This window comes from Hydra vulgaris, chromosome 13 (genome assembly GCF_038396675.1).
Source record: "Hydra vulgaris chromosome 13, alternate assembly HydraT2T_AEP".
Classification (NCBI taxonomy): domain Eukaryota; kingdom Metazoa; phylum Cnidaria; class Hydrozoa; order Anthoathecata; family Hydridae; genus Hydra; species Hydra vulgaris.
Window position 1 is genome coordinate 60215143 of NC_088932.1, and position 72089 is coordinate 60287231.

The 72089-nt window shown below is 27.8% G+C and overlaps 1 protein-coding gene and 1 long non-coding RNA gene across 2 annotated transcripts; one reads left to right on the forward strand and one right to left on the reverse strand.

Annotated features, from left to right (window-relative positions):
- Positions 1–2815: 2815 nt before the first annotated feature.
- Positions 2816–17812, reverse strand: LOC136089280 (uncharacterized). The gene is made up of 3 exons (XM_065815168.1): positions 17745–17812; positions 17473–17534; positions 2816–6489 (listed from the first exon to the last, which is right to left on the reverse strand). The coding sequence occupies exons 2-3, from the start codon at positions 17510–17512 to the stop codon at positions 2900–2902; spliced, it is 3630 nt and encodes a 1209-aa protein (XP_065671240.1). The 5' UTR covers positions 17513–17534; positions 17745–17812; the 3' UTR covers positions 2816–2899.
- A 15643-nt stretch (positions 17813–33455) lies between these two features.
- Positions 33456–35462, forward strand: LOC136089229 (uncharacterized). The gene is made up of 3 exons (XR_010642874.1): positions 33456–33531; positions 34330–34409; positions 35278–35462. It is a non-coding gene; the product is annotated as an uncharacterized LOC136089229 (long non-coding RNA).
- The last annotated feature ends 36627 nt before the right edge of the window (positions 35463–72089 follow it).

Below are 72089 nucleotides of genomic sequence, written 5' to 3' on the forward strand. Positions count from 1 at the left end.
GCAATCTTTCTTGCTTAAATTTTGATATGAAGTTTGTTGCAAATGCTCTTTACTATAAGTAAAAAAGAATGAAAACTACATCTTGGTAAAACACAATCAAAAACTGTAAAACAGAATGTTGTCTGGGCGAAGATAAAAATGATAGCAAACAACTCAGTTTTACTTCTGTTTTAAAGACAAAGGTTCAGATAAAATTAGATGAAAAGTTTTTGGCTCAAGTAACAACATTCTGGTTTTTTTACAGGGTGGTCAAAGTTACCCCGTAGGTTTATACTCTTTTGGGGTAACTTTGGCCATGTAAATAATATTCATTTTAAAGTAGTTTGATCGTTATTTATTATTACTAGAGTATTTTTTTGAAGCATGTTATCTGAACAATTTATTTTGAAAAACAGTTTTTAGCATGAATGTATTTTAGGATTTTAAAAAAAGTATATTTTCTTGTTAAACTATTTGTTGTTGTTGTTGCTAAATCATAATTGTATTAACTTTATTACAAAATTAAAATTTATAGACTCTTATTTTTAAATTTAGTTGCAATTTAATAAAATTATATAATAGTTTAATAAATTACTACGTTGCAGTTTGCTTGTGTTGTTTATATTTACTTTTGTTTAAAGCTTAATCCCTCGTAAATATAACAAGCATAGTGTTGGAAAATGTGCATAAACACTTGTTCTAATACCAGTTCTTTTGAAAGAGTGTATGGGTGCAATTAATGAACGTATGTCTATTCATCAAGCCTCAAAAAGGTTTAGTATACCAGGAAGCACTATACATAATAAAATGAAGTCAACGCATAAAAAATGCATTGGTGCACCAGCCATATTTACTTATGATAAGGAGCAGTTATTTTCATCTAGAATCAAGGTTATGTGTGATTGGAGATTTCCATTAAATAAACTTGATGTTAAAATGTTATTTGCTGGTTATTTAAAATTGCAAAATTGTACTGTAAAAATATTTAAAAACAATGGTGATGATTGGATCTCAAGTTTTATGAAATGTTCACAGTTAACCCATAGAATTGCATCAAATATTATAAGAAAACATGCAGCTATAAACAAAGAGCAACTAAAAATTTATTTTGACAATATTAGACTTGAGCTTGAAAGAATTCCACGTTATAACATTAGAAATTATGATGAAACAAATTTGAGTGATGACCCTGGAAATAAAAATGTTGTTATGAAATGTGGAATTAAGTACCCTGAGAGAATAATGAATTGCAGTAAGGTTGGTTTCTCTATAATGTTTTGTGGAAATGGTGTCGGAGAAATTCTTTTGCCTAGATTCATATGCCTTCTGCCCAATTCAACCCATATGCTTTAACCTCTTGATATTGCATTCTTTGCACCATTAAAGAAAGCATGGAGAAGTATACTTCTAGTTTGGAAACTTACTTCTTGTGATAAAAAATTTGCAACGTTACCAAAAGAAGATTTCTCTAAGTTCCTGAATGATTTAATGACATCCATTAATGAATGTTCAAGAAAAAATTTAATAAGTTGATTTAGAACTTGTGGTTTGGTGCCATTTAATCCTAATCCAGTGTATATCAAGTTACCAAGTGAAAACGTCTTGAGTTCTCGTAAAGCTTTAGACCAAGGTCTTTTAGACATTAAATGAGAAAAAAAATGACAGTGGTGATAAAAAAGATGTTACACAAAGTAAAAATAAAAATAATATATCCAAAAAAAGACTTAAAATTGAACCAGGACAATCTATTTCTGTAGAATACGATAGTGAAACAGAAACACCATCTGAAGGTGAATCAGTCACTACTGAATTTATGATAGATTACTAAAGAGATGCCTAATTTTTTTTTTTTTTAAACAGAGTTTATGTTACAAATTGTTTGTTTATTCTTTAGTACTCTCTTATTTTTTGCTTTTTCTGACATTTAATAAAAAAAAAATAAAAATAAATCAAATTATTTTAGCTAATATGTTTCTTTAATACTGTTTATATTTATTTTTATTGTTCCTTCTTTAATTTCTTGACATGTTTTAGGTACCCATTTCTGAAATAAATGCTAAATGTAAGTTTAAATTACATTAAACGTGATTAATAACACTTAATTTACATCTGGTGCTAAAAAAAAATTCACTATGACAAAGTTACCCCATTGCCGGGTAACATTGACCACCTCATTATTTCCATAAAATCTTGGATTTGATGAATACAATGAATACGCCATTTTACTAATTAAATGATATTAGTAATGCACAACTTTTAGCATCAAAATAGTTTTGGAAAAATATTCCTTTTTTTCAAAAAGTTATCTTCTTTATCAAAATTGGTACAAAGTTACCCCGGTTTACGGTATCTAATTTAAACTAATAAGAATAGAAGAATTAAATCATCATCACTTACGTAAAGAAAATTATTATCATGAGAGTTTACAAATGTATCAGATACCGTTTTAAACATTCTATACTATAATTCCTATGGGAATCAAATTCTTTGGTTCACCTATTAAATTTACTTTTAACAAATATATATATATATATATATATATATATATATATATATATATATATATATATATCGCAATAACAAAATTTTTGCTTTTAAAATACTTTAGACTTTTATAAATTAACTAAACTAATTTAAATACTTTAATTATTTGAGTAAATAACTAAAATTAGTAAAAACCTCAAATTAGTTTCATTTTTTAATTTATAATCAATAATAAATACAATTTATAACATGTAAATAAATGATAAAGTAAATAAGCTTTCGTTTTATTTTAAAAAAATGCGCTATACGAATGATAACAAAAATAAAGAAAATTTTTATAAGAATTAAGAACGGAGTTCTACAACTTTTAAAGAAAAATGTTTGTCAATTATAAGTTAAGTATAACACTTTACATATATTAAAACTAAAATAATAATCAAATAATTAAACAACATTTTTGCTGATTTTCTTTATTATTCAAACAGATTGCAATATTATTTTTTGTTCTCATTGTATCTGGATGGTTGATACCTAAAATTTCAGTTTGTATTTTATCAACAGAATAATAAATTTCTAAAGCTTCGTTGTATTTTCCCATTTTGTCCAAACAGTTTGCGATATTATGCTTTGTTATCATTGTATTTGGATGGTTGATACCTAAAATTTCAGTTCGTATTTTATCAACAGAATAATAAATTTCTAAAGCTTCGTTATATTTTCCCATAGCGTTCAAACAGTTTGCGATATTATGTTTTGTTCTTATTGTATCTGGATGGTTGATACCTAAAATTTCAGTTTGTATTTTATCAACAGAATAATAAATTTCTAAAGCTTCGTTATATTTTCCCATAGCGTTCAAACAGTTTGCGATATTATGTTTTGTTGTCATTGTATTTGGATGGTTGATACCTAAAATTTCAGTTTGTATTTTATCAACAGAATAATAAATTTCTAAAGCTTCGTTATATTTTCCCGTAGCGTACAAACAGTTTGCGATATTATTTTTTGTTCCCATTGTATATGGATGGTTGATACCTAAAATTTCAGTTTGTATTTTATCAACAGAATAATAAATTTCTAAAGCTTCGTTACATTTTCCCATAGCGATCAAACAGTTTGCGATATTATGTTTTGTTGTCATTGTATCTGGATGGTTGATACCTAAAATTTCAGTTCGTATTTTATCAACAGAATAATAAATTTCTAAAGCTTCGTTGTATTTTCCCATTTTGTCCAAACAGTTTGCGATATTATGTTTTGTTATCATTGTATTTGGATGGTTGATACCTAAAATTTCAGTTTGTATTTTATCAACAGAATAATAAATTTCTAAAGCTTCGTTATATTTTCCCATAGCGTTCAAACAGTTTCCGATATTATGTTTTGTTCTTATTGTATCTGGATGGTTGATACCTAAAATTTCAGTTCGTATTTTATCAACAGAATAATAAATTTCTAAAGCTTCGTTATATTTTCCCATAGCGTTCAAACAGTTTGCGATATTATGTTTTGTTGACATTGTATTTGGATGGTTGATACCTAAAATTTCAGTTCGTATTTTATCAACAGAATAATAAATTTCTAAAGCTTCGTTATATTTTCCCATAGCGTACAAACAGTTTGCGATATTATGTTTTGTTGTCATTGTATCTGGATGGTTGATACCTAAAATTTCAGTTTTTATTTTATCAACAGAATAATAAATTTCTAAAGCTTCGTTATGTTTTCCCATAGCGTTCAAACAGTTTGCGATATTATGTTTTGTTGACATTGTATCTGGATGGTTGATACCTAAAATTTCAGTTTGTATTTTATCAACAGAATAATAAATTTCTAAAGCTTCGTTATATTTTCCCATAGCGTAGAAACAGTTTGCGATATTATTTTTTGTTGACATTGTATTTGGATGGTTGATACCTAAAATTTCAGTTCGTATTTTATCAACAGAATAATAAATTTCTAAAGCTTCGTTATATTTTCCCATAGCGTTCAAACAGCTTGCGATATTATGTTTTGTTCTCATTGTATCTGGATGGTTGATACCTAAATTTTCAGTTTGCATTTTATCAACAGAATAATAAGTTTCTAAAGCTTCGTTATATTTTCCCATAGCGTTCAAACAGTTTGCGATATTATATTTTGTTGACATTGTATTTGGATGGTTGATACCTAAAATTTCAGTTTGTATTTTATCAACAGAATAATAAATTTCTAAAGCTTCGTTATATTTTCCCATAGCGTTCAAACAGTTTGCGATATTATATTTTGTTGACATTGTATTTGGATGGTTGATACCTAAAATTTCAGTTTGTATTTTATCAACAGAATAATAAATTTCTAAAGCTTCGTTATATTTTCCCATAGCGCACAAACAGATTGCGATATTATGTTTTGTTCTCATTGTATCTGGATGGTTGATACCTAAAATTTCAGTTTGTATTTTATCAACAGAATAATAAATTTCTAAAGCTTCGTTATATTTTCCCATAGCGTTCAAACAGCTTGCGATATTATGTTTTGTTGACATTGTATATGGATGGTTGATACCTAAAATTTCAGTTTGTATTTTATCAACAGAATAATAAATTTCTAAAGCTTCGTTATATTTTCCCATAGCTTTCAAACAGCTTGCGATATTATGTTTTGTTGACATTGTATATGGATGGTTGATACCTAAAATTTCAGTTTGTATTTTATCAACAGAATAATAAATTTCTAAAGCTTCGTTATATTTTCCCATAGCGTACAAACAGCCTGCGATATTATGTTTTGTTTCAATCGTATGTTTATTATTTTCACCATAAGTTTCTGTATTAAAACTTTGAATACTTTTTAATATTTCGATTGCTTCTTCAAATAAACCTTTACATACTAATAATTTTTCAATAGATGTCGTCATATTATGGAATGTTTTTGAAATTTTTATTCTGTTAGTGCGAAACATACAGATAAAATGGAAAACAAAATAGTTTCCGTAATCCACGTGATCTTTTACTTCATTCAATTCAAATATAAATAAATTTTCAATTAAACTAAGATACGTATTTGTAGTTGAATTTCTATTTTGAAAACATCTACACGTCAGCTGTGTCAGTTCGTGCATTGAATATTTGTTATCATCAAAATTTAGTAAAGAATAACACATTAGTAACCCAACGGCTTCATCTATTACATATTCTTCGTTTATTTCCATTTGTTTTGAAATTTGAATTATAAACTGTTTACTTATGTTTTGATAGTCGCAATGAGATAAGCAGTTTAATATTTGAAATGGAAAAGGTTTACTTTTTTCTAATTTTATTAAAACTAAGTTAATTGCTTTTATTGCAGACTTTGGTTCTTCTTCGGTTGGAAAGTTATTGTCAAATATTTCTGGTTTCGATCTATATCGATCTACGTATTTTGCTATCGAAATTCTATGAATATTTATATATTTTATAGCCTGAGTAATAGCGAACGGATGATAACCAAGTTCTTTAATGAGGTTTCTTATATTTTCATCGGCGTTTTCTTTAATATTATTTTTTACATAAGCGAATGCTTCTTCTGAAGTAAAAACATCAACTAGCATTTTGTTTACGTTATTCGACCACGCTCTCCATTGGGAGGTAATCAACGTAAATGAGTTCGGTTTTCTTGAAATATACATGGTCAGGTTTTTCACACTTTCATCGTCGACATTGTCAAAAATATACAATGTTTTTTCATTTTTATAATGGTTGTGAATTTTTTCAACAATCACTTCTATATTCAAATAATCACCTTTCGAGTCATAAACATCGAAACCTAATATTTGACATTGGTTTCTCATGGAGGTTCTTAACTTTCCAATTGCTGCGTCTATCCAAACAAAGTTTTTGTAGAAGTTATAATAAATTTCGCAATACTTTCTTGTAATGTGTGTCTTCCCAACACCGGACATTCCATATAATACTAAAGTTGACTTGCTTGCTCCATGTAAAAAACGTCGAATTTCACGAAGTAATTTTTCGCGTGAAAATAAATTTTCTGAAAACGGTTGAACTTCTAAAAATGAACGCATGGTTAGTTTTTCAAAACTTATTCTCTCAATTAAAATAAATTTAATATCGTTTATTTTAATTTTTTTCAATTTTTTCAAACGTGACGCGTTATTTATTAGCGTATTAAGTCCAGTTTTTAAAAGTTTTAATATAAAAAAATTATAAAATTATACTACTTTTAAAAATGTTTTTGAATAAAGTCTCATGTTACAGTATTTTTATATATTAAGAGAACGTTTTTGTGAACAAAACTTGTAAACTTAACAATTTGAAAAACATCAAGTAATTACTCTAGAGAATTCAACCAAAAGAACGATGTTTTTTTTTTTTAATTCAAATTTTACTAAATTTAAATTTTAACTGAGTTTTGGAGTTTAAAATTCATAAAAAAAAACACATTTTTTAAAGCTTGTTCTCTACCAACCCGTAATGCAAATGTTTGGACTTTCATAAAATTTTTATTTCTATTTTATGTTTGCTTTTTTATTTCATTTTCGAATTCTAAAATTTTGTACAAATTAGTTAATTAATAAATGTAATATATATTTTTGAATTAAATTAAAGAAAACTAATCAAAGTAGTGGTAGATTTAATTATCAGGTTGAAAGATTGCTTGCGCAGGTTATGATAAATAACCTAAAAGCTATAGTCAATATTTCTATAAAACTGCAGGTAGAATATTCAAAAAAGGTTTCTCAATTTACTTTCTGATCATTGTTTATAATCATTTGGAAAATGAAGTACAGATAGCTGACGCATTAGAATGATATCTATTAGTTTCTTCTTTGAGACTCTAAATAAAAAACTTCGCAAATCTAAGTCGAACTATATATCCAACATATCTAGATAATTTTTTTTTGATGAACCTATTTCTTATAGTCATAAGTGATCACATACCCAACAAGCATTTTCCATTTTTTCAATGTTTAAATTAGGTCAATATTTTGAAGCCATTTTTTTTAAAGTTCTACATATTTTTCACGTCAAACCTCAGATGTTGATTAATTAACCTGATTTCAACCCAGGGCCGTGCACAGGATTTAGGGGCTCCGAGTATCCTTCAATTTGGTCCCCCTTCTTTCCAAATTTAAAAAAAAAAAAAAGCCTGCTCAAATTTTTTGATTATACTGCTGGTATATAAGTATAATTAAGTAGTCCAGCTTTTGTGTCTTCCAATGTTATTTTTCTTGCTTATTTTTAACAAACTCTTTAATCACATCATGAAGTCAATATTTTGAACTAATTGAGACCTATTACTTAAAATAGCAAGATCATTGGTTCGTTCTTGCGCAAAAAGTTTTTGAAGAGCTTCAATTTATTGAATTAAAGAAACGCATAGGAATAACTACATTTTTTGAAAAGTTCCCCGAGCTTTGTTTCAGAAATTTCGTTTAAAAAGCCGAATGAGACAAGAGGTTTCTCTCCAAAGTTTGCCGAATGAATTTATTTCATATGAAGCAATTTTTAAGTCAGTTCATTTTCAGTCTCGTCACATGAATATTTCTGCAAAAAAATGGGCGCAGGCACTCTTGATTTCTGGTTCAAACAGTTTTTAATATTCTCACAAAAAAAAAGAATTCAGCAAAAACTTCTTGAATGGCTACGAGCAGTGAGTCCACCAATCACAGAATCAAAAATGTGATATAAAACTAGTCCTCAAAATGTTGCCTCCTCTCCTCATTCTGTCTCGGAATTCTGTTGATTCCGTAACATGTTTATCAATTCAATTAGCTCCCCAGCAAAACCTTTGCGCTTTACTTTTTGTTGAACATTTGAAGAAGCTCATTTATTTATAACCACATAATCACTGTTGCTAGAGTAAATTGCTCGGGGCCGGGGCACCAAGCAATTTGAAAACTTTGATAAAAAAAATTATCGTTAATTTTATCACTAGTTTTACAGACTAAAAACAATTCGTTAGAATAACGGATTGCTTTTTTCTGTTAAATTAACGAAGTAATTCGTAACCAAAAATCACAAAACCGACGGGGTAAATTTAACTATTAACGGATTCTTCAAAATTTCGTTAATTCATCGTATTATTCAAACCCGTTGAAAAACAACTAAACAACTTTTTATTAAAAAGGGTTTCCATAAAAAATTATAAAGTGCTGCTTCTGTAGATTATATGTTTAAACCTTGTTTGTTTGTTTTAGATTTTGTCAATATATTATAGTTCTTTATTTATAAATGATATAGTTTTTAAAGGCGTTTATTCAAACCACGTTTAAGTCGTATATAAGTTTATAGTCGTATAGTAAGTTTAATTTGCCATTTTTTAAATAGCTTCACATTTCGACTATATGTGAAGCTATTTAAATAAAGCGTAATTTACTTTGTATTTATCCACTTGCCTTTTTTTACTAAATTTTAGTAGAGAAAGCAATTAAATAACCACAGTTTAAATTACACTCCGTTATTTGTAATTTCGAAGGTTGTTAAACTTATTTTAAATTTTTTATATAAACTTTATATTTTAAATTTTTTATATAAACTTTATATTTTAAATTTTTTGTATGAACTTTATATAGAAAATTTAAAATAAGTTTAACAACCTTCAAAATTACAAATAACGGAGTGTAACTTAAACTGTGTTTATCCATTTGCTTTATATAATAAACTAAGGGGTTAGTTGAACAATTGTTTCTATAATATAGCCTATATGACTTGTATATATTCTTGTATATTCTTCTATTTTAAACGTGACATGTTGTAGTTTACGATATAAATTTAAATCAGTTGTAAAATTAAAAATATTAACATATCTTTTGATGGTTATCATTATTTAGGTTAGTTGCAGCTATGTTTACATAGAGCTAGATTTAGATATTAATTTTAGACACGTGGCATGCAATATCACACTGTAAGTTTCATCAGTTGTAAAATAAATCAGTTGTAAAATATTTACTTGCATTTTTTTTATGGGTACTTATTTATGCTAGTTAGAGCAAAGTTTATACATTGATTATTATAATTTGTATATTTAAGTTTTATAATTTGCTATTTTTGACACGTTTTTTTTTTTGCCGTTTAAAAATGTTTACATTGCAATTACATTTATATAAACTATTGGCTGGAGCGAGAAGAAGGCGTATTCAGCCTTATCGCCGAGCCCCATTTAAAAAAAATAATAGCAATAAATTCTACATTACCGTAACGTAAAAACATATATAAAATAACAAATAGAAATGAAAACCGAAAATTACTTGAGGATAAGAGACAACAAGAAATGAAATTTCATAATTAATATAATCACTAGATAAATTATTAACATCATCAGTGATAAATTATATACACATTTTTTTTATTTTAAATATTTTGTATTAATTTATATTAATCACTGATACAATTAAATCTATTTTTTATATGACTGTTTTTAGTTTAAAATAAACATTTAAAGTTGGATATATCCATTAATAATAATATTCGTTTTGATTCGTCCTTAAATTGCTCTAATGTAGTCTGCTTATTGTTGACAATGTCTGGAAACTTTTTCCACAGATTAGGTCCGCGGTATTTAATTGAATAGGAAGGAATAGTTAATTTTAATTTATATTGTGGAGCAATAAAATTGTTATCTGAAAACTTTGTTGAGTATTTATGGGTAATTTTATTAAAATAAGATTGAAATATTTTTGGAGGTAATCCATTTTTTGTTATAAACGTAAATAATAAAATTTGGTGTAAATTAAGTTTATACACATTTAAAACACCGAGCACACGTAGAAGTGGTTCGCAAGCAACCAAGCATGTTTTCGTTTGTTGTAGAGTTTCTTTAGCTTTGTATGGTTAGTAGTACCCCACACAATATTAAAATAAGACAAATAATTATGGATAAAGGAAAAATAAAATTTTTTCAGGGATGATATATTTAGAAAAGGTTTAGCCCTAAATATCATTGCAATATTTTTTAAGGTTTTTTTTTCAATACTATTTATATGTGAATACCACTGTAAATTTTCATCCAATTTTACTTCTAAAAAATTTATGAATGATTCTCTTTTAATAAAAGTGTTATTAATTTTAAGATCTGGTAATTTAAAAGGAATATTTTCAGATTTATGAAAAACCTTATGAAAAAGTATATATTTTGTTTTATCCGCATTTACTGAAAGTTTATTACTTTCAAACCGCTTACTAACTTTATATAGATGTTCGTTAACTATTTTAAAAAGTAATTTAACATCTCTGTGAGAAAAAAAAAAGATTAGAATCATCAGCAAACAAAATTAGGTCTAGAAGATTTGTTGATAAGTATAAGTCGTTTATGTACAACAGGAATAAAAGGGGTCCTAAGATAGGTCCCTGAGGAACCCAGCAAGTTATGGAGTATGGAATTGTATTTGTTTGATCATAGTATAAAAATTGCTTTCTGTTTGTCAGATGATCTTTGAACCAAAGTAAGTTTTTATTTTTTACTTCGTAGTTTTCGAGTTTTGTTATTAGAATATAGTGATTTACAGTATCAAAAGCTTTGGACAAATCAATGAAAACTCCTAATGTAAAACAGTCATTATCTAAGGCGTTAGATATTTGATTGGAAATTTCAACTACTGTGTGTTCAGTAGAATGTTTATTTTTAAAGCCAAATTGTTTGCAATACAACATATCATTCTCAGTTAGATGATTATAAAGTCTGAGATTTTTTCATTATTCTCTCAGGAAGTTTTGAGAAACATGGTAACATTGATATAGGCCTGTAATTTAAAATATTTGAACTATCTCCAGATTTAAAAATTTGTGTAATACGGGCAATTTTTAACTTATCAGAAACAATACCTGACTTTAATGAGAGATTGAAAATGTGCAATAAAGAAGGTTTAATGACGTCAAATACTTATTATTCAATACCGACACTAATTTTATCAAAACCTTCACCTTTTTTACTTTTGAGACTGCTAAAAGCAGTTCTCAACTTACTCAGTTTTAAATCAGTTTCATACGTAAATTTATCATAAGTTTTTAAGCATGAATCGAATGGAATGGAATTATTAGGAGTTTTAGAGGCCAAATTTTGGCCAATATTAACAAAGTAATTGTTTAGTTCTTCAGCTATAAATGATTTTTCATAAACTAACTTTCCATTAATTAAGAGATTTTTTGGCAGCGTGCTTTTGTTGTAATTATTTTTCCCAATTAAACCCTTAATTACATTCTACATATTTTTGGGTTTTTTCAAATATATTTTTATAATTTTTTTGTTGAGGATTTTAGTAAACTTTTAGACATCCAGGGAGTTTGGAGCGACTTATTATTTATACTTTTTTTAATTTCTGGAAACGCTATTTCATATTGTTTGCAAAATTGATTAAGAAACAATTCATAAACATTATTAGCATCATTTGATTGCAGTACTAGATCCCAATCAACGCAATTTTGTAAACAATTTTTAAATTTTTTTAAGGAGTTTTTATTGACCTGTTGCCGAATTAAGGTGGATTTTGGGGAAATATTGTTTATTAAAAGGTTATTTGTAGCTAAGAATGTAGGAAAATAATCCAAAATATCGGTCTGTATTATACCTGTGTAAAGAGGGTTATTATGAAAGTTGTTAGTTATGATGTAATCAAGAAGAGTAGAAGACCAATTTGTTATTCTTGTAGATTTGTTTATTGTTAGGATGAGGTTATTTTGTAGAAGAGTGTTTATAAAATTCTTAGCATTAATATTTGAGGCATAGTTAATCAGGTTGATGTTAAAATCTCCGACCATATAAATATGTTTTTTTTATTTATAACTTTGTTTACAAATGTTTTAAGATGAGTTTTACATTTTTTTAAGTTTCCAGATGGCGGTATATAAGTAGTATTTATAATTGTGTTTCTTTCTGCATTATTTACTAATTCAATGCACTAAGACTCACAATCTGTTTCATTGACGCAGAGATCGTTACGTAAGACAAAATTTATTGAATTGTGGATATAAATACAAACGCCCCCACCTGCATTTACTTCACGTGCTTGATGAATTGATGTGTAATTAATTTGTTCAAATTCATAATTTGTTTCACCGCATTTACACCAAGTTTTCTGTCAGACAAATAATTTTAAAATTGTGTTTAATTGTATCCAATAACATTTTTAAATTTTCAAAGTTTTTATTTAAACTTCGAAAATTGATATTTAAAATTGAAAAAGTGTTTTTAGTTTTTCTTAGATATTGTGATGATTCATAAACTGAATAGTATTGACTTTCTAGCATTTTGTGACTAAAATAATTTAAATCAGTGCCATTATCATCGATGATGTCATTTTCATTTGAAGATTTAAACATGAAGTTTTCCTCCTTTTTTAAAAACAGTTTAAATTAAATATGCATAGAAATAATGAAAATAAAATTTCGTTAATTAATGACAAATATTATAAAACTGATTGCTTTTTTTTTGCATCTCAATCTCGAATCATCAATTTATCGTAAGATAAATTGGCAAGTATCGTAAGATAAATTGGCAAGATAAGAAGGCAAACTTACCAGCCGCTCCTTCGATTTTCATTTTTTCCCTTAACGACACAAATCTTTCCGGATTTGTGTCGTTTCGAAACAGAAGTCTTCGTTTATATAAACATTTTTCCCTTTTAGTTTACTCGACTCCTCAAAATTTCGACTTTATCTTTATAATCTAAAGGTTTTATTACTATTGTTCTTGGCTTTTTAAATTCTTTGCTGCCAGTTCTATGGACCCATTCAATTTGACATTATTAACAGATCATATATCTTCAAAATTTTTTTTACCTTTATTTCGCTTTCCTCCCAGCTTTCACCTTCATTTTCATCAATTCCATCTACTCTTAAATTATTACGTCTAGACCGATCTCCCTAAATTTTTTTCTTTCCTGCAAACTTTTGCTTTCATAACTTTTTCATCAATTAGTTGTTGTTGAAAATTCAAACTAAGTTTTAAATCGTCGATGTCTTTTTCTACTTTTTCTAATCTGTCATTAAATATTTTTAAGTTTCCACTAATAATACTAGCTTTTTCTTGTTGCTTTAACATCAGTTCAAAATCTTTTTTGTAATCTTCAAACAATTTTGTTATTGCTAATAATGTAACTGCCATATTATATAAAAAGTTATTTATTTTCTTTAGAAAAATAAATATAAACAAATTTAGCTTTAACAAAGTCGTTTGAAAAAAAAAACGTCCGCTCGCGATGATAATAAAACAGTAAATCATAATAAAACGGTAAATGACACGTGTCATGCTATATCAAGTAGTAAGTTTAAATTAGTTTTTAAAATTTTTTATTTATTTGCAATTTTTTAATTTAGTTTTCATTTGCAATTTTTTCATGTTAGTTACAAATAAGTTTATATATTTCTTGTTTATAGTTGTATCCTCGCAGTCGGAAAGTCACGTGGTTGAGCAAAATAACAATAGCGCAAGTTGTTACCATCTTGGATGGGGGAAAACAAATGATTACTTGAGATAATAAAGCAGGAGAATTCGTACAAAAAAGTGATTTAAAGAGTTCAAAAAAAAGAAATATCGGTTTGTAAATACTTTGAAAGATTAGAATTTAACGCCGCAGAAAGGTATATAAATAAACTTTCAATACTTGGAATCAACCGGTGTATATACAAGTTCCTTGCAAATACTTGGAAAGATGATCAAACTAAATGGCCATGAGTTCAATACCATGATGTTTATAACTATTTAATAAAAAGTCCTCGAATCTATTCTCTTGAGGCTAGAGATAACTAAGAAGCATTAGATGCTTACAAATATTTTGTCTTTGGCTAGATGCAGGAAGTTTTTCACACGACATTAAGCTCTGGTTTTTTTGTTTTGAAAACACAAGTTGTCTGACTTGTGTGTTTAAAACAAGAGAACCATCTTAGTCACCAGAGTTGGCTTAAAACAACAAAACCAACTTACAAAACACTCTTTTTCTTTTAATACGAGGTGGCCCTAGGTAAGCACATTTTTATTGTATGTATTGCTCAGGTCTGGATTAATAAAGTGGCCAAAGGGTATAAACATTGTATAATTATTCTAATTATCTTTTGTTATTCAATACAATTTTTGACATTTGTTTTAATTTCAATAAACGCGCACATGCCTCTAACTCAAAATCAAACAACCACATTGCGCAAAGCTCTGTCTATTCTAAGCCTGTATATATACAGGCTCAGAATAGACAGAACTTAGCGCAATGTGGTATGTGTGGTAAATTGTGTGTTTTATTTGCACAATCAAAACAAAAGAATTTTTAGATGCTATATTATGTTATAACATGTATGATAACGGATTGCACCTCATTGATTTTTAGGCTTCACCTTCATCTTGACGGTGATCAGTTTACTTTGCTTATAACTGTAACACACAGTAAAAAAATGTATTGAGAATTCCTTCGTGCGGAATTTATCTCTAAGAAAGTCATAGTTGTGATTGTGCAAATAAAACATACAAAACATTAATAGCTGTTCAAAAGTAACTGTTTTGTAGCATTCATTACTATCACGAAAGTAATACTTTTTAAAAACAAATTTCTTAGTAATTGAAAATAGAATAAAAGTATTTCCAAAAAAGTAAATTTAATTAAAAAAAATATTATAGTTATTTAACTATTACGCTTTAATTTTTTCCCTAAATAATATAAAATTCTGTACTCAAATAGGGAACTGAATGTTCTAAAAGAACAGAGAAAAAAATAATTTAGTAAAAACACTTATCAAGATATCTTCTACGGTCTGTTTCCTTTCAATAGGTTTTGCAGCCTCCTGATAAACATGCTGATGGGGAAACCGACTGGTGAAGATATTTAGATAAATGTTTTTACTTATCTAAGTATTAGGATCTGAAAGACAATTATAAGATCTTGAGCTTTATAAATATAAAAATCCGAACCTTATAAAGTATAAGCAAACGAAATAAAGAGAAGTATAGTATAATAAAAAATAAATTACTAAAACCCTTGTTGTATAACAACTTTTATAATACTAGAGGTATCTGAGTATATATCGAACTAAAGAACTCTTTTTTTTTAAGGTTGAGTTTTAAAACGCGAAAAGTATTTAGATCAAAATTCCGCAAAACAGTATTATTCCATAGATGGGGTCCACTTTAAGCATTGAATAATTGAGAATCCACTCAGCACATCCCTATTATATACAAACTTATTGTTTAGGTCAATGCAAAAAATTATTTTTTTATCGTGCGCCAAAAATATTTTTTCCATCATGCTTATTTTTGCTAAATACCATAAACACTGCAGAAATTCTGTTTGTTTAATTTATATAAAAAAAGCAGACAGGCACCCTGAAAATTTGAGAACCTAACGCTGATGGAAAATCCCCCCAAAATTCTTTGAAGTGGTGATACTGTATACCATAAAGTATCCATAATAAAATTTCAAAAATTTGTATTAAAATCCAACAGAGTTATTAACATTTTTCTACAACTGATATTTATCTCAAGTTATAACTTACAACTTCTCCAAAAAAAAGTTATTTCACTCAAAAAAGTCTAAATATTAAATAGAAATACACAGAATTTCTGAATTATTTTATTATTCTTTTTTCTTATTAACAAACATTTTGGCAAAAAAAAAACACTTCTCAATAAAGCATTCTAACAACCCAAAGTTTGTCAGAATATTCTTATTTGACTTTTTTGCATCTTGCTGAAGTTCTGCGCAGTTGGTTCATACTTTTTTACTATCATACATTTATATATATATATATACAACAACACAGTTTAAGAACTGAAGAGAGTAATTGGGATGAGAAGCATCTTTTTTTGTATCTTTTCCAATTACTTTTGGAAGAATATAAAGCTTTTGTGGCTTGTTACTATACAGTCCCAGGCTAATTTTTTTCCCCTTTAAACATTGTTGAACATGATGAAAAACAGCATAATTCTTTGGAGTGACAGAAATTTGATGCTTCAGAAAACTGGGTTTGAAACCTTTGATTTTCAAAACATAATCAAATGAAAGAGAACGAAAAACAACGAGCTATGATAGCAATAACCAAGGCGCTGAGAGAGCAATTGATTTGGAAAAAGTAAGATTTTTCCATACCAGCTGGCTATCTTCTGAGCTAGCAACAAGTTCTTATGGTGAAGTAGTCTCTTAATGCCTTTTGATGAAAGTTGGTTTCAACTAGCCTTACTAGGCTAATCTGGTTGAGAGCAAATCCAATTTTCCTCATTCCGGTATTTGAAAGCCCCATTTTCTTTTGGATTGAAATCATATTTTGAACACTCAAAGGACCAAAAAAAAGTTACTTGGAAGCTGATGACCCTAAAAATTACATTATAAGTTAAAATTATCTTATTTACATTTTAACTTATAATTTTCCATTTATTGTTCTTGTCGAGAAACCACTCCTAAATACTTCGTTACAACATCTCTTTTTATTTCAATTTCATCAATAAAAAATTTGGCTGAATTTTGGGGTAAATAGCGTATTTAAGAGACCGAATGGATATAGATCTATTTGGTTTTATTAATGTCAAGAGTTTAAATCTATAAAAGTTAATATAATTAATATCTTCCATGTAAAACAAAATTGAATAAAGTAGGTAGACAGCTGCACGCTTTTAAAAGTTTTTTAAAATTTTAATTTGATTAAAAATGAATTTCTAAGCTCCAAAATAATGCTACATTTACTGATATATCCACATAAATCTTTGTATTAATATTACAACTAACTTTTTTTAATGTCAGATCTACAACTAAATTTTATAAATGTCAGATCTACTAAATTACAACTAAATTTTATAAATGTCAGATCTACTCGAATATACCGAAGATTCTTCTGCAGGTTGTTTACTACAACTACTACTACTACTACTACTACTACTACTACTACTACTACTACTACTACTACTACTACTACTACTACTACTACTACTACTACTACTACTACTACTACTACTACTACTACTACTACTACTACTACTACTACTACTACTACTGCTATTACTATCACTAAGTATCATTGAAAGAAAGAATTTAAAAATGGGTATTTATATAAAAATTACCTTTAAATAAGCTAATTTTATCTCCTTGATTTGGTTCCATTTAAATTTGTACAGTCGTTATTCTAAAAGGTTATAATAAAGTATTAATGAGTATTTGAAAATTAGATAAAAAAAACAACAACTCATAAATAATTAAAATTGTATATATATATATATATATATATATATATATATATATATATATATATATATATATATATATATATATATATATATATATATATATATATATATATATATATATATATATATATATCAAATCTGAACATTACATAGTATTAAACAAAATGATAGTTCCTCCGTTTTTAAACTTCACAAACAATAACAAGTAAAAAAAACTTTACATCTTTATTAAATATATAATATATAATATATTATGTATCAATATTATACATATAATGTATTTATATAATATATATTATACATATTATGTTCATAAAATTTCTACATATATATATACATAAAATTCTCAACATTTGAAATTATTTAAAATAAACGTTCTCAACTTTGAAAAATGAAACTATATAAAGTGTTTAATAACTGAAAACAAACCTTTGTTTATTTAGATGTTTTTATTTGTCGAAAATACAAAGTATGTTTGATTTTTCATTAAATAATAATGAACATTTTTACTATTAAAGGTAAAAAACTCATTATATGAAATATGACCCTTCAATTAAAAGTTATGTAAGTCATTTCACCTACTCACGTGAAATTAGTTTACTATATTGGGGCTTTGAATTTTTTATTGACTTAACCTAAAAGAATACAATACAAATTGTTTATACATATTGTTTTTCTTTCAATTAACCAACTAGTGATTACAATATATGCTTTCAGTCAGGGTTAGGATTACAATACAGGTTAGACTAGAATAAATGCTTTGAATCGCGTGAAGTCAAAAATAGAGAATAGGAGAGTGAGAAAAAACTTCTGCAAAATCCTTTGTGGTTTAAATACACTAAATCCCAGTCTTAAACAAAAAAGAAACCTAACTGGCTGCTGCATTGGTGATTTAATATAAAACTGGGCTAGGGGCTTTATTGTTATTAGTTAGTACGCTTTCCACTTTAAATAACTTTACTTTAATTCTTTGATAAAATTTTAAACGTTTTTTTTGTAAGTTAAATACTTGTTAATTTTATGATGTTTTTACTCTTTTATAGCTTTCTATTGACACACTGACGAGTCCGCATTTTTATTTTGTGGAGGCCAAAACTGCGCTTTTTGAAGCAATTCTTTTGATCGTACAGCCCTGAAATTTTACAAATAATCTTTTGCCTACTAACAATAGCTATATTTGTTACATTTGATTCAATAAGTATTTTAGATTTACGATGTCCCACCTCCCCGTTGGTTAGATCTGGAACTCCGAAAAAAATATCGGAAACCGAGAGGGCATCAAAAAGTGTTAAGTATCAATATAAATTTAATTAAAAATTTTACATATATTCCACTTGCAAATTTCAGACAAATAAAAATGCGTCCAAAAAAGAACAAATACATCAACCGAGAAGAAGACCCAACCAACATTTAAATTAATAATAAAAAAAATTATGCTCCAAATATTTTTGTTAATTATTATATACAGAATTCAAAATAAATTTTTATTGAATATTAATCATAATCAATAAGTGTAATAATTTAATTTTATCAAGACTAAAAAGTAAAAAATAAAATAAAAAAAACATTTTAAAAATAGCTTTCTATTCAATCGACTAAAAAGTAGAAAATAACTTTTTCTGTTTCTGGTACTCGTGGAAATCATGTACTTAGTAATAATCACTTTTGTAAAGCCAATACTGGAAGACATTGAAGGCAATTTATGTACGTATGTAAACAAATAAACTCATCGAAGTAAAGGAATAGAAAGTTTGGCGCCTTTAGCTTTATGTACATTTAAAACGAATTTGATTTTGAAATCATCTGACTTAAAAGGCGTCAATTAACACACATTTTACAATGTTATCCTTTAGATCTAATAAATATATATAAATACAATCTGACTTGGGCAAGTAGAAGACAAAATGTCTTGTCATCAAGCCCCTTCGTGAAATAGAGAAATATTTAATTTGACAAGTTATAATATTATACAAAAGAGTGAATCTAAAAAGTTTAAAAAGAAATAAAAAAACTTAAAAGTTAAAAAGTTTGAAAAAAAGTTGTAAAGTTAATAATTTAATCGTTTAAAGTTTAAAATCTAAAAATCGTTATTTAAACGTACCGTAATATAAATTAAATATAAAAATGACGTATTGTATAACGTAAATATAAGAGATTACAAATCGATATATACAATTTACAAATCGATATATACGTATACATATTCAATTCAAAATGGAATGTGGTAATTACTTATTGAATGTCTTGTTTTGTATTTATGATAAATTAGAGAAAATTTTTAATAAAGTTTTGCATATGTAAGGTAAATATATATAACTTCTCGGTGTTGGCAATTTTTTGGATCTAACACCTATTGTTCATCAAATATATTGAACACAGCACCCGGTCTTCGCCATTTTTTTAACAAATGTAAATTTTTTATAACATAAATTTAGTAAGCAAAATTTTTGTAAATTTTTTTTCATAAATTATCAATCGCTTAGTCCTAACCATAGAAAGTTGAGCTTTAAGATGCTTTAAGTATAAATGAGTTTTTTTTTTTTTATCTTTTGGCTTGTTTACATTTGTCATCATTTACAAAAACAAATAAACAAGGCTTCTGAAATAAGATCATAATGGTCATTATCATCAGAATCTTTTACCAGTTTAAAACTTTTTTACATGAGAACATAAACAAGAATAAAAATTGCAATAAATCATTTTTCGAATTAAAAATATAAATTTTAAGAGGATACCAAATGTTATATGTAATTTAAAAGTAGGATCTTATTGTTAGAACCTATAAACGCGCAAATATCATATAAATTAAATATATAAATACATACAAAAATTAAATACAGTAAACAGGGCCATCCCGAAGAGAGGGGTGGGTTTTAGGGGCTGGGGTGAGGGGGTGAGGTGATGTATCTGTTTTTTGCCGACTAAAGCTTAAAAAAATTTTCGACTAACTTATCTGAAAAAAAAAAAAGAGTCCTCGTTGGCCGACATTTTTGTTCTCGTTGATCGACAATTTTGCAGACTCCAGTGTCTAATTTGCCGATTAAAGAACTAAAATAATTTGTAGGGGGGCTAGACACCCCCCTACGCCCCCTCCTCGGGACAGCTCTGAAAGTAAATACAGTTAACACAGACATCTATTTACAATAAGAATGAGAAAAATGCAATAAAAGATTTACAATTAAAATATCAAAAAAGTATTAGATATATCAAAATTAGATTTAACAATTTTATTTCTGAGATGTGGTTCATGAACTATGATGCAAAATCTGTTGAACTTTGATCTGCAAACTTTTTATAAAAAAAACTGTTATTTCCAAGTGTATATTTGTTAACTGGGTTTAGAGAAAAAAGATCTTTAAAGATTGGTAAAGTTAACTTGTTTTTACACATGTATATAAAGCATAAAACGTTTTAAATATTGAGTTCGTAAATACTAAGTATTTTCGTCTCCATTAAAAATGGTTTGGAAAGAGTAAAACAATCTGCAAAATAAATCAAGCGAATCGCATGCTTTTAACGGCAGTAGAGGCATTTAGCACATTAGTTTTTTCAGTGCTTCACCATGCTATATTTGCATAATTTATATGGCTGTGAATAAATGAGTAATAAATTTAGGTTAAGATTTTTTTGTTTAGATTTAATCTGGAATTATTAATCACTCCGTTAACTTTAGATGTTTTTGAAAATATCATTTAAACCACAATTTGAGTATAATCAAAATGTGGTTTCCATGTAATGTTCTTGTTGAGAACCACTCCTAAAAATTTTGTAACAAAATCTTTTTTTATTTCAATTTCATCGATAAATTTTTTTTTGCAAAATTTGGGGTAAATAGCGTTTTTTACAGGCCATAAATGTTCTTCATGAAAATCTTATATCTAAAGTGGCTCTCTTTCCTGAAAACTTAATTTAAAATCCTGTCTTTACAAAAAGTCTTCTCTTTTCAACCCATTAGAATAAGCAGCCGGTCTCGAATCTAATCTTACTTCTGTACCAGATTGGGACTTGTAGTGCCTTGTGAATTGTTACTCAAACAAAACTCTTCTTAGATTATTATTCGCTACTGACCTCTCATAAAAATCATTAATACAATAAATTGAAAAGTTAGAATTTGCTAAATTTGCTTTTACTTACCGTCCGTTATCCACCTTTTGATTCTATTAATGTTCATACTCTGAGTCTCTACATATTTTTTATTCTTCTCTTTATAAAATACTGGTGTACAGTTTTCGAAAGTCCTTCATTAGAAGGAATTTCAATGAACTGCATCTTGCGTTTAACAAATATTTAATGTCATAAATCTTTTTTTTCGCTTTTTTTAGTTTTAATTGAGAGCAAAACCTATTTTCAGTTTTTTTTTTTTGTATGTTTTTAAAATATTCCAATTTTGTTAAATATTTTTTATTACCATGTTTTCAGCTAAACCCTAAAACTTTTTAATATACGGGATATGTTAAGGATTCCGAGCTTATATCCATTGTTCAGAGCTATATTTTATTATTTAGAGCTCTGGTGTTTTGAAAATCTCTGGCTCCCCTCAAAATAAATATGATTTTTTTTTAATTTTCGTTAATATTGCATTTTTCCATCTCTATACGGATATATCCTCTATAGGGTATTTTTTATTTTGTTTTTTTGTATTTTGTATTTTTCAAATTTTGAATTTTTGTTTTAGTGCCCCAAGAAGACCTAACGGTCTTGCCACAGGGCACGGTGGAGCATTTAACTAGGGCATTCACACCTGCTTCTCTTACCAATAACGCAAAAGTATGCCCGGAGCTCGCTTCGAACTCTTGATTTTTTGCTTTAGACCACTTACTTTAACCACTACGGCACGATTATTACTTAGTTATAATACCTTTTGCTTTGCTATTTATTCTTTTTTTATTTTTATAATAATTATCTTTATGGTTTTATATAATAATTTCATGTTATTTTCCTATTTTCTACAAGTGACAAACCTTGAGTTTACTTGGGTATACCATTTTTACATAGATTGCAGCAAAAGGGTGGTCCGGCATTTCAGTTTTATTTTAGAAGCTCTGAAATATTATCTATTAAAAGGCATATTTTAACGTATAACAAGAAAATGACTTTCAAAGATTATATTACTACTTTTTACGGCAAAAAGATTTACGATGATACCAAAAAGTTACAAGATTTGAAGATACGAAATGCGAACTAACTAGTAAATCAAAAAAAAAATCTTTTTTCAAATCCATGCTTTATGCAAGCAGAATTCTATTGGGCCTAGAAATTCTTTTTTTGTTATCTTTTGTAGAAGGAAAAATTACTGTTTTTTTTTTTTTTTTTAATTTAAAAATTACTGTTTTTAGTTAATTTTTCTTTTTTAAATTAATAAATTAAGATTTATTAACTTAATAACTTAAAACAATAGGTTTTTAACTTAATAACTTAAGACTTATTACTTTAAGACTTATTACTTTAACTTAAAACAATAGGTTTTGAATCGCTGCGCTTTAATGTCTTCGAAACTGCAAATTATTTGCAAATCAATGATTTTTGTGACGTAATACGCAATTCATATCAAATAAATAAAATGTATGGCGAAATACAAATTAAATTTTTGTTAACTTAATTAACTTTTTTTGGTCAAATTTTTCCATTTCCTTGTATTGTCATCGAAAATGATTAAGTGTGCAAAATTTGAGCAAAATTAGTTGAGAAAAAAGCTTTCAAAAATTGATTTCAAATTTTGTGGCACACAAACATATATATATATATATATATATATATATATATATATATATATATATATATATATATATATATATATATATATATATATATATATATATATATATATATATATACATATATATATATATATATATATATATATATATATATATATATATATATATATATATATATATATATATATATATATATATATATATATATATATATATATATATATATATATATATATATATATATATATATATATATATATATATATATATATATATATATATAGAAAGTAACCTTATATAAAGCATGGAAAAAAATCAACTCGTTTTTCTTCCAAAATGCTTATCGAATAACATAACTCCGAAATCGTTTAAATTAAAAACTCCAATCCATACTAAAAAAGCAAAAAACATAATGAAGGAATACAGTAAAAAACTACTAATTCATGCTCGTAACGAAGCCAAACACAAATTATATTCAAGTAAGAAATTAATTAATGAATTAAATATATTTCTTTAGACAAAAGTAAGATTACACGATTATGAGTTAATTAATAGTATAACCAACAAATCAAAAAATTACCATTATAATAAAAAAAAAACGGAAATGAAAGAAAAATATTATAAATTACAAATTACACCGATTATAAAAAATACTTTTGATCCTCCCAATCAAGTTATTAAACCTACTATACTCAATTTAACTAATGTTACTCTGGATAAATCAACAACTGAGCTACTCAATTTAGGTCCAAATTTTGTACCAGTGCAGAAAAAAATTTCTTATATGGATATTATAACTAATATCGAAACTTGCGCTTTACAACTTGAAAAACTTAAAAAACCAACAAAGGCAGAAACTCTACGACAAAACTGTTCACAAATTTTAACAAATTCACTTAAAATTAAAATTAAAAGATAATATAACTTAGCAACAACGTCTTTCCATAAACAAATTAAAAAGCAATTTTAATATTAAGATATACCCTCTCGATAAAGGCACAGGTTTCGCATTATTAAACCAAAATGATGCATCTCTCAAATTAGAAGAACAAATAAAAAATAGCAAAATTATTGATTATGATCCAACATCCACATTGACTACTAAATTTGAAAGACAATTGTGCAAATTAAGAAAAGAAGGTAAGCTAGACACAAATACATACTTTAAAATGTATCCATCAGACTGTAACCCACCAAGGATTTACGGAATTATTAAAGCTCACAAACCAGAAAAATATAACCCAATGCGCCCCGTTGTATCAACAATTAACACACCACCTTATGGAACATCTGATTATCTTGTTAAAATTATTCAACCGACTCTGAACAAAAATAAAAGTAGACTTATGAATTCTAATAGTTTTGTAAATGAAGCTAAGCAATGGATAATAGATCCTAACGAAGTTCATTTGATATAGTCAATTTATATCCATCCATACCCATTGACGAAGCAATTCCGGTTATTATTGAAAAAAACTCGAACTAAACTTACTCTTGCAGACATTCACCAATTAATTGAACTTTCATTAAGTATATCTTATTTTTTATATGAAAACAATATCCGAGTAATACCTAATTCAGGTCCTACAGGTTTATCTTTAATGGTTGTTATGGCGAAAGCGTTTTTACAAAATATAGAAAGAAAGGCCCTTAACATAGCAATCGTTTATACATCCGAACCAAAAACTTACAACAGATATGTAGATGATTGTCACGCTCGCTTCGTTTCAATTAAATAACAACAAATGTTTCTGAACATCCTTAATGAACAACATCCTGCCATAAAATACACAGCGGAACTTGAAAACGACCTCAAACAACTCAAATTCCTAGATATTAATATTGCAAACACAGGCTCTGGAGCTTATGAATTTCAAATACATCGAAAAGAAGCTATTACAAATGTTCAACTTAAACCTAACTCGAACATTAGTCCTAACATTATTATTGGCGTTTTCAAAGGATTTTTATGTCGTGCAAAAAGAATTTGCTCTCGAAAACACTTTCAAAAGAAATTGATTTTCTAATAGACATATTTGTTGAAAATGGCCACGACAAGAATATTCTAAATAATATTACTATAGGCTATTTAAAAAACGGTTCAAAAAACACCACATGTCAACCATTAGATACCCAACCCTTTATAAAACTGCCTTGGATACCAATTGTTGGTCCAAAACTTCGTAAAGAATTTCGAAAACAAAACATAAAGGTTATTTTCACATCAATTCCCAATTAAAAAAAATATTTTTTGCAACAATAAAACTAAACTACCACTAAACACAAACCCTGGTGTATACCAGCTTAAATGTTCATGCGGTTCGATATACATTGGTGAAACTAAAAAGAAGGTGATATCGAGATGTATTGAACACCAGAAAAACAGCTTTAAAGAAAAATGGTCCAGTTCGGGTGCAACTGAACATTCCAAAACATGCCATGGTAAGTTTGATTAGTTGCATCCCAAAACATTATCTGTAGCCCCAGATCATCGAACTTGGAAAATCAGAGAGTCACTCGAAATAAGCAAAGCTAGGGTTCGACAGGAGTTGAGAAATGGTGATGTGGTTCTCAATCGGGATGACGGTGATAACGTGACAACTAAAACCTGGGGGCCATTTTTTAATAAAATCTGCTGACGTCAGTTATTTGTAAAAAATTTTTGTATTATATTTTAGCTTTTTAGTGTTATCTTTTTAACGGTTTGTTTTTACTATAACGATTTCTTTGTAACTATTGTATTTATTATACCTGATGACGCTGATCACGATAGATCAGCGAAATATTGAAATAATTATATATTATTAGAATATATATATATTTTTAAAAAGTTTCTACGCAGCCGTATTTATTGAATTCTACCCATATTTTAACGTATAACAAAAAAATGACTTTCAAAGATTATATATATACATATATATATATATATATATATATATATATATATATATATATATATATATATATATATATATATATATATAAACGTAAGTGTATATATATGAATAAAGAAAATATCTTTATATTATCATGTATAATATTGTATACTTGAAAGAGTGCTCAATAGATAAACTAGAGATATATAATATTTATGTTACTGTTACCCGCAGTACCAGGAATTAGCTAAATGCTAATGTTTATAATATAATTTAATATTGCAACTCTGAGTTTCATATGTAATCACAATCATCGGGCAAGTAGTAAAATTAAACTTTTACTACTTGCCTGATGATTGTGATAACACATGAAACTCAAAGTTGCAATATTAAATTATATTATAAACATTAGCATTTAGCTAATTCCTGGTACTGCGGGTAACAGTAACATATATATATTATATATATATTTATTGATAAATGTTGTATATTGCTGGAAATACAACTCTTGTCTGTTTAAGAGTGATCAATATCTTTTTGAAAAAAATAGATCAAATAATATTATTAAAAAATTTTAAAAGAGAAAATACAACTTTATAATGAAACTTGAAGTTTTATGCCATTCGGCAATCATCAGCCATATTATTCAAATATAAAATAAAAACCGTTATAAAATATACATATTTAGCGTTGCAACGGCATCTGACGTCAAGTATACGTGATCCGATATTTGCCAATCGTCGGAATCAAAGTTAGAAAGTAAAAATTTTTTCCTATGCCTACAAGCAGAAACCAATTCACTTTTTTTATTAAGTAGTAAACCACTATCAAAATTCATAATAAAATATTTTTCACTGATGCAAAGGTTACACTTTTTTGTAGCTGGATTGACTAAGATTGGCATCTTTTAATTATGTTCCACTTAATTATAGGCATGTTACCTGCGTTTTTGCATTTCCAGATTTCTTTGGAAAGTTCTGTATCATTTCTATACCTGGTTGCATTAAATGATTTAAGGTGGTTTGCAAATCTGAGCTTGAATGAGTTTTCACTGATACCGATGTAAGATGTTTCCGTAAGACTGGGGTTAGGTGATGATAAAGTGGCTTTATATACAACGTTTTTTGATAGATATTCGATATATATATATATATATATATATATATATATATATATATATATATATATATATATATATATATATATATATATATATATATATATATATATATATATTAGGGGTGTTAAGAGAAAAATATTTTTAGAATTTGAAAAACCAAACGGTCTAGATTTGAAGCAAATATGTTTAAACTTATTCACAAAAAATTTCAGCACCATTGAACGACTCTTTCCTTGCCCTCAAATCACAAGTTTGGAAAAAAAAGTTGTTGATCCAACAGTTAAAACGGGAAATTAAAAAGACTCAAAATTTTCACCAAGTACTTACATACAAATTGTTGTTAACACAATCCAATTTTTTTACCGCTTCTTAGTAAGGGTGTCTCCGTTAATGTTGTCATCCACTCTTTTTTGTGCAAAAGTAAATTTTTTTGTATTTTTTGAAACTTCTTTAATGAGCATACCGGCTGTTTCGAGACATTAGATAGTAGTTGAAAATTTATTAATAAGCAATGCAGTTTTTAGAACAAAGTATTTTACATGCATAAACCACGTACTTATTGCACATTTAATGTTTTAATCTAGTTGCACAGCTTGGGGAGGAATAAGCCATTCCTTCACCGGTAGGATTGAACTGCGGGTCACTAATACTTCACGTTAAAAAGTTTTGATTTCAGCGTAAAAACATAATTACGTTTTATATCTTAGTAAATCATTAGAAAACTCGTGTGCAACATTACATTTATTTTTACTTTATGTTATAATGCCTCAAGTCTATAAAAGAACCACTTCAAATACAAAAACTTCCAGTAAAGATATGAAAGATGCATTACATTTAATCCAAAAAGAAAAAAGTATTAGAGAAACTGCAATAACTTCCAAAATACCCTACCCAACGCTTCGTCGTTATTAGAAAAATTTTTTGCTTGATAAAAATACAAGACTTACCCGAATTACTACGTTAAAAGAGTATTTACAGACAAGCAGGAATTAGAATTAAAGGAATATATTCCAATTAAAGAATGTCGATATATAGCTCTTGAAATGGCAACCATTAAAATTAGTAAAAATTAGAAAAAAATTTTGAATTGGCAACCAATAAAATTAGTATTCCACGGAGGTGGCACAAAGACTCAATGGCAGGTATTGATTGGATGAATAATTTTAGAAAGCGACATCCAGATTTGTCTCTTAGAACACCTGAAGGATGTTGTCTCTCTAGGGCAACATCATTTAATGCCCATAATGTAAATATATTTTTTTTATAATTTAAAAGAACTTTTTGCTAGATCACCAGCATTTGCAAATGGAACTCGGATTTTAAACCTTGATGAAACTGGAACTATTACCGTGCAGAACCCACAAAAGGTATGTTAATCTTCAATAATACGTATATTTTTCATGACATATTTATTTCTTACATAAAACATCTAAATATTTAGGTTCTTGCAAAGAAAGGCGTAAAGAGTGTCTAAAAAGTCACAAGTGCTGAAAGAGGAACCCTTGTCACAACTTGTGTAATAATCAGTGCTTCTAGACAATATCTTCCATCAGTAATTATTTTTCCAAGAGTGCATTTCAAGGAGCATATGTTGTCAGGAGCTCCTTCTGGATCTCTCGGACTCGCATGTAAAACAGGCTGGATGAACGGTGAACTTTTTTTAGATGTTATGAATCACTTTATCAAGTTCTCGTCTGGTACAAAAGAAAATCCATCATTATTAATATATGACAATTTCGAAGCGCACTTATCTATAGCAGTGTTAAATTAAGCGAAGGAGCATGGAATGACCATTTTGACATTACCGCCTCATTCATTTAACGCACAAGTTACAACCACTTGATGTGGGAGTTATAGGGCCATTTAAAACTGCATATAATGCAGCAATTGATTTATGGATGCTCCACAATCCTGGAATTTACAATTTACCAAGTGGCTTCATCTGTATGGCTTGCTTTTCTGAAAGCCATAACACCTTCTTACATTGTAGCTGCTTCTAAAAAGACCGGTATATTTCCTTATGCCAGGAACGTGTTTACAGATATCGATTTTATGTGCAGCTCTGTGACAAAAAGAACTTTTGATGTCAACAATACTTGCATGAAAAATCACGTAAGCATTACTTCTGATAATTTTTTTAACTATTATGTTTCATCAAATGCAGACCCCACTACCTCCACTACTATAGATATAATAATAATGCCATCTCCGCTAACTATAGATACAAACAAACTAGTTACCAACGTTACCAATGATACAATGGATGATCTGTCTACATCGTCAGATTCTTTTATCAGCCCTAAACAATTCAGAGGTTTTTCTAAATCTGGAGAAAAAAAAGGTAAAAGAAAAGAAAGGAAGAAGAGTTGCTCTATGATTGCCACAGACACTCCTGAGAGAGATCGGATCGAGAAAAGGCTCTGCAATAAAAAGTTAGTCAAACTTACAAAAAAATTAAAAGCAAATTTACAGAATATTAACAAAAAATTACTTAAAAAAGACGATTCTGTATTGGAACATTTGACAATTGCAAATGAGAAAGGTTTAATATTCCTAGAAGATGATTTGGGTGCTTGTGATATATATTATAAAGAAGACTTTGTATAGATTAAATTTGGAACAGCAAAAAAAAATGTTTTATGTTAAAAAGGTATTATCAATAAACTCTGTAAAATAAGAAGTTACAATTAGTTTTCTTCGGAAAAAAGGTGATATTTTTAAGTTGCCTAATTCACCAGATATTGCGACTATCCCTAAAATGGATGTTAAATTATTGCTACCTCGGCCAACTTTTTCTGGAACAAGAAAAAGGCAGCATTTCCATTACAAATTTGAGGTTGTGTTTGACTATATCAGTCTTGCTAAAAATTATTTTTATTGCCAATATCCTATATCCTAATATACATTTTAACATATCATTTTTCATGGCAGAATTTATTGTTATTTATGTTAAATTATTACTTAATTATGTTATGTTTAATTATAAAGTATTTATTACTTACTTAATTTTCGATAAATTAGTTAAAGAAAATATCTAATTTTAGTTTTCTAGTAAACAAAGATAATGGCTAACTACTACCATTTGCTTGATTCACTCCTACCCATGAATAAGTAGGAGTGAACCAGAAACTCATCTGCGTTATTGTTCAAGTTATTAAAAATTTGAAGATATTTTGATATTTCATGTATTACAATTAGAAACCTAATACATTAGGCTACCTTAAGCTATACTTTTTTCACTTTTGGTTTTCTTGATATAATTGATTTTAAAAAAAGTGGCTTACTCCTACCCATACTCCCCTACATTTTAAATCGGCTAAAAAACGTTTGTTACGTGGTGCGGCGTTGTTTTTATAACGTATTCAACAATTAAATTTAATCTTTGTTATTTAGATTCATAATATAGTTTGCAAGTAAATATATTCAAAGTAGGAACAGAATTACTCATTTTATGTATGTGTACCATTACCAAACAAAAGAATATTTTCTTAACTTATAACTACAATATGTGTAACTTTATAAATAACAATATGAAACACAAATTAAGGTAAAATGTTTTGTAATATATCATTTAACAAGTGAAATAAAACTATATAAAATATAGCAAATATTTAAATAATATATTAAGTATTTTTCAGGCTTTTATAATATTTACAAATATATTCATGGTTATTTAGATTAATGATAATGATAAATACTAAGCATGCAATAAATATGTATAAAGGAAACGAAAAGTGCGAGTTTGAAAACAAATTTAAGTTAAGATAAAAAAAAAAAGAAATTGTTTATTATTGAAGCAGCTAAACCAGAAGTTACTGGTAACTTCAAATTTGTAAGAAACTTGAGCAATTTAATATATATTATATATTTAAGATAGTGATCTAAAACTATTATCAAAAAGAACCATCTCAATCTAACTGCACAGTAACTGCAGAAATTCCAATAGATGCGTATACTAGGAACGTTGCCCTAACGGCTATGTTAAGTGATGTTACGCCAAATGTTTTGAAAAATGTGACAAGTACCATTTTAACTGAAGCTGGTGTTGAAATTACAGGTATACATTGCATTAAGTTAACAGCCTTTTGAAAAATGAAATTAGCAAATAAAAATATGTCAACCTTAGCAAAAGAGGATGTCAAAAATGCAATAGAAGCTTTTCCTTATCCATGTGTTATACATTTTGATGGAAAAACTCTTTAAGAAATTAATGCAGGTAAAAAGTTCAAAATTGACAGGCTGGCAGTTCTTGTGAACATTGAGATTGAGATGCACCCACTAGGTGTTCCTCCTTTAACTTCCTCTTCTGGTGAGGATCAATATACAAGTATTATGAACCTACTAAAGGAATATAAACTTGAAACAAAAGTAAGAGATCTTTGTTTTGATACAACTGCAAGCAATACCGGGTTCAAAAATGGTTCAATTATAAAGATATCTAACAATTTAAATAAATATCTTTTAAAATTAGCATGCAGGCATCACATAACAGAATTAAGAACGGTGCATTTTTGGAAACGTACAACAATTGAGTTGACTAAAGGACCAGAAAACTTATTGCTTCAAAAATTTTAGAGCCTACATAAACATCTTAATTTTAGTTATGCCCCAAGTGATCTGTGCAAGTTTAACTAGAAGGAGGTGATTGGTAGTATAGGTAAAAAGGCTGCTGAAAATTCGATGAGTCTTTGCAAAGCGTATATAGAAAGAAAAGGAATAGCAGGAGAAGATAAACGTGAAGACAGAAGAGAACTGGGTAAATTAGTTATGACTATCTATCACCTTCTGTTTTTAAAATTAGGAAAACTGGAGCTATTCATGATGCCCGTTTTCTTGGTAAAGCAATTTAATATGTAAGAATACAACTTGTTTTCTCAACTTGACTTCGTTCAAAAAAAAAACAATCTCAAAAAATAAATCAAGCTTATTGCGGAGTTTATGGGCTGTTTTTATGCCATGTGGTATTTAGTAATGTATTGAGTATTGTATTTAGTAATGTATTGAGTAATGTATCGAAGGCCCCCAACTTAGATATTAAAGCTATCCATCAGATGCTTCAATTTAAAAATATTTGTTGGAATCCAAAAGCAGTTGATGCTGTGCTTGATTCGCTTTACAAGCACGCTTCGTACTTGGTAACCATGAATCCACTAGCTCTATTGGATAAGGATTTGCCTTCATATGAAAAACAAAAAATTGCAGCTGCAATTCTTTCATTTAAAATGCCAAAGACTGAACACTTTGAAAATGAAAACAAAGAAAAGAAAAACAACAGTAAAGAGATGCTAGTACTGAGAAAGATCCAACAAGCTTAGCTCCTTTGGTAGATGAGTTTTCTTACCTTATATTTAGTTTTAGTAGTTTAACTGAAAAAAGAATGAAAGACTGCCTTTCACTTCCACCGCAATACTGGCATACACAGTTTTCGTTAAAATTTTTCGAAAGTTATGCCAATAGCTTTATTGTTGTCAATGACCATTCGGAAAGAGCCGTCAGCATGATTCAGCAATATGCCCATTGTTACAACAACGAAGAGGAAAAGCAGAACAGATTGATATCAGTTGACAGAGTTTGCTTTCAGGATTTCTGGAAAAAGCTCCACCAGTCTCCAAAAGTCCACCAAAAAAAGATTTTCTGATAGTCTTTCCTCCTTATCGAAGAAACAAAACACGAACAAAAAAAAAGATTAATTAAATAAACTATAGAAGAAACTTCTACAAAATCTTTTTAAATATTAAATTTTTTTTTTTTTTTGATAGGTAATATTGAATCGTGATCAGCAAAAGCCACATATGTTACAAAATTAACATTTACGGTAAATTTGAAAAAATCTTTTTATTTCTTAAGTGTTAATGATTGTATTTACTAATGATGTAAGATCACTTGTTTGATTTTTTCAGAATATCATTGATACTGCACATAAGGAAAATTTTTTGCAATAAAATCTCTAAATTTTGCAAAAAAGTAAAAAAAATGCGTAGTGTGGTTTTTGAAGACAAATTAAAGAATTGTAGTCATAACTTAAGGAGTATTTTATTTTATTCTGATTAAAATGTTATAAATAACAAACATACGTAAAATGAGTAGTTCTATTCTTATTTTGAATATATTCACTTGCAAACTATATTATGAATCTAAATAACAAAGATTGAATTTAATTGTTGAATTGGTTATAAAAATAACGCCGCACCACGTAATAAACGTTTTTTAGCCGATTTAAAGTGTAAGTTATACTGATTTTATATATACTAATATATATATATATATATATATATATATATATATATATATATATATATATATATATATATATATATATATATATATATATATATATATATATATATATATATATATATATATATGGATGTATGTATTTTGTTTATAATTCCTTTTTTGTTTATGTATGTAAAATTACTTTTTATATATACCAAAAAAAAGTTAAACTACCATTTTCAATTATGAGAAACAAAGATGCAAGTATAGTTACATTGAAATGATCATAATCTAAAACAACTTGAGTTTAGGTTAGAGTCCTTTGATAAATAAATCTTTTTATAAATGTAAAAGCTATTTCTATCTAGATTATTTTTACTCCAGCTAGCAATTGCTCTACATTTATTATACAAGTAGAACTTCTAGTAAAAATTACTTTGTATACATAATATTGAGCAATGATTTTTTTAGCTTAACTGAAAGACTTTATTCAGTAGTAACAATCATCGATTATAATAAAAATTAAGAAAGCGACTGTACGTAAAGTTAAAAAATACAAAAACATTAATTTCAACTTATAAAGAATAGAAATCATAAATATTGACAAACCTAAATCTTGACTAAAGAACTAAAGAGATAAAGTGATTCAGACCCTTTAAGTTCTAAACTTCAAGAATGAGGTTGTTTTTTAAATTTTTTTAAAACTGGTGTTATATTTAATATTCTTAACTAAATACTTTCATGTAAGTCTATATAAAAGATTGGAGTGCAATCTTTTGTATTTGTTTTTGAATACCAATTTTAGAACGATAAGTGCAATAAATCACAATTGTTTGCGCATTAGAGAAGCAAGTCCTGATATTACACTGCAAAAATTTCTAATATGTAAGTTCATCTGTTTTTATTTTAAATTTTTGTTTAAAAGTGTGTATGTATTTTTAACAAGTTAATAAATAATACACAAAACATTTTTTTAACAAGTTAAATAAGACTTCCAGAGAAGCATCGCTGCAGTTTATTGTTATGATGAACTGCTTTCAAATTTTAAACCTTTTAGTGGAATAAGTATGTTTAAAAATGTTGTCTTTTCATTTTTCAAAAGATGTTATGGTATATAATTCAATTTTTGGTTTTCCACAACAGTTTTTCATTGATATTTATTCTGTTCTAATTTTTTTTTTTTTTAATATAACAGGTTTTGAATGTTTTTGTCTGAAATCAAAAATTCTTTATCTGCAGTGGATGTCCTGGAAATAAGGCTGCGTTTGAAACTTTTTTTTTTTTTAATGATAAAATAAATGATATAACAAGATTTGATGAAAGTGAAATAGTTTTAAATAATAAAGTAAAGTTTTATTTGTTATTATATTCTTGTTTACATTTATGTATAAAAATTTCCTAAATAAAGTAATATGTGATCAAACTAAATTTATTCAATGAATTTTTCAGCTCTTTTTCAGCTTCTGCTAATCATGTTTTTTGGATAAAATTATGTCAAAATGTGTTAAAACATTACTTAAGAAAGCTGAAACTTATGGAAATAAGTCATTTAAAACTTATAATTACTCTCCACTTTATTGTGGAGAGTAATTATAAGTAATTTTTAAATAAATGTGGTGTGTATTTCGTTTATATTGTTACTTTTATATACTTTGTGAAATTTTACGTTTCTGTTTTCTTATTATTATTTACATTTTGTTGCATTTTTTTACATGCAATGCATGAAAGATTTATATGATATTTTTCTTTTTAGAAACATTAGTGTCAGATACAGCAAATTATGATTTGGTCGATAAGTTAATTGGCGAGCGTTTGAAAAGAGCTCTAATAAAATAACTTAAAAATTATTTTATTATGTTTTTGTGTGCTTAATTTGTAAAACATGTTAAAAGTGCAATATGTTGAAAATTTTATTTATTTATCCGGATCGAAGCTGTTAGACCTTAGTTTTCATTTGTAAAAAAGTTTTTTTCTTCCGTATAACATAAATTATTTACTTAAATAACTTACACGTAAAAGAAGATTTTTGGGAACAACGTTAAAAGCGATAAAACGTTTATTTAGACTTAATAAAAACCAATATAAAATGTTTTTAGAAAAACGACCGTTTACCGCTTCATATGGACGTTCAAAAACCCATTACAAAACGTTTTTACGGGATTATTAAAAAACGTTTGCAAAACGTTCTTGTGCCCACAGGAAACGCTCGGTTAGTAACTAAACTAACGCTCGGTAAGTAATCAAACTAACATTGCGTTAGTAACAAAATAATATTTTTTAAATAGTTACACCATAAATTATTTTTCATAAAGTAATATCAAAATATCGTGTATGTATTTTCATTAATAAAAAATCTAGCAAAAAATAATAGAAAACTGATTATGTACTATGTACTGCATTTAAAACAAGATTTTTTAAAATAATATTGTTAAAAGAAAAAGTAGCAAACCTTTTTTTGGTGCTTTTTTGTGTACTCATAAGACTCCGACATTCCAAAAACGTGTCTGGGTTCGTCTATTGTTATAACGCTAATAGCTTTTTTTTTTTTTTTAATGAACTCTTTTATTTTACTTTGAAGCACAAGCTATGGATATAGAAGATGAAGTATTAACAGCTCACGCCAATCAAGACTTGGATAAAATTGAAGGTTTTTTGTAAAACGCTCTAAATTTGCATAAAATAAACAGAATGAAACCCAAATCAAATGCTTTATTATTATCTCATCTACTCAGCAAAACTTGAACTATTTTTTTAATCAGTTTTTATTTTTAACTGTGTTTCTGCTGCGAATGTAATTGAATACATTAATACTTTTATAAATGTTTTAAGTCTGATTTTTGCCAAATTAAATCATTGGTGAAACAATTCATTAAGCTCCATTAAATAAATTTAGAGTGTTGTTGCAGAAAGCAATTATGGTGTTGGTAGTTGGCGTCTTTGGAGTAAATAAATGTGTTTTTGTTGATTTTACACGTTATAATTAAAAACTAGCTTTAATACCTAATTCATTTAAGCAAATTTTTAATTCAATGTATTGCTAGCAGGATTACTTTTTGTAATTATTGACTGTTTAATTACCCTTTTTGTTGTGTTAGATTAGTGTCACAAAAGGCAAGTAGGTCTGGTAAGTTTTGCAAAAGATAAGAAGCTTTAATTTTTTTCAATAGTCTTAGAACCATTAAAATAGGTTTTATAGCAATAAACTTATTAGAAGATAGGATGACGGGAAGAAATGCATATTTTCATCAGAAATTAGAAACGTTGCACGACCGCAAACAAAAAAGCACTAGCAAATACTGATAAGTAGAATTAACATTTATCCTAGACAAAAATGAATTTAACACAAGATTACATCTACGCCAGCCTAATTGATCATGAAGGTGTTTGAGGCAGGTCAATAGAGATATACTGCCCACTTCTAAAAACTTTGTTAGGAGGTCTTCTACAAGACAGTACCCATATGAAGTTATTACCTGCTAAAAGACGAGTGTTTTTGTTGAGAAACTTTTTCTAGCCTTTGCTCAACCAAGAGCACATTGGCAAGGTTGTTTTATGTCAGAGTTAACTTCTATTACCCTTTTGCAACTAAAGTCAAATCCAAAAGCGATTATGACACAGAGTAGAAAGAATTTTGATTACTAAAGTAAGTTTTCAAGTGTTTATATCAATAATCATTTGTTAAAGAATTTAAAACATATAATTTTTTTATTCAGTTTTACTCCCAACAAAACATGCAAGCAGCCACTATTACTTAAATAAAAAAGAGTTAAAGTGCAAGAAAACGGTTGAAAAAATCGACCCAAATATGACAACGGTGTAATAAAGGTTAATCCAATGCCTGACCTTCGTATCTTTCCAGCTTCTGTACCTGAAGTGATTTCCTCCTTAGACTCTTCTACAACTTGTGGTGGGAAAACATCACTGTCATAGTCTTGCAGAAGTATTCTCAGGAGCTGTCGTCTATACTTTCAAAACTATTTAACAAGAGCTTATCAAAGTATTATTTTCCAGCCTGCTGGAGAGTGGCATCTGTTATCCCCATTTTTAAATATTCTGGAGAGCAACTATCATAACAAATAGACCAAGGTTTTTTAGTCACAAGCAAAGTTTTTGAGTCTTTAATTAACAAACACTTAACTTCTCATCGGGAAACTAATAACTTACTTTCTGATCATTATTACGAATTTCGACTATCCCGTCCTACTGCTGATTTGTTGACGGTTGTAACTGATATGTTTTATCCTTTCATTAAATAGATGTGGAGAGGCTAAGGCTATTGCTCTTGACATTTCAAAAGTTTTTGATAAAGTTTGGCATGCTAGTCTTCTCCATAAGCTGTCTTCTTTTGGTGTAGCAAGTAACATCTTTAAGATGCTTTCTATAATTCGTTACTATGTTCTTATCCAAACTCTACGAATGATTTATTCTTCTTTATTTTCTTCTCACCTTTGTTATTTTTGTATTGCTTGGGGTCATAAAACTTTTTACCTAATGGTATTGCTAGTTTACAACGCGCATCTAGAATAATGGCGTTTTCACCAATAAGATCTGATATCGAAAAAATTTTTCTAAACTAAAAATCCTGAAACTCCATGATCTAGCAAAGTTTTACAATTGTCTTTTTGTGTTTGACTTTCTCCAAAATAAACTACCAAATTTTTTTTTAGATTTTTTTATTAAAACAAATAAAATTGACAATCATCACAATAATCTTAGGCACTTCACACGATTTTACTATTATCATTATCTCTGCCTATAATTAATACCAAAGTACAAGGATAATAAATACGTTTTCAGAATATATTCGTTTTTAAAATTTGGATAACTGGTTCCAAATTATGACAATTTATGTTGGACTCAATATCATATTCCCATTCTGGGGCAAATTGGGCCAAGAGTACAAAAAGCTCTGTTAAAACCATAAAAATTATTTATAGTTAAAAAAAAGAGATTTTTCGAACTGTCAGAGTGAACAAATTCAGAGTGAACAAACTTATTTACATTTATAAATATCAAAAAAATATGTAAAAAATTCAGGTCTAATTTCCCGATCGAGGCGATTGGCGGGAACAATTAAAGCTCTGTAAAAATATTAAAAATTAACTTTAGTTAAAGAACAAGTGCTTTTTCTTATTGTCAGAGTGAACAAGTTCATACACATTAAAAAAAAAACCAAAATACATGTAAGACTCTCAGTGCTCGTTTGCCCCATTTGGGGCAATTGGGTCAAAGGCAATGAGATTTCTGTAAAAACCAAAAAAAGTAAACTTTATTTAAAAAAAGGGGAACTTTTTTATATTGTAAGAGTAAAAAAATTCAAATGCATTTATAAAAATCCAAATTTTCCGGAAAGAGATGTCTTTTTAAACAAAAGAAATGCAATACCTTGCTTTGTCCAGCCACTGTCTGAAACACTCCTTGTAATTTCTTTTGGGGCATTTTCAAAATAATTACTTGAGAGAGACTTAGTAGTTTTTCCTTTAAATATGAAGTGTGGTGGAAAAGAGTTACCAATTGCATTGACACAAGCTATTACTCTGATTGTTTCCCTGATGTCCAGGTTTGGCTCCCGTTTCTGTTACACTAGAAAGTCAAACTTGTAACAAACATCTTAGAATGTTAAAAACTTTTCATGCTGCTCTCTGTGAAACTCAATTTTTAACAGCTTTAGTCTCCGATATCATCGATTCATCATTCCATAAATGATATTTTTTGCGTGAGCTTCTGTTTTTCAATTTTCGTTGAGTTTTCTATTTTTTTAGTTTCATTTTTTTTTCCATTATAAAGAAAAGTGCAAAAACACCATTAAAATTTTATTATAAAATAGTTATGAATGTCTAAAAATAAATATCTTTGTTTCTTTGATTATATAATATACATGAATCAAGTAATTTAAGTTGGTCATTCTCTCTCTCTCTCTCTCTCTCTCTCCCTCTCTCTCTCCTCTCTCTCTCTCTCTCTCTCTCTCTCTCTCTCTCTCTCTCTCTCTCTCTCTCTCTCTCTCTCTCTCTCTCTATATATATATATATATATGTCTCTCTCTATATATATATCTCTCTCTCTATATATATATATATATATATATATATATATATATATATATATATATATATATATATATATATATATATACTAATGATTGAACGGAATGCCATAATGGCGTCAAGAAAAGTATCAAAAACATAATAATGTTCTTTTTAATTGTTAAGTCCAGATATAAAAGACAAATTATTATAAAAACAAGTATTAAATATTGTAATTTATTAAGCTAAATAATCTTTTTTGATGTGCTAGAACCAAAAGATAAAGCAATTAAAAACAGTATATTTACTTGTCAAAAAGTGTAAATAAAATAAACTATAGAGAAAATGGCTTGAAAAATCTTCTAACTTCTATTTTAAGAAACTTTGAAAAATAGCCTCCACATATCAACACTTTTTTTAAACTTTTGCCAGTGAAATATAACTGGCAATTGTGTTTGAAATTAGATAGCATTAAAATAATTCCCGAAATAGTTGCCGAAAAATTCTGTTCTGAACTTGTCACACGGAAAAAGTCACGTGACTGAAGTGCCTATATTTACGACGTTTTTATTAGCGCAAAATAAAAAATAATTTTTTTTCGTAATACTTAACATAAAATAACTTCTTATTATCCCTTCAAAAAATTTTGTCAAATATTAAAACGGCATACTTATCTTCTTTTCTTAACTTAATAACTTCTTCCTATAATATTTTTCGAACTCAAATAATTTCCTTTGCAAAGTCTTCGTTGATGTAAATACTTGTTCAGCGGTTTTTCCGTCTTCGACTAGGAGAATACTTTGTTTGGATTGTAATTTAATAGTTCTAAAACAATTATTTGCTCTTTTCCTGTTTTTATTGAACCGGCACACTCTTTCATTGATATTATAATAATTCTTTATTAATTTGCAGTTTTTCAGTAAATATGTTTTTAACAATTTTTTTTTAAATCTTCCCAAGATTCACCCAGTACTCTATACGTCGCTCTAATGCAAAATGAGGAAATAGTCTTATAAATAAAGAAGCATTCAACATATTGAGGCCCGTCTTTAGGTTATTCAGCAAAATAACGATTGTGGCCTCTCCAACTGCATCCCTTTCCCCAACCTCCCACCCCCTCGCCATCACCACCAGCCACCCTGAAAAAAAATTCGTACTTAAACACAACTTTTAAATATAGCTTACCTAGTCATGTTACTGTATTAGACCAAAAACTATCAAGTAAATGTGATTATAATAAACTAATGCGAAGAATAAGCAAGGGACAATCAGATCTTTGTACTTTACATATATTTAACACAATTTAGTTGGGTAAATTGAAACATAGACATCTCTAAATATGTTTTCCCTTAGGTTTTCACTGTTTTCATTTAGGTTTTATTATTAAATTATTGAGTAGATGAATTAAGTAGCAAAATAATCAGTCTTATCTTCAACGATGATTTCTTTTAGAAATAACATTTTCAATCTAAATAACGGCTAGAGCAGGTGTTTCTGTCTACTATTAGATCTAAAGTTTTTTTTTAAAGTTAAAAAAAACATTTCTTCAGCAAAATTTTTAAAAGCAGCATCAAGAAACATCCTTAAAATAACATTGACATTAGGGAACGTAAATTCAAGTTTTTTTTATCAGATAACCAATAGTTAATCCAGATGATTTGGTTTTCTAGTTTCACCGGTATTAATTTTAATCAAAGTGGGAACGAAGTAGTAGCTGAATTGCAGACATTAGGAAATGTTGACATTTGGAAAATAAATGCTTGTAGCGCTTTAGTAGATTTATAAAAGTGTTTGGGAGTGGTAAGTAAGTGGGAGTGTAATGTGATTGCAACAAAATCCATATTTGAAAGACAAAAAAAAAATTTAAAACGAAAGAAAAGTAGAACTTAAACTGGCCTTCGCCTTTCAAGTTCAGATAGAAGTCCTCTCCCAGTCAGATTCCTCAATATACAACAATTTGTCTTGTTTGCGTGTGCTCGTTCTTTTTTATTTCTAATCATCAGAATATTTGTGGGTGCTCACTAGAATCATTTCTTTTTTTTCAAGTTTTTCAAAACTTAATATGTTTTTTTCAAGGTTTTTAAAACTATATATAAACCTTCTGTGGAAATTGACAGAGAGCTATACAGTTTATTCGCCATTTTTATATCAGTTTTACTGATATAAAAATGGCGACTTGCAGTTTTACTGACATAAAAATGGCGACTTGAACAATTATATAAGGTTCACTTTGTTGAACCTTATATAATTGTTATCTACTTTTAAGTCTACTAGCTTCTATCTTTTTTGAAAGTCTACAATTGTGTTCCGTTTATACCTTTTTTCATTATTCAGCCCTTTTTGTGCTACCTTGAAGTTTAAGCGCATTGCTTATATATAAAATATATATAGCTTATATACACAAATATATAAACACTATTTTCTTACTATGTTACACAAGTTACACAAGTTTCTTACCATGCACATTCACTTTTTTAAAATTGCTCATATTGCCCTACTCTAGTTGTCTAGCCTGCCTTTTCTTTTTGAGTTTTTATAATTAAAAAACTATATCATTAATACGATTTAACAATAAACAATATCATTAAATATAAGCATACTAATATTATAAACAAATCTGCTATTGTTTGTAGTTTCTAACAAAGTTTCTCAACACTCTAATAGATGTTTTTAATATGTGGCATTGAAATAAGCCGTTTTTTTATTCAAATTCAACGCAGAGCAGCTAGTCAGTATAGCATTTTTGTTCATCATATCTTTTGTTCATCGATCTTTCTAGATTAATTACCAGATCTTTCTAGATTAGTTACCAGATCATTCTAGATTAGTTACCAGATCTTTCTAGTTAATTACTAGTTAAAGTTTATTAAATTATTTTAAAATTTTTTTAAAAACAAAAAACAACAATACTTTGAATTGTTATTATAAATTTTATTGAGATTTCTGTACCAAAAAAAAAAAAAAAAAATAAAAAAGACAAAAATAGCCTAACAAAAATAGTCAAAACTGTTAACAATAGAATAACATTCAAAAAAACACTCAATAGAGGTACATATCAAATGACACAAACACTTAATTAGCTGTATCCCTTGTATTTCTGCCAAGAAAGTTAGACGTGCATAATAAACTCGTGCAGTTTTGCTTCCTTTGTTTCTGGCTTCAATAGCACTCTCAGAAAAAGAACTTATTTGAGGATACTTAAAATATCTAATTAAAGAAGCTCCATGAATTATCGTTTTATGTTTGTTGCAAATATTGTTACAAATGTTTGTTATAAAGATTGTTCCAAAGGTATGGTTTTTTTAAATGCGTTATTAGTAATGAGTACAAATAGATGTTCAGATTTCTGATTGAAAATCTATATATCCGGTCTTGTAATCGTGCTGCTCATATCAATAAGTTAGTCTTCAAACAACTTATTTATTCTCACTTTAGTGCTCTTCATGGCACACTATAAATAATAAAAAAAACATTAAAACATATACAATATAATACAAAGAGTTTTAAACTTAGAAGTGTATACACGCTTTTGTATGCAATTTTTTACGATTAAAGCGATAAAAAAAAGCGCAGCAAAAAATTGATAAAAAAAAGCGCAGCAAAAAATATTGACACAAAAATATAAATATAAAATTACTTTGATTCATTAAAACATATCACACCCGTGTTTTTTTTTTTTTTTTCATAATTTTACTTAGTTGCCCCCAAGAAGTCCTTTCGTTCTTATTACAGACCACCACGGATAAACATTTAATTGGAAGTTCACACCTCGTTCCTTACCGATGTCGCAAAACTTGCCCAAAGGTGGGGTTTGAACTACGGATCCTTTGTTTCTGAGGCAAGTGCGAAACCGCTGCGCCACAGCTGCTAAAGCTGCATTAATTGTTAAAAAAAAAATAACCATAACATCAATATTACGCATAACTTGTAAAATATGGACTCTTCACCAATGTAACTTGTTAAATGCTAAATGATCATCTATGCTGATAAAATAGTAAATAGCTTGCTAACAAATATGTTTAAGAATTTTCAGCAATTTTAATACCTTTTTACTAATAACTCACGCAGTGTTTCAATTTCTGAATCATGTTTTCTTTTTCTATCCCATTCATTGAGTTTTAAATGAAGCTGACTCTAATCTTAATTGTTTTCTAGCATTTATTACTAAATACAGTAAAGGAAACAGATACGTATTAGAATCATTATAGCTTAGTTATGACAAGCACTCTTCACCCAAACTATTCACTGCTTCAAAGTCTTTAAAATTCTTGTTTGTTACGATTGCTCCACAGATTGTTGGTATAATCTCTTCCTTATTCGCTTCAGGTTTTTTCTGCAACTGAAAAGCTTGGAAGCTACTAGAAAAAAAGAATATTGTTTAAGCAATGAAACGGTTGACAGAGGACTTGAAAAGTTGTCGTTTGTACAAGTCTGGAAAACATTAAGATGGGAGAAAATTTCAAAGCATTGATGTGCGAGGAAAGAAACTAGATAAATAAAAAATTTTTAGAGCATGAAGAAACAGATACAGTAAAAGAATGCTACTTTGCTGAATGAGGAGTCAAGCAGGAGTTGATGAAATAAGAGATAATAACTTATGTAAGCAGCAACCATTGTTGCTATAAAAAAAGGGATGCAATATTACCACAATGAGACAGTGGGTAATAAGCCCCAATCTTAGCCTCAAGCTGTTATAAAAAAGAGATCTGTTACAAAGTAAGCTTATTCACGCGTAAAGTGTTTAAAAACAAACCAATTAAGTGAAGCGTTTGGATATATGAACCATAAAGCGATTTTGAGGAATATATATAGACAGGAAAGAATAAACAAAGATTTAGATGACTGAGAGATAGATGAGTTATACAAATACATATATACAGAAGAGGAAGAAAAGGAGAGTGTAGTATGATTGTTGGTTAATAAACAATTAATAAACAAAAAAACATTTATGGACGAGTATTGAAAAAGATTGATTGTTGTATTGGATATCATCCAATACAACAATCAGATCATTAATTTAGGTAAAAAAGCAACACAGGAACAAAGACTGAGCCTTGCAGCACGACAGAAGTAACTGGAAATGAAGATTGCAAGCCTTCAAGAATGACTTTGATACTACGGTTAAAAAGAAATAATTTTATCATCTTTTCCAGCTACACCATGATAGGCAAGCTGACGGTGTAGATCCTCATGCTACACTTTAGAAAAATACAAGTAGAAGTAATAAATGTTTCTATAACTGCCTGGATTTACAAAGTAGTTTAGAGTTTGAAGCCGCACACATATGCTGAGAGATAAAAATCAGCCCATGAAGCAGAAAGACTAAAGACATTGGCCTAAGAAAAAAAAGAATGATAATAAATAAAGAAAAGCTAGGTGATTAATTAAAGAGGTACTTGTTGCAATCATAGATATAACTTGATACCCTAAAAAATTGAGCACAGCATCCCAAGCAATAAGATATGCATTTGCCTTAGTCCTGCTAAATAAGCGAAGGTTGTAACCAAGGGTTAACTCCTTACTTCTTATGTAGCCACAACAATGGAATTTCAATAGCACTACCAGGGACATCATTTCATGGCACCATTAATACTCTGATATTTTACAGAAGATTCATCATCCTAGGCATGAAATAATAGTATAACACAGGCTTACACCTATACCAGCCTAATAGATGAAGAAAAGGGTGCAAGGCTTTAAGAGTAAGCAGATTTTTCTAACTCCTAAAGTCTTTGCTTCGGAAGTCTTCTACGATACAGTAGCTGGATGAAGTTAACATTTGCCCAAAACGAGTATTTTTTTGAGACACCATCTCTAGCCTTAACTCAACCAAGAGCCAAAAACAGGGCTATTTTAAGGAAATTCAATAGGAAGTAGTAAAAAGACATGGGAAATAATTAAAGAAGTTACAGGAAATAAACAAATACAAAAAATACCATTGTTCCAAATAGATTAAAACTTGAACAAAGCAAATATCTGATAAGAAAGAAATAGCTGAAAACTTCTACTGATTTTTTATAAACATAGGAAAAAAATTAGCAGCAGATGTAACTTCTGGAAATAAAACATTCCAATCCTGTTTAAAAAAATTCTCTATCTAATGGATAAGTCGGAACTGTCTCTAAATGAACTTCAAGCATCTTTTAATGCGCTTAAAGTAAATAAAAGTACCGGGTTTGATGTTATTAATTTTAAAGCTGTTTTTGATGTTATTAAATTACCTCTTTTGTTTATCTTCAATCTTTCAATAACAACTGGTATATTTCCTTGTCAATTAAAAATAGCAAGAGTAGTCCCTGTATTCAAAAATGGCGACGATTCTATAACATCTAACTACAGACTTATATCTATCCTTTCTTGTTTTTCAGAGTTGCATGAGCGTATTATGTATAACAGGCTCTATATTTATCTTAAAAAACACAATATCTTATTCAGCAATCAGTTTGGTTTTTGAAAAGAGCATTTAACACATCATGCAGTAACTGATTTAGCCAGTCAAGTTCTGGATGGGTTTGCTAAAAAAAGTTATACTCTCGGCTTGTTCATCGATTTGACAAAAGCTTTTGACACTGTTGATCATAAAATTCTCTCGTACAAACTAGAAACATATGGAGTAATAAATAGCAACTTAAAATGGCTGCAAAGTTAACTTAAAATAGAAATCAAGGAGAATCTCATGATTCAACGTGTACAAAGTTAAAAACAATAAGTTGCAGGGTTCCTCAAGGCTCAATTCCTGGACCCTTACTATTTCTGTAAATGATATCTACCTATCTTCAAACATGCTTAATTTTGTTCTTTTGGCTGATGACACTAACTTTTTTTTATATATATATTCTAATATAAAAACAATTTTCTTTACCGTTAATCGTGAGCTGGAAAACCTTAATGGCTGGTTTCAATCAAACAAACTCTCTTTGAATATCAGTAAAACTAAGTGCATTTTATTTCATCACCAATCTCCGATGACTTGCCTCTGCAACTTCCTCCGTTAATAATAAATAACATTATAGTAAAGTAAGAGTTTTAGCACTAAAAATCTTAGGAATAATATTTGATGAACATCTCAATTAGAAAAATCATATTACGCAAGTTGAAAACAAAGTTTCATAAATTATAGGCATTATGCATAAAACAAAACTACTAAATAAGAAATATTTAATAGATTTATATTACTCTTTTATCCATAGCTACATAAGCTATTGTAACATTGCTTTGGCAAGTACTTGCCATTCAGCATTGAAAAATATATATATATTAAACAAAAACAAGCCAGTAGAATTATATGTAATGTGCATAAATACGCCAACTCCAAGTCGTTACTCCGGGAAATTAAAACTCTTAATGTCTATGAGTTAAATGTGTTCTAAAATTTGTTATTCATGTTTAAATATTAAAATGAAACGCTTCCAAAATCCTTTAATAACCGATTTCTAAAAATTAATCATAAATACTTAACGAGGTACTCCTTCCATAATTTTAATTTAGCCAACTCTTAAAACATCTGATTACTCAATTTCATATAGAGGACCTCGTCTGTGGAACATAGTTCTTGATGAAAATGTGAAAAGTATAACTTTAATAAATTGTTTTAAAATATAGTTAGACTGTATTTACTTGAATTAACAGACACAAACATATTTTTGTATTTTTAAGTAAAAAAAATTTTTTTTTAATATTTCTTACTGGATGTATTTATTTAATTTTTGCAATTTATCGTATTCTTGTTGTAATAATGCATTTCTTACTCCTAGTTTCAGCCCAGAAAATTGGTTCTTACAAATCAGCAGGACACGGGGCGTGTTGTATTAACTTACGTGATACTAGTAATATGATAATCCTAGTATTCCAAAAACTGTATTTTGTTAAAATAGCGCTTTGATAAATGTTAAAAGTTAGAAAATTTTTTACATGACAACTAAAAAAGTAACTTATCAGATATGCTTACAGAAAAAAAAATTTAGAAGTTTATATAAAATTTATATTTACATAATATTTAGGGGATCTGGTTCCTACTGTTTGTTAATTAGAAACAGAGCACTAGGTCAAATTTGGATATTTAAATAATGCTGATATGATGAAACTATGATTAAAGTTTTTTTTATGATATATTGTATAAAATAAAAAAAGTTAATAACATATATTGATTTATTTTGTGAATAAAAATAGTTAAAAATTGTAATAACAAATCATAAAAAAGGTTTTCAAAATCATCAAGAACTTCGGTTTTGATGATTTTGAAAATCTGAAATATCAAGGCACAAGCAAAACAAACATAATTTATGTATCTTTAATTGGGTTCATTGAAGGCCATCCACAAAGTACGTACGCAGGTGTGGGGGCGTGGGGATTACCCAAAAGCTTACGAACGCGTACAAAGGGTGAGGGGTGTTAAAGACAGTGATCACGTACGTGATTCTACTACCATTCCTAAACTTGATTTTACTTTTTATATTTATTAAAAATTTGAATTTCACGTGTGTAAGGAATCAGTATTGTAATTTTTTTTCTGTCTTTATTCAAAAATTTTTTATAAATAATGAGAGAAAAAAGAAATCGTGCGACAAATAATATTGTTTATTATTCGCAACGTAATTTGATTGGTAGTGAGATAAAAAGCAAAAAGACGTCAAATAAAAGCCAACTATTTTTGAATTCTTTATTTTAAGTTACTGTACAGATAACTGTTTTTTATCATTTCTTTTAAAATGGTAAAATGTATTGTAACGTTTTAATATTTAAATAAGTACATTAAGTAACATTTTAAGTTTAAATTAAGTACAGAGAAATGTCAAATAAACTAATGTTTTAATTTTGTTTTCAATGCTTTGAAATATTTACGCGTTGGAGAAAGGAAAGAAGGGTGGGCTTTATTTTGAAAAAAAATACCGCGTACTTGTGCGGAGGGGGAGGAGAGTCTTCGATAGCGTACAGGTTTGTACAAGGAGGGAAGAAGGAGAAGGAGGGGGGGGGGGGGGGAGTCCGAAAACAGTAAAAGTTTTACTGCGTACGTACTTTATGGATGCCCCCTTATCTTAAGTAACAAACTTCATCGGTAACGTTAATTCATCAAAATTTTTTTTTTTTTTTTTTTTTTCCTTTTTTACATTTCTTCAATATTTATAAAATTACAAGTTAAAATATAATAATATAAACAATTACAAGTAAGGATTTTTACTATAAATAATAAAAAAAAAAGAATGCGGAGACTCGTAGAAGACCTTAAGGTCTTGTCGTCGAGAACCGCTGCAAATTCGTTACAAATTTACGTGTTACATATTTTAAAATAAATAAAAAAAAACATTATTAGAAGAAAAACATAATTTAAATAAAAAATAGAAATTTTCAAATAAATTTCCTATTAAAAGTATAAAAGTATATTATCAATAGACAAAATGATTTTCTTAAGTTTCCTTTTATAAGAGGTATAAGTCCATTCATGAGAAAAGTCAAAATGTTTCAAAACTATTTTATTCCAAAGAAAGGCTCCTCGGAAAGAAACACTAGATTTACAAAAATTTGTATGCGAAAATTGTAGTCGAATAGAATTATCATTTCGTAGATTGTACTTGTTTTTTTCTTTTATTGAGTATAGGTTATGAAAGGAAGAAAAGGAATCGTTGGTTTTACATTTATACATAAAACATAAAATATTATAAACGTTTAACTGATATATATTTAAAATATTCATTTCAAGTAAGAGAGGCCTGGCATGAGTAAAACGGTCTTTAAAGTTTATAAGACGTGCAATGTGTTTCTGTTGACGATAAAGAGGTTCTAGTATACTTTTGTTCACACTACCCCAAGCAATGTTAGCGTAGTTAATATGGCAGTGAATAAAGGAATAATATAATTGAGTTAAAGTATGTTTATTTAAGAAACTTCTTGATTTATATAATATTCCTATAGTTTTAGCAATTTTGTTATTTAGGTTGTTAACGTGGTGTTTCCATTTAAGATTTTCATCAATATAAATGCCTAAAAATTTTGTAATTTTTGTTCGCTTTATTTCAATATTGTCAACAAAAATAAATGGCGTAATACTTGGAATTAATTTGTTTTTTGAATTTGGGTAAAAAAGCATCCATTTAGTTTTTTCTATATTAATTGATAGTTTGTTTGATTTGAACCAGTCAGAGATTTTAATAAGCTCAGTGTTCATATTTCTAAATAATGTTGTTAGATCATTGCTGGTTAAAAAAAGATTAGTGTCATCCGCAAACATAATTGTCATTAAGTTTGAGGCTTTGTAGAGATCATTGATATATATCAGGAACAGCAATGGGCCTAGTATTGAGCCTTGTGGCACTCCACAAGTTATATTTAATAAATTTGATGATAATGATGAGTCTATTTGAATAAACTGTTTACGATTAGTTAAATAGTTCTTTAGTAATAATAAAGTATTTCCAGTGATTCTATAATGTTCTAGTTTGTTATAAAGAATTTCATAATCTATAGTATCGAAAGCTTTCGATAGATCTATGAAAATACCTAATGTGTATTTCGATGTTTTAAATGAATCACCAATAATTCTTGTTAGTTGAAGTATTGCATGTTCTGCAGAAATATTTTTTTTAAATCCATATTGGTTATTATATAATATTTTGTTTTCTGATAAGTGGTTAAAAATTTTATTATATAATATTCTTTCTAGAATTTTTGAAAAAACTGGGAGAACTGATATTGGGCGATAATGACTGAGGTTTGTAAGTTCTCCTCCTTCGAAAATTGGGGTAACTCTAGCTATTTTGAGTTTGTCGGGAAATACTGCTTGGTTTATTGAGCACGTAAAGACCCTAAAGAGAATATTTTTAATTATGTCATATTAACCAATAACAATATTTCCGTTTACATCGTCTGGACCAATTGCTTTATCAGTCTTAAGCATTTTGAAAGCAGTCTCAAATTCATCAAAAGATACTTTAAATTTATTTAGAGAAGATATTTCAGGGGAAGTCAAATATTTTTTTGAATTGATTGAATTATTAATTATGGGGATGTTTTTGGCTAAGTTTGGTCCAACTGATACAAAGAACTTGTTTATTTCGTTTGCTATTATGGTAGGGTTATAAAAAATGTCAAGATTTATTTTAATTGCCTTTGGCAAAGAGCATATTTTCATTTTATTGTTACAAGTGATTTCATTAACAAGTTGCCATTTTCGCTTATAGTCGTTTTTATATTTATCAAATAAGTCGCTGTAATAATTTCTTTTAAGGTTTTTTTTTTTTTTTTCAAATAGTTTGGTAAAGGTTTTATAGAGTGTTTTGCTTTCAATTGTTTTTGCTTTAAGGTATTTAATATATAGTTTTTGTTTTATTTTTGAGAATTTTCTAAGGTCTTTTGTTACCCATGGTGATTTTAAACTTTTTTTTGTTTTATTAATTTTACATTTTGGGAAGTTTACATCATAAACTTCATAAAAAACTTTAAAAAATGCATTATACATATTATTTGCCTCTGACAAATTACTTACTGAATTCCAGTTTATTAAGGATAATTGTTCCTTAAATGATAAAATATTTTTATCATTAATAAAGCGTTTGATAATGACCTGTTTTTCATGTAATATCGAATCTGTATTAATATTTATAGATAAAAAAATAGGAAAATGATCCGAGGCATCACTTTTAATTATTCCTGTTTTTAGTAAATTATAAGATGTGTCAGTTGTTATGATATTGTCTATTAACGAGGCAGATGTTGCAGTTACCCTTGTTGGTCTATTTATTAAAGGAATTGCTCCATTTTCAAACAAGTCATTATAAAACTTTTTAATATTTTTATTTGAGTGATATTCAAAACAATCTAAATTCATATCACCAATTATGTAATTTAATTTCTTTTCTTGAAAACCTTTTTTTATTATATCAGTAATTAAAAAACTATTAAATTGTTCAATTACGCCTGGAGGTGGGCAATAACAACAACTTAAAAGTATATTTTTATTATTATTGTAATTTCAATCGTTAAAACCTCTTTATCGCCATCGGAAATACTCATGTCAGGCCTGATAATAAATTGCAAGCTTGTGGTTAAATAAATAAGAACACCACCGCCTCGTTTAAATGGTTGAAATAAGTATGGTTAATTATATATATTAAATATAAGATATACATAATAAATATAAATAATATAAAATAATGATATAAATAATAAATATAAAATATATATCGCTTTTCTAAGATCGTGTGTTTTCTAAGATCAAGTATCTGTTCTTGTTTTGGCTCTGGACCATCTCTCAACTAATTAAGGTGTTGTTGGAAAGCAGAAACAGCATTATATCGAAAACGTGACAGTCGAAAGAGGTTCTTGGCGTAGTCGCTTTTCGTTGACTCCTTATATGTTCGGAAATCTCAAAGCGATCCATCCACTTCGTACGTTAAATGGAGATAAACCATTAAGTTGACGCTGCTTGGCTTCAACTTTAGTGGGCCATACGCGGTGTTTCGGCTCCCTAATAATACCGCCTTCTAGGGTCCTGTGTAAGCCTGGTTTCAGCAGCAGATGTCTCTTGTCGGCAAAAAAAAAAAAAAAATAATAATAAAAATAATAAATGAGTATATATTAACAATTACATATGCGCATAAATATGTAAAATTTAATGTGTTTATATTTATACTAAAATATTAAACAAATAATTTTAACTGCAATAAAAGTTAAATACAACGTCGTGCAAACGTAAAATATAACGTGGTGCACACGTAAAATACAACGTAAAATACTATGCAAAGCTTATTTAAATACAACTTTGGGCCAACGTTGTTTTTTGGTTGTTGGCGACGTCGCATTTGTAACCAAAATAATATAAAAAAAACGTTGGCGGATTTGGGTCAACAACTATGTTGGACCAACGCAACGCGCAACATTGTTGTAACGTTTTATCGTTGCATGTGTGCTAGCTGGGTTTAAGTAGTTTTTCTGATAAGTTTGACATTTCTAGTAAGTAGTTATTATCAAAGAATTGATAGTTTCAGCAGTTATCCTAGTTTTAATTTTAAAATTTGTGTCACGTGGTTTTGATGATGTCATTCTGTGATGGCTGTTACTACAGGTTTAAGAACAAGCATCAACTGAGGGTTTGGGTAGGTTTCTATTTGTTTTTATATAGAGGTTTTGTTTTTCTCAACAAAATTAGATTTGCGTATTTTTTGCTTGTCTTTGAGTAGTATATCTGATAAACTTGACATTTCTAATTTCTTTGTCTTGCCTAGTCTTGTAATAACGAGCTATATATTCAATCCCGGGATTTTGGAATTACATATACCTAATCTCGGGATCCCGGAATTAATACCGGGATTTTGAAATACCTGTTTTTAAAAGATTTTAACATAATATTTAAGGAAAATTTCAATAAAATTAATAAGATATTAAAAGTATGTTTAGAAAAAACTATTTAATAAATTACAATGAAATTCTTTAGTCTTTTAATTTTATACATTATTAAATTAATTATTAAAATATAAAGAAATCGTTGTTTTTAGAGATATAATATGCGTATTTAATTTTTTCCAATTATTTTTAATTATATTTTGAGGAGGCAGAGCATATAAAAAGTTTTATCGCCCAGATGACTTCTTATTTTGTTGCAAAAAGACCGGCAGCAAAAAAAGCACGTTGAGGCTCTACACTAGTAGGCTTAATAGTCATTAAAAAGATATTCACTCTTTACAGAGAATCACCACCTGTTCCTCAATTTTTATACAACAGCATTTTCTTTTGAATTGTCACCGACAGCGTCTCACGATGGGAGATTAAAAACAGGGTGGAGATCGTTTCGCATCTCCACCCTGTTTTAAATCTTTTTTTATCTGGTTTCTATTTTTATAATTATTCGCTTATTTTTGTTGTTAATTTATTTTGTAATAAAAAATAAGTTAACAGCAAAAATAAAAACAAAACTTGAAAATAAATTTTTTTTATTTTAAAGTTAGATATTTCATTGTATGTTAAGAGAGGTTGTCTCTCTGTTGTCAATCGTTAGAGTTGTTTAATTGTTGTCGATGTCTTTTTACATGTATAAAATATGTAAAGTGATTTAAAGAGAGTAGTGCAAAAAAAATAGAAAAAATAATAAGTTTATTAAAATACAAATAAGTAGTACAGATACATGTGTCGTCATAATAATAAAGAAGAAGTTGTTGACTCCAAGCATCTACTCCCCCAGAGTGTGTAGTCATACTATATATGTGTAATGAGGATGTTTAGACAAAGCCTCTTTATCCGATGTACAAGTTAAGCCCGTTCAGCCTCAGAGAAGGAAGAAATATAATGCATTATTGTATCAGTGTAAGAGAGATCTTTACGCAAATGTGGACAGAAGATGCCACCGAGAAGTAGATTTTACATTTAAGCTTAAACATAAAAGTAATGTAAGTTTATTATACCAGTTATTTAATATTTATTACATAATTATACCATTAGAGTGTGCGTTGTTTTTAAATTTATTTTATTTTAGTGGTATATCTTATAAGTATCCAACAGAGTTTTCAGAGAATAACTTTATTATTTCGAGAATTAAATTAAAAATAAGTTCTTATCGAAATCAATATCGAGGACCTTTTTTATGGAAAAATTTTATTAAAGTGTTCAGTTAAGAACACTGCTCACTAGAAAAATTTAAAACAGATTCTAAAATAACCTCAACTTCAATTAGATTTTAAAACAATAGACTTTATATATTTTTATAAAAGGTGATTTTAAAATAGAAAAAAACGTTTCCATTAACACTAAATATATATTGTTAAACATATATCAAATTTATTTGTATTAGAATACAAAAAATTAAAGTCATTTTTATTATTTAACAAAAGTTATTTTATAACGTTTTGTGTATGTTTTATTTTTTGTTTATAAACACGAACAACATGTAAACGGTGCTCGGTGATATGACAGTCAATGTCTTCTTCCTGATCCGGCATATATTTATAAATATAATACGTCTTTATTGAAAACATGGGAAACGGCAAAAAAAAAAAAAAAAAAAAAAGCCTCTATATCCGATGTGCAAGTTGAGCCCGCTCAGCCTCAGAGAAGGAAGTAATTTAATGCATTATCGTATCAGAGTTAGAGAGATCTTTACGCAAACGTGCGCAGAAGATTTAGAGCCACCGAGGAGTAGATTTTACATTTAAGCTTAAACACTAAAGTAATGAAGGTTCATTATACCAGTTATTTGATATTTATTACATAATTGCATTTTTAGCCCAAAAATTAAACCATTAGAATTTGTGTTGTTTTTAAATTTATTACAAATAATAAAAGTTCATTACAATTATTAAATCGTATTTTACAATTGTGGTGTCAAACAAGAGCTGTTTCGATGATATCTTTTTGTAGAATTTCGGAGAGCTCATCGATTTTTTTTTTCCTCATCCTCTTTCTTTTTTTTGGTTAATTAAACAATTTTTTGTGTCCCTTTTGTATTTGTTTTTTTTTCTTTTCATCTTCCTCTTTGAAAAGATCTTTTAAGAAGGTGACTCATCCGTTTATTTCGTCTTCCTCTAAGTTGTTTTAGGTTCTTTTCTTTTTCTTTTTTTTTTTGGTCAACCTGATTGCATTAACCTGACAACAAGTGTTTAGCATTAGAACCGTATTAGTTTAATTTGATCGTTCGTTTTTAGAAATACTATTTTATATTTAGCTTCAATGTGTAAAAATAAAATTAATAGATTTCAATTAATTACGGTTTTTATCGCTCGCAATGGTACCCTTTCACTTTTAGGTTGTACTATTGTACTATTGATGAATTTTTACATGTCAAAATTTTTGTGCAAGTAAAAAAAAAAAAAAATGTAGAAAAAAAATTTTTTAAATTTAATTCTTAAAAATATTTTTACAAAAAGTGCGTTTGCATATTTAATTTAGCTGAGTCAGTCTATATTTGTTTGTTAGCTAGCTCCATAAATATGTTTACCAATTGCATTATCGCATATTGTGTGCGGGTAAGCGTATATAAATCTGGTTGATATTGTTCTGCCTTTCATAGATTTTTTGTTTTTAAACACTATTCTTGATTTTTTTGGAAGACCGTTTTTAGATCTATATCATTTTCGATAATTATCCAATGTTTTAGTACCATTTCAATAAACTCCACTCCCGTTGTATCGTTTGACATGACAATTGGTATAAATTTATGTTACTTATTAGTTCCATTTGTATTTTTTTAAGTGCTTTGATTATTTTGTAATTGATTGTATTAAGAGGGTTATCCTTTAACAAATAGTTTCATGACCAAGCTCCTTAGTTTGCTCACAAGATCGGTACTGCTGCTGACAAGCCTGATTAATCTGAGTGCTTGTCCGTAAATGATTTCTCTTTCTTATGTCCCGGATGGTTTGACTGAAAGTGGAGAAAGCTGTTAGTTTTTGTGGGTTTTTTATAGAGTTTTGCCGAGAGTCCTCCATATTCGTTTTCGTTCAAATTGAGGTCCATTAACAATATGGTGTTTTTTGAAACATTGAAGGTGAACTTGGTTGTGTCGTGGATGCTGCTCACGAACCTTATCTAAGTCCGCCTCCGTTTCAGAAAAAGAAAAGAAGATGCCATCAATAAAACTTTGTAAACTTTTATAGAGTTTGGGAATTTTTCGGAGATGGTTTCATCAATCCTTCCCATAAATACATTAACGTATGGCGGAGCCATCCTTGTGCCTGGAGAAGTTGGAGGGACGTCTGTTGAATATTTTAATATCTTTATGCATGGTGAGGTAGTGTTAAGCTGCTTTTATTGCTTCTTCTTGTGGGATATTTGTGTATAGTGATGTGACGTTAGCTGTGACTAACCAGCAGTCTTTATATGGCACTTCCTACTCACTCAGCTGACGTAGAAACTCCGCCCTGTCTTTAAAGGAGAGCGGGAAGCATTTCTGCTAGTGGTTGAATGTATCATATGATGAAGTGGGAGAAATAGTCTGTGGGTTCCCCACAGCCTGAAACAATAGAGCGGAGTGGCACGTCTTCTTTATGTACTTTAGAAAGTCTGTAAAAAAGTACACTTCAGTAAGGATAAGGTGGTCTCAGAAGTTCGGCAGTTTCCTCATCAACTACGTGTTGATGCGGAGCTGGTGTGTATGTTGTTTGATCTTCTAGCATGTTCATAACTTTGAGTTTATACTCTTCGGTGTCCATAATGCAACCGCTGCCTCATTTATCTGTTAGTTTAAAAGTGATCATACTTTTATTTACAAGTGTGTTAAGGGCTTCTCTGCCTAACTTATACTTGTTATTGTTTTGTGGGGTTTACCTTTTGCTCAGTACTTCTCTTGTTTTTATGTCTATGATTTTTAGGAATCTGATTAGCTTTTTATATTTTGTTTCCGATGGTGACCATTTTGATTATTTAGACCATCTGAATCGTAAACAATTGGGATTTTTATCTCTTTGTTCTTGATAAAAAACATTTTGAGTCTTAGTCTTCTTTTAAATTTTTCCATCTGAGCCTAATACTCATCGCCTTTTGTTTTTTGTGAGAATATTAAAAATTTAAGTCTTTAAGGATATTAAAATTTTATGTCTAAGAATGGATAGTTCTTGCGGTTATCCTGGTTAATTTTTAAATTTGTGTCACGTGATTTAAATGATGTCATTCTGTGATGGCTGTTAACATAGGTTTAAAAACATTCATCAACTGAGGGTTTGGCTTTGGGCAGGTCTGTATTTATTTTTATAAAAAGATTGTGTATTTTTTCTGAACAAGCCTAAACTAAGCGAATAATCATCGAAAACAATTTCTTTATTAGAGAAATTATTTTTGCTTGCCTTTAAGTAGTTTATCGAATAAGTTTGACATTTTTAAATTTTTTTTTGTTATTGAGGTGTCCCAAGAAGACGTAACGGTCTTGTCACAGAGCACCGCGGAAGTGTATTTAACCAGGAAGTTCACGCCTCCTTCCTTACCGTGACGCGAAAATATGTCCAGAGCTCGTTTTGAATCAGACAAGATTACCATTTCAAATTGTTAATCTTGCCTGAAATAGAACAATTCCAGAAGTTACCTTGTTTTAAACTTTGAACTTTTGTCACGTGATTTTAGAAATTTTATTCTGAAATGGCTGTTGCTACAGGTTTCATAACATGCAACTAGTGTTTGGGTTTGGGTAGTTCTCTATATGTTTTTATCAAAAGATTGTATTTTTCTAGGCAAGTCTAGAACAAGGTTGGCATTTTTCTTTCGAGAAATTATTTTCGCTCGCCTCTAAGTTATTTTTTAAATATAGTAATTATTTTAAAAATAAGTTTGATATTTTAAATTAGTAAGTTTTGCCTAAAATTAACTAGTTCCTGCGGTTATCTTGATTTTATTTTTAAAGTTTTTTATGTGATTTTAAAATCATTCTGTCATTTAGGTTTTAGAACATGCGTTGACTTAGGGTTTAGGCAGGTCTCCATTTGTTTTTATATAAAGGTTTGGTTTTCCTGAACCTTACCAAAACCTTAACATCATTTATGAATTAACTAGTATGAAAGACTGCTGTCATATTTAAGTTAAAACATCTAATAATGCCTTTTTCTTGCATATAAAAGATGGAGAAACACATCAAAATGTGTTTGGTCCTGCTCTATTTACCAAGCTTAGGCTCTCTCCCATCATGGTAAGGTTGCACGTCATCAACTTTTTTACGAATACTACTATATTCACTGCTTGAGAAACCTATTATTTCCATCAACCAAAACTCAATCTTCCCCGTATCTTTATGTTTTTAGTTTATTAAAAAAATTATTTTGAGAAATCCCTCTCATCATTGTTGTTCTGACTCCATACAATTTAAAGTTTTCTTACTAACTCTTTCTTACTAACTCCTTCTTAACTCTAACTAACTTACTCCAAACTTAAATAGTTACTTGCTGTCATTTTGCTGGGAGTTCAAAAATATTTGAAAAAAAATTATTGAGCTTGTGTTTGTGGCTGTCATAAACTTTGATATCTTACATTGTTGATTTTAACAAAGGCTTTTTATTAATTACTTTAGTTACTTTGTTTCGTTGAATAGTTTTAACCAATGAAGACCTGGTTAAACCTGTGTTAACCAATGAAAACCCAACTTGATCCTTAAACCATTTTAAATTTAGGAGCCAATTTTCTACAGTCAACGTTACTTATCTAACAGCTGTATAAACGACAAATATTTTGAATGGGTGCAACCAGCCATTTTAAATGTTTTTACAGCATTTTCTTAATTTTTTGAAGTTTAAATATTTTGCCCGTTTTTTGAAGACAACAATAAAAAAATTATTTGCTTTCAACAATTAATGTTTTTAAAAAAAATATTTTGAAAAATAAATGTTTTGAAAAATAAGTAGTTGATTTTTTTAAAATCTACTGTATATAATATAATTTGTTATTATTAAAATCTACTGTATATAATATAATTTGTTATTATTAAAATCTACTGTATATAATATAATTTGTTATTATTAAAATCTACTGTATATAATATAATTTGTTATTATTAAAATCTACTGTATATAATATAATTTGTTATTATTAAAATCTACTGTATATAATATAATTTGTTATTATTAAAATCTACTGTATATAATATAATTTGTTATTATTAAAATCTACTGTATATAATATAATTTGTTATTATTAAAATCTACTGTATATAATATAATTTGTTATTATTAAAATCTACTGTATATAATATAATTTGTTATTATTAAAATCTACTGTATATAATATAATTTGTTATTATTAAAATCTACTGTATATAATATAATTTGTTATTATTAAAATCTACTGTATATAATATAATTTGTTATTATTAAAATCTACTGTATATAATATAATTTGTTATTATTAAAATCTACTGTATATAATATAATTTGTTATTATTAAAATCTACTGTATATAATATAATTTGTTATTATTAAAATCTACTGTATATAATATAATTTGTTATTATTAAAATCTACTGTATATAATATAATTTGTTATTATTAAAATCTACTGTATATAATATAATTTGTTATTAAAAAATAACTCTTTATTACAAAATAAGTTTGTTACCATAACATGTGACGATTCTTGTGATAACAGATAGACAAATAATTATTACCCAGGTGAATCTAAAAAACATGTTCAATCAGTATGACACAAAAGAAAAACATTTCAATATTCTAAGTCAGCATGATCTATATCTTCTTTTTCGATAGCTGTTACTGAGATTGTTGTTTTAAAAACTTTATTACAACAAAAAGTTACTACTCTCAGTAGTTTTTTTTTATTTTTTATTTTTTATTTTTTTTTTTTGTTCTTTTATTTCTTCATAATAACTATTACAATAAAAAAAATGAACGAAGAAGGCATATAAAAAAAAAATTACAAATTGTGTTACATATAAAATAAAAACGCGGAGACTTACAGAAGATCAGATGATCTTGTCACTTAGAACCGCTTACAATTGTAACGAGTTTAAAACAATTTTGTAATGTGTATAAAATAAATAAATAAGGCCGTCATATAAAGTTTATAAAACGAAAGTAAGAAGTAAAAATTAACGTTTTCCATAAATACTTCAAATACAAGATTGATAGGTATAAAATGTATAAATTAAATTAAAATGGAAGACAAAACTAAAATTAACAAAGCAAAATTTAAATATACAATTATATAGTCAAATAAATAATTTTTATATAAGAATTCCTAAAAACATTATAAATAAATCAAAATAATTAAATTTAAAAATATATAAGTATGTTTTCTATAGAGAGAATGATATTTTTTAATTTCCTTTTAAATGCGAAAAAGTTCCAGTGTTGAGAAAAATGTTTCAAAACTATATTGTTCCATAGAAACGCCCCTCGAAAAGAAATACAAAACTTGCCTAAATTGGTTAAAGGAAATTGTCATGCCGTAAATTATATTTATTTTTTTCTTTTAAGGAATATAAATTGTGAAAAGAAATCGGAGCTGTACGAGTTTGAAATTTAAACATAAAACACAGTACATTAAAAATATTTAGTTGAAATATATTTAAAATATTTATTTCAATAAAAGAGGCTTAGTATGTGAAAAACAGTATTTAAAATTAATAAGACGTGCAGCATGTTTCTGTTGACGATGAAGAAGTTCTAATTTACTTTAATTGACACTACCCCAAGCCGCATTTGCATAGTTTATGTGGCAATGAATGAGTGATATAGTTAAGTTAAAATATGTTTATTTAACATTCTTCTTGCTTTAAATAATATACCTATACTTTTCGAAATTTGCAGGTAATGTTTTCAATATGTTTTTTTGATCTGAGATTTTCATAAATTGAAACTTCTAAAAAGTTTGTACATGTTGCTCTCATAATTAGAACGCCATCAATAAAAAGAGGAGGAAGCTCGATTGGAAGTTGACGCTTTTTAGAGTTAGAATAAAAAAGAGATCATTTTGTTTCTTCAATATTCAGAGAAAGTTTGTTTGATTTAAATCATTGAGAAACTTTCATAAGTTCATTGTCCATACAAGAAGATAGTGTCATTATTTAGCTATGAGATAAAAAAAAATTTGTGTCATCAGCAAACATAACTGTCATCAAATTGGATGCTTCATAGAGGTCGTTTATGTAAATGAGAAAAAGAAGAGGTCCTAGTACAGATCCTAGAGGAACTCCGCAAATTATTTGTAATAATTGAGATCGTGATTGATTGGTCAAAATGAACAAATTGTTTTCTATTGTGAAAATAACTTTTTATTAGCTTAAGAAAATTTCCTGTAATTCCATAATATTTTAGTTTTTTGAAAAGGATTTTATGGTCAATCAAACGCTAAGTCAATGTAATTGATAAGTCAATAAAAATGCTTAAAGTATATTTGGACTTTTCAAATGAATCTGTAATATATTGAGTTATTTTTAGTATAGCGTGCTCAGTAGAGTTATCATTCTTAAACCCACTTTGATTTTTATACAATATATTATTTTTAGACAGATGTTGGATTTTTTTGTTATAAAGAATTCTCTCTGAAATTTTATAAAAAACAGTGAGAACAGAAATAGGACGGTAATTACTGACATTCAACAACTCTCCTCCTTTAAATATTGGTGTAACTTTCACTATTTTCAACTGATCAGGAAATATTTCTTGATCAATTGAATATTTAAATACTTTATGTAGAACATTTTTTATGGTTTCATATGAGTTAATAAAGTTTCCGCTAATACCATCATGACCTATTGCTTTATTTGACTTAGCATTTTAAATGTTTTATCAAACTCATCAAAAGGTAATTCAAAAGAATTTAGACAAGACACTAAAGGAAAATTAAAATTATTAATTTTTTTTGTTTCGGTTCGAATAACTAAAATAAAAAATGTATTCATTTTATCAGCTATCACAAATCATAAAAAATTTCATCATTAATTTTGATAGCATTTGGTAAAGAGTTTTTGATTCCTTACTGCCTGTAATTTCTCTTAAAAGTTCCGATGTGTGTTTTGAATTTTGTTTATGTTTTTTTAGTAAATTTGTATTCTAACATTTTTTTAACATTTTTTTTTTGGACTTTAAATTTTTTAACATAAGTCATGTAAAATGTTTTATTTTCGAATGAATTTGTTTTATAAGTATTTAAAATACAATTTTTGCTTGATTTTAGAACGTTTTTTGAAATCTTTTGTAATCCATGGCGACGTTATAGCTTTCTATTTTTTTAATATTTTATATTTCGGAAAATTATTATCATATACTTCAAAAAATGTTTTTAAAAACGAATTATAGACTAAATTAGCGTCGTTAAAATCGTTAATGTGATTCCAATGAAGTAAAGATAATTGTTCCTTGAATGCTATACAATTTGTTTCTGTAAAAAATCGTTTAATGAAAAGTTTATTTTGATGGAGCAGTTTTAAGTTGTCTATGTTTATAAAAAAAAAAATTGGAAAGTGATCTGAGACGTCACTTTTAATTATGCCTTTTTTTATAGATAAGTTATAAATATCTGTAGTAATTATATTGTCTAATAATGAGGCTGATGATGATGTAATTCTAGTAGGTTTATTAACGGTATCGCTCCATTTTCAAAAATATCATTATAAACTTTTTTAATGTTGTTGTTAGCGTGGTAATCCTAGCAATTTAAATTAAAATCACCAATTATGTAGTTGAATACCTTTTTTAATTATATCATTTTGCAAAAATGCATTAAAATTTTCTATTACGCCAGATATGGTGGGCAATAACTACACCTCGAAATTATATTTTTAGAATTTTGGGTTATAATTTCAATAGTCAAAACCTCTTTATCTTCATCAGAAACAGTTAAATCAGACCTATTAATGAACCGCAAGGATTCATTAATGTAAAAAAAAAATACCACCACCTTGTTTTTTAGTTTTACGCGCTAAAGAAATTATATTAAAACCTGGAAGGTGGAGATTTGAATTTAATACATCATCAGAGCTACACAAAGTCTCTGTGAGGCATATAATGCTAAAAATATGTAATGTTTCCTTTAAGTGAACATACAAATTTTTAAAATTTTTTTTTAAGCTTCTGATATTTAAATGAATAACATTAAAAAAATCCCGTTGGAGAAAATCTTTTATTTTATTTATATAAAAGTATGAGCAGTTTTGAAGAGCACCTGCTTCGCTAAAATAATTTAAGTCAGGATCCGAATCATTATCAAGTATAAAATCATTAGTTTGTAAAAAGTTAAATGAAATTGATTCAAAATTAATTACTTTGTTTGAATCCATTTTAAGATTTTAATAATTAAAAAAAAAATGAAAATAATAAAAATAAAATATTCTTAAAATTCGCGTGTGATTATTTTATTATAAACAACTTTAGCATACTTTCCTTTGCCTAGTGGCTCTTTTATTTCTGTAAATAACTTTCATCTTATTTCCATTGTACGTGCACTGAAATCTTTGTTGATAAACAATTTTTCATTCCAGAGTTTCGCTTTTCCGAAATCGCAAATTTGTCTTTATAGTTTAAAAATTTTACTACGATAGTTCTGTTTTTTTTTTTACTTTTTTCACCCTAATCTAAATTTCACCCAAAGTAGTCCGTGCTCTACAATAATTATACTTATCCGATACTGTTATTATATCGTACTTTGGGCATAAATCAAATCATTTCCGTTTATTTAAAAGCGTGCAACAAGGATCAATTTTATCACCACATTTATATGATATATACACTCAAAGCATATTAAACCAAATTGTTTCAAACTTCAAAGTTAGAACAACAGTAAGTGGTTTATACACTGGTATTATTGCCTTAGCAGACGATGCTATCTTACAAAGTCCTAATCTTTCTGGTTTTCAAGAATTGGTTAATAACGTTTAGTCACAATGTCAAAAGCTTTATATTAAACAAAACACCGAAAGAGTCGAGTTTATTATATCCGGTAAAAGTTCAACTACAAAAAATACAATTCAAATAAACCGCTTTTCCCAACACTCAATAATAAACTGAAACGACTTGGATTCCTATGGAATAATCAAAATCATTATCAAAATGTAGCAAGACATTCAATCTCCAGAGCTCTTATAAAATCTGGTATTCGTTTTTGTCAACCATTAACTATAGTATATTTGTTCAAATCTCTGGCTGCGTCGAAACTATAATTAGAAAATTTTGTTCTTAGAAACTTGTTGCTCTAATAATTCGTTCCTTTATAAATTGGACGCTGGAAGTTCAGCATTAAAATTCGTCTTTAATATATCAAATTACAGCAAAAACTACTTGGATCCCTTTTTAATATTGATTGATCCCTTTTTTAAATTGATGATATTTTACCATCCTCATTCGAAACAAATTCGAAAAAAAGACCTTGAAAAACCGCGTCCTTGAGGAACCTTGAGGTTCCTCAAGGACGCGGAATAAAAGACAATAAATTGCTACTGTTGCGACGAAAATAAACATATCAGTCGAAACTGTAGCGAAGAAATTGCTTTGTGTGTGGAATGGACAATCACCTGGCCCTGCACTGCTATAAAAAGTGTACGAACTCAAAAAACATGGAAGGGAAGCCACCCGTTTTTGTGCGAACAGCTTCCCTCAAAACTTACAATCGTCAACTCTCTGCGTATATTTTAATAGAAGAAAAATAAAAGCAAACACGCAAGATAAAAGGTTGTTTTGATGAATGGAAACCCAATTGAAATAAAACACAAGATTTTTGTTTATCTTTCTATAAATGATACCACCATCTATTTGGAATGCCTGGTTGCAGACGTTGTTCCCGAATTTCAAATGCTACTTGGTATAGACGCAATACGACTGCTTGAAGGTGTCCAAGTTGGGTGAGACGGCGAAATCATAAACTTTAATGTGGAACAACTAGCTAGCGGTGCTACTGCAGTTTCTCAAGAAAAAATGAATGAAGTATCCTAGCCTACTATTCTAAAGCTGATTGATAAAGAGTTCGTTGCAGAATTCAAAAATGGCAGTTGAAGCGTGTCCTGGAAATGGCTGATTGAACCACCAACTTTAACAAACAAAATTCCAAACTATCATATCTTTGAGGACATTGAAAGTGAGTGGGCAATGGAAATAAGTGAATGGATAGCACAGGAATGGCTGAAACCATTTAAAAGGAGATGCAATGGCATCATTCCATTGATGACAGTAGTTCAACAAAACAAAATAAAAGTACATCCGGTGATTAACTACCGGGAGCTGAATCAATTTGTATCCAGTCATATTGCAGATGGCAATGTTTGCAGAACCAAACTTCGCAACAGGAGAAAGTTGGGAGAAAATCTTGAGAAAATTGATTTAAAGAAAGCGTATCTGTAGATGCATGTCGACAAAGCATTATGGAAATATCAATTTGCGGAATATCAAGGGCAGCGTTACTGTCTAACAAGATTGGGTTTTGGTTTAAATGTGGCACTCAGAATAATGACTAAAATATTAAAAAAGGTATTATCCTTAGACAAGTTATTCTAGTCTGAGACGGATTCATTTATTGATCATCATTGTCAATAATAACATAATGTCAAGTTGCAGAGTTTAAGAACTCTTGAAAACATATGGCTTGCATTCTAAGTTTCCAGAAAACCTGTTGATGGTCGAAAGCTTGGATTGCGAGTGCACAAACAATGCAACCAAGTCCGTTAGAAACGTGACAACATACCCAAAGTTTCTGAAGGAAAAATGACACGTCAGCAAACCTTTTCTTGGCGCGGACAGCTGACCGGACATTTTCCAATAGCAAATTGGTGGCGCTCTTCGTACAGCTATCTAAAATGGGCTTCGAGTAATTGTAGATGGGACTCTTTGATGAACAAACGTGTTGTCAAATTAGTAAGCAGTTTAATTGCAAGACTTACAAAGGAAGATCCCGTTCATGGGTCATGGAACGTCAAAAACACTTCTGAAGCAGTGTGGTGCAATGCTAGCAGTTGAGTTGTTGGCGAGACACATGTCTGCTGTATATACATATATACATATATATATATATATATATATATATATATATATATATATATATATATATATATATATATATATATATATATAGGTTATTATATTCTAATATATAAATATATATATATATATATATATATATATATATATATATATATGTATATATATATATATATATATCAATATATATATATATATATATATATATATATTACTATTTATTACCTTATTGCTATTGACAATAATCTATCAATGCATTGATTTTCGATTCATATATGATATCTTTTTTTTTTTTTTCTTATTCGTTACATTTTTTCATTTCGTATATATCATATGATGGATTTATGCGGTATAGAAGAATAAAGTATTGTAAATTTGTATGATTGTTTTAAAAACATCTACTAATAATTAGTCCAGTTGACGTCTAATCTTCAATGTTGCATATGTCATTTTAAAGTAGTTTCTAGGCTTTTCTAAATGTGGTTCTTATTCACATGGTTTTACAAGCAAGGTCTGCAAGCAAATTTGAGCTGAAAATTTTTTCTTATTCTGTAAGGAGAATTGATGTTACTTTGTTTAAATTAATTCGTTTAAATATATTAGTTTTAATAAATAAATGTTTGTTTGTTCTTGGTTTTTTTTTTTTTTTTGTTTTCAGATTCTTAAGAACTAGGCAATTTAGTTAAGCAAGTTTTGTTTTATTTTTTAGTGCAATTGGAATGAACTGAAGTGTTTTTTTGTCACTTCACACAGTATAACTGGTACTGATTTGAGTAAGTTTACTATTTTTTTATTTATTTTATATTGGATTTATTTTATATTAGATATATATTTTACGCATATAACATGAAAAATTGACTGTAATTTGTTGACACAAAAGTGATCAACAAATTACAGTCAGTAATTTGTTGATCACTTACTTAAATAATTTTGAACATTGTAGTCTAGATTCTTTGTTAAATTAAAAATAATTGATGTAAATAAAGATTGTTTGATATTTTTAATAAACGACTAATGTATATAAACATAAAAAGATATGGATTTCAATAAATTTTAAGTAGTCTTAGATTAGAAAAGATCACAATTTTTAAGATTCTTTTACATTTTTTTATTATTCAGATTTAACAATAGTAATATTACTGGCAGAGCGGGATTTACAGTTTTAGGGGCCCTCGGCCAAAAAAAAGCCTGCAGCCCCATATTTAGAAGTAATATGTTAGTTTAAAAAAATATAATTTTAGTTTAGCGTAATTAAAAGTTTCATTTTAATTTTTTTTTAATATTTTATAAAATCTACATAATCTTTTTTCTGTATTTTTCATTAACGAAATCTATAATCAATAAATCTATAATAATTGACTTCATTTTGTCTGCGTTGCTTGATAATAATGCAAAATTATTTAATGTTTTTTGTGACATAGTTGATCGCAAATCATTTTTTGTTAATTTTAATTTTGAAAATGACCTTTCTCCAGAGCAATTGGATATCATGAAACATTTGAAAATCCTAAGAATGATTTCAGTATTTAGAAATGTAGCCTCCATTTGCTTTTCCTTAATAAGTTTTTACAAAAACAAATGGGACAATTCAGGAACTTGAGTATTAAAATACAGATTTCAAATACAGATGGAGATGTTCAATTTCTGCATATAAATTATCATCAATATCTTCCGTTTAGTCTTCCACCAGACGATTAACGCATGTCTTCAGCTTATCTTTGTTGAACCTCGTGTCTATTAAAAAAACAAATTTGTCATTCAGTTCCTGATAGCATTGAGCTCTTTCTTTTAAATTTGTAGTAAGATTATTGATAGTTTTTTAAAAAACTTTTGTCTTAAACTCTTCACGTGGACTTTATTAAGGCTCTTCTGATGGGTTTTCACCTAGCAGCGCTTTCTTATTACGGTGTCTCTTTTGTAAATAATCTATGTCTGGTAACAGTAATTTTGTATCTTGTTCTATTAAATCGAATGTGTTAGTTAATCCAAGAAGATAATCTCTAAGAGATGATTAAAGTGCAGCTAATGTATCTAGAGTAATAAGTTGCACTTTGCAATGATTTGGAAACAGCATTCATTCGTTGCAAAATTTGATCCCATCTTGTTGTTTGTAAAGCAAATTCAAAAGTTTCTATTTTCGATAGTAAATTTCCAGCCGCAGTTCACCCACATGGGACAAAATAATAATCCCCACATGGGTTACATATGGAAAAAATCCACGCGTATCCCATGTGCGCTTTTTCACTGGGAGGTAGAAATTTCTACACTAAGGTAGAAATGTCTACCTTTTTTTAGAATTAAAAGACAAATAAACAAATCAAATTAAATCAAATCTGTATTTTGAATAAAGTTTTAACATCAAGGTTATTTATAAATAGTAATAAGTACTAATAAGAAATAAACATAAAATTCAACTGTAATAAAATGATAACAATATTTATAATGAGAGTAGGGGTTAATAAAAATAATAGTAATGATAACAAAGATTAAAAGCAATAGTAAAGATTATAAAAGCATATACAAAATTTAAAATAATAATAAAAATAGTATTATAACACAACAGAAAAAAAGAAAAAACATTAGATAGATAAAAGCTCAGAGTTAGGGTTATAAATAATAAATTGTAGAAAGGTATGAACTTTATAAATAATATTTTACTAAAAATTAGTTAAAGAAAGCAGTTCAAATTTCTGAGTACGATTTAAAGGTTTTAGTTGGGAAAAGAGGTTGTTCCATGTTTGTATGCTTTTATGTTGTATTGATTAATACAGCATAAAAGCATACAAACATGGAACAACCTTTGATAGCTAAATAAGATCATTAATTTAAGGACTTTATATAAAAAATAGAGAATTAGATAAAAAATACAGTTTGAACTAGTGTGTTGGAAATAAATTAACTTTAAAGTCTTATTTTGAAGTTGAGTTGGTCTTGCAAGCTGCTTCAATTGTCCCCAAACTTGGAAAGCATATCTGAGATGAGAGTTAAAAATAGCATGATATATATTAAGCAAAGTTTCATGATTAACATAATGACGGATTTTAGCTAACGGGCAGTTCGATCTGCTTACTTTTAATGCTAAGTCTGGAAGATGCAAAGCAAAAGATAAACTGGAGTCTATTTTTATTTCAAGATATTTAATAGAGTTAACTCGATTTTATTTTCTTTCTAATTAATCTGAAATTTAATTGCTTATTTATTTTTGTTTGAACAAATTATTTCAATAACTTCTATTTTTTAGAGTTAATGGATAACTTATATGAACGGAGCCATTGAATAATATTAGCTAGATTGTGATTTATATTTGTGTTGCAGTTTTTCTAGGAGGATTGTGAGCTGAATTGTATCAAATGGTTTTTTTATGTCAGCAAACACTACACACACAAAGTGTTTATTATCGATGGCTTTTCTTACTTTCTCTGTTATTTCTATTAATGATTTGGTTGTTGAGTATTAATTGCAAAAACCTCCATGGTGTTTGTAAAGACATTTATACTTCTCCATAAAACGGTCGAGTGTTTGGAGCATTGCTTTTTCAAACAGCTTACTTAGGTTGGAAAGAAGAGAATTAGGTTGATAGTTGGAGTAGTCTAGAGAAGAACACAATTTTTGAAAAAATTATTCATGATTGAATATAGAGGTTTAGAGATAATGCGAGATACTAGTTTTAGAAGAAGTTTTGGTAGACTGGGACCAAGGCTTTTATCATTTTTATCAATTGAATATATTTTTTGCAACATTGATATGATATGAAATAATATTTTCATTGATTTTGAGACTAAAAGACTTAGTAGAAGTATTGGTAGAAGGTTTATTGTTAATGATTCCCTTAATTCCTTACACTATTGATGCTGTTTTTAAAATAAGATACATGGCATAATTTTTTTTTAAACTTAGAAATTTGTTAAGAATATCTTAACAAATTTCTAAGTTTATTTCTGTATAAAATGAATTTAGTAATAAATAGATTTTTGGTATTCACATATTTTGGTCTAGTAAATTTTTTATAAAGTATGTTTTGATTAGAAATAGATTTAAGAAAACCAGAAGATATCGAGGGTTTAGATTAAAGTTTGATTTGTTTTTTTGTTAAGAATACCAGATATTATTTAGGGTTAAAATTAAAGTTTGATTTTGTATTTTTGTTAAATCATTGTAGAGAGCTATTTTTCATATATTTTAAGGAAAAAATTTATTGATTCATTTAAATTATCATCTTCTTTAATAAAAAGTTTATTTTTTTTTTCGTTAAAAAAAATGTCCGCCATTTGCGGAAACACAATTAATTAATATCCACATTAATAATTATTAATAAACACATGCATATTTAGTTTTATTTTATCAAATTCTTTAAAAAATAAAAAATAAATTAATCTCTACTTATCTATAATTACAAAAATCTTCATTATACAAAATCAAAAAAGTATATATGTTTTGTAGTTGATTTTCTACAAGATGGAATCATTTTTTAAAAAATAATGTTACTTTTTTTTTTTAAGTTTAATATAAAAAACAAAATTCATAAAATATTTTTTTTGCACTTTCATCAGAATGAGAGGGGTTGCGGTTTTTTTTAACTTTGTTGTTGCAGTTTGTTTTTACTGACTTTCTACATTTATTTGCTTACAACGATCTAGTTGTAACAGTGAATTGTGTTTCGACAACTACAAAAAAATCGTTAATAAAATCATTCTTCTTAAAATAAATTTTATAAACAGATTTGAAATAAGACGGTTTAAAAAAGCTCTTTTAAATGTACCAGTTAAATAAAAACTAACAAATCTACTTTTTTACACTCAATAAATACTAAAAGTTATTTATTTGATTTCTGTTCTAGAAAGTTTTTCTAGTTGGCGTGTTGCAGTTTGCGTTTTTTCACAAATTGTAATTTTTTAACTTGTTTTTTGTTAGTTTCTTATTATTTTTTAAATTTGTTCTGTGTTTTTTTTTTTTAGGGAATGTTAAAAAAAAAGGGATTTTAGTTATCTCTTCTCCATATACATGGTTGAAAGAACACACACCAATTAACAAATGGGCTGGAGGAATTAAAAAAAATGGAGAGAACTATTTTACACTTGATGGAATAAAAGAAATTCTGTCACCAGAATTAGAACTTTACGAAACTATTCGTATACCATTTGTCATTCCCGATCCAGACGGAACATATCAATATACTTACAGCAATTGTACAATATTTGGTGCTGTGAAATAAAATTTTTGGTAACTCTCTCTAATTAAAGATATAAAAATTTTTTACTATAAAGATTTTATAATTAAATAAGAAAAAATAAAAGTTTATTTTTGTTGACATTCACTTATATTTTTATCTAATTTTTTTTCTTAAAAAACACGACTATTAAATTTTTCTACACTTGCTATAAAGGTTCTGCCACCGTTTGGTTTAACTATTTACCTTTTTGGGCCTTTTACACGAAATAATTGCCGTCTTACATTCGCTATTTACATAAGAATTTGTTATATACAAAATTAAATGTATTCAAAAACGATGCAGTTGCATTGATTGGTCTCCGTTAAACACTGGGATAAGCCATCGGCTAGTTAAAAGTAAAATTCAGAAGTTCGACCCCCTCCCCTAGTTGTTATGCTTACTTTTAATCCCCCACCTTGCTAAAAAGTACGTACTCTTTTGAAGAATGCCCCTTCTTCCTCTATTTTTTTATTAATTAAAAAAGCGGTAATTTGGAAAAATTTTTTATACCGTAAAACTACCAAACTTCGGACGATTTAAATAAAAAGTTTTACAACTCGCTTATATTATCAAATTTATTAAATACTTTTTTTAATAATTAATTGTTAAATTATTTTTTTCCTCTTTTTTTTTGTTAGCTTGGTTATGATAGATCTCAAATTGAAATCTTTTATGATTTCAATATTTTATATAATTTTATATGATAGATTTCCAATTGAAATCTTTTATGATTTCAATATTTTATATAATTTTATATGATAGATTTTTAATTGAAATCTTTTATGATTTCAATTTTTTATATAATTTTATATGATTGTTCAGCTTGAGTTGTTTAGACGTTTATAAACGTTATATATAAAAGCTATGATAGATTTCAAGTTGTAATCTTTTATGATTGTTTAATTTATCTTCTTTCATAACGAGATAAATTGAATAATCATAAAAGATTTCATGA

What these genes read in the sequence shown, in the direction of transcription:
- LOC136089280 (XM_065815168.1), bottom strand. Translation starts at nt 17,512, where the DNA reads ATGGAACCAAATCAAGGAGATAAAATTAGCTTATTTAAAG. An exon ending in TAAAATTAGCTTATTTAAAG is followed by an intron (nt 6,490 to 17,472) that starts GTAATTTTTATA and finishes GTTCATTTTTAG; the next exon opens with AAGTTCAACCGTTTTCAGAA.